This window comes from Lissotriton helveticus, chromosome 7 (assembly GCF_964261635.1).
Source record: "Lissotriton helveticus chromosome 7, aLisHel1.1, whole genome shotgun sequence".
Lineage (NCBI taxonomy): Eukaryota > Metazoa > Chordata > Amphibia > Caudata > Salamandridae > Lissotriton > Lissotriton helveticus.
The window spans coordinates 994,171,240-994,243,328 of NC_136068.1; positions in this window are offsets into that span (position 1 = coordinate 994,171,240).

Here is a 72,089-nt window from a genome sequence, read left to right on the forward strand (position 1 = left end):
ACACACAGATCCACATGTACACTCATATACCCACATGCAGACCTACTCAGACACTCATACACCCACTCACAGACCCATTCAGAGACTCACTACTGATGCACTCACTCACAGACCCACTCAGAGACTCACACACCCAGACAGATCTACTCAGACACTCACTCACCAATTAATAGACCCACTAAGAGACTCATTCACCCACTCACATACCCACTCAGGCACTCACACACCCACTGACAGACCCAATCAGACACGCATATAGCCACTAACAGACACACTAAGAGACTCATGCTCCCACTCAGAGACTCATGCACACTCAAAGACCTACTCACAGTCTCGCACCCACTGACAAACCCACTTAGAGACTCATGTATCTACTCACAGATCCACTCAGAGAATCACAAACTCACTCACAGACCCATTCAGGCACTCACCCACCTACAGACAGATGCAATCAGACACTCAAACTCACACACACATACACAGACCCACACGTACACTTATGTACCCACTCACCGACCTACCCAGACACTCACACACCTACTCACAGACCCACTTAGACTCGCAAACCCAGATAAACCCACTCAGACACTCACTGACCCACTGATAGACCCACTCAAAGACTCATTCATCCACTCACAGACCCACTCAGGTACTCACACACCCACTGACAGTCCCATTCTGACACTCATGTAGCCACTGACAGACCCACTCAGAGACTCATTTTCCCACTCACAGACCCACTTAGACACACATGCACCCACTCACAGTCCCAGTCAGACCCTATGGCACCCACTTGCAGACTCACACACACAGTCACAGACCCACTTAGAAACTCACACACCCACCCACAGTCCCACCTAGACACTAATGCACCCATTTAGAGACCTACTCAGACACTCATGCACCCACTCAGAGAGTCACACACCCACTCACAGACTCACTCAGAGACTCAAACACCCACTGATATACTGACTCAGACACTCACATACCCTTTCACAGACTCACTCAGAGACTTATGTACACTCACAGAAACACCCAGAGACTCATGTACTCACTCACAGATCCAGTCAGACACTCACACACCCACTCACAGACCTACTCAGACACTCACACACCCACTAATAGACCTAGTTAGATGCTCTCACATCCAGTTACAGTCCTACTAAGATACTCATGCACTCACACACAGCATCAAAGATTAGTGGTTACAGTTAGAAAATACAATTTAAAAAAAACAGAGAAATTTACTTAAAATAACAAAGGTTACAGGGACATTGTAGTTAGGAAGCAACATAAAAAAAACGTAGAAATTCACTGATAGACCAAAGGTTACAGGGACGTTATAGTTAGGAATTAGAATAAGAAACCTTGGAAATTCACTGTAAAAAACAAAACGTTACAGGGATATTATTGTTAAGGTATCATTTCACGCATACAAAACCAGTATAATTCAGCAGTTATATTCATCTGAACTCACTATAACTTATGCCCCTGCAATGCACTGCTTATGACCTTACATAATATATCACTCATGGTCAGTGACATCACTGATGAAATCTCTGATGACATCGCAGATGACAACACTGATGACATCATCTACAGAAACACTCACACACCCACTCTCACCCCTATACATCCTCTCATACACCAACATAAATGGTGTACAACCTTTACAACGCAACTTTTACAACACGGTATTTACAACGCAAACCATTACAACGCATTGCGCTGGGGGGCGCTCTACGATAGGGAATAGATTTAATTTACTATCCAACACCTTCCCTACTATCCACGGGGACTGGAGTTGGAAGAGTAAATTAAACTATTCACTATCCAGCACCCCAAAGCGCTATGCGTTGTAAAGGCATGTGTTGTAAATACCGCGTTGTAAAGGCATGTGTGGTAAAAGCATGCGTTGTAATGTCATACATCCACATGAACACTTATGTACCCATTCACAACCCATACAAGTACTCACACAGCCACTCAATCATCCATAAAGTTACTCATACACCCATTCACTCATATAACCACTCACACTACCACTCACTCACTCTTACCTCTATTGAGACAGCCAGTCACTTACACATACAGCTACTGGCACTCCCTCACACTCACCCATACAGCTTCTTAACACAGCCACTCACTCACCCATGCAAGCACTTACACACTCACTCACAAACCCACATATCCACTTACAAACACAGCCACAGATCCATACCAGCATTCACACATCCACTCACTCACCCATATATCCAGTCACATGCACACTTACTCTACAATACAGCCGCTCACACACCAGCTCACTTAACTAAACACCAACTCAAACAGCCACTCACCTATTCATGCAGCTACTTACACAGCCAGTCACTTACTCATACAGCCATCCAGACACCCACTCACTTACCCATATGGTCATATGCATACCCATACAACCATTCATCCACCCACTCACACAGCCACTCACTCACCCCTACAGCCAATGACATAACCACTCTCTCATCAATACAGTCACTCACACAGCCACTAAGTCACCCACACAGCTACTTACACACCCATGTATACAACCATACAGCCACTCACACACCCACTCAAATACCTGTACAACCACTCAGACACCCACTCACACACGGATACACACAGTCACACAGCTGCTCACATAATCTATGTAAAAAATGGAATCACTCATTAGTAATATAGAAAGTATACTATTTTAACATTGTAGCACCTTGGTATATATGTTTAACACTCATACACTTTTAGAAAACACTCACACTCACTGGATGATGTCATCAGTAATGCAATTCGATATGTCATCAGTGATGGCACTGACCATGTTGTGAATGATGTAATATGTGAGGTCATAAGCAGTGCATTGTGTGGGTGTTTATAGTTAACTCAGCTAATTATAACGGATGAATTTCACTGGTTTTGTAAGAGTGAAATCTGAGCCTAACTATAACGTCCGTGTAACCTTTGGTTTGTTAAGTAAAGAATTTTTGTAATTTTTTTTTTTACTTCCCTGTATGTCGTAAGGTGACCCCAGGGCCCGGCACTCTAAGCTAAGGACAGAGAATCAGTAGGCAAAAAGGGTCTTAGGGAGTGTTATTTTATGTTTCCAATACAGTCTTTGAAAAATCTTTAAGTCCTCAGCCTGCTTCTTCCACCGCACTAAATGTGTTTCCCACAAAGAAGGGAGGGTATGAGGAAAAGAAAAGAAAAGAAAAACAAAATCCGAAGTCCTCTTCCTCTTTCTGAGTCCCCGCCTCCTCCGGTAGGATCACTGATGATGACATCACTGGGCGGACTCCTCCTCACAGACAACATATGGAGTCTTAAAGGTATATTCCTCAGCCTGTATATGAAGCAGCAAAACCTCAGGCTCGGGATGCAGCGGGCCCCATTCTTCAGTTCCCCTAGTTCAAACTCGGGTTCCTGACACTATGACTTTGGCGTTGTTTGACCGATCTTCATGAAATTTTCCCAAGAAAGTGTAAAAGTAGACTCTGCGTGTCATGGATGGTTTGGGGGTGATCCCTGCAGTGAGGACTGAGAAATAGGGGTACGAAATGAGGGTGAGTTTGTAATGTTAATTGCCATAGGAACGTGTTGCTGAACATTCATTCCGAACTGCTGGATAGAATTACACCAAATTTGGCAGAAAAGTAGATGTTGTTACGCAGATTGTGCTTTTTGTTATTTGATGTAAATCCATTCAGCAGTTTTTTAGAAGTGCAAGAAGAAAATGATAGATATATCTTTGGTCGCAAAGCTCTTGCGAAAAAAGACGAGCTTGTGCAGGGAAATGCTCTGATTGGCTGCCAACACTTTAACCAGGAAGTGTTGGCAGCCATCTTGGGACTCAGCTTCACTGAGTGTATGTATATATACATATTATGTCCCACAAGTTGCCTTTCTTAGGATGCACTCGCAACAAGTATTTCAAAGCGCAGTAACACTCTTGGAGGAAAGACTGATAAATAAAATAATCTCGCATGCTTCGCCTGACACATTTCAGAGTAAATCTCCTTTCTCAGAGGCAGCATGGATAGCAGTGTTTGTTTCGTGGCTCCTCCAACTGATTATACCCTCAATAAGTAACACGCCCATCCGGGCTTTTGAAATGTTGCATCACGGGAGTTGGAGTCCTATTTTTACCCATGTGGGTCAGAAATATAAAACACTCTACATATTCGTAAGCAGCATACCTTCTTTTATTCATCAAAATGTACAGTCATCAAGAAATGTCCCCAGAATTAAAGCACACCTTGTTGTTCCAATGTAGCGCTAAAACATCTCACGCCACAGGACTTGCCTTGAATCCTTCAATGGTGCATTCCCCGACCTGGCTAGGCCGTATATATTATGTCCCCCAAGTTGCCTTTCTTAGGATGCCTCGCAACAAGTATTTCAAAGCACAGGAACACTCTTGGATGAAAGACAGAAAAATAAAATAATCTCGCATGCTTCGCCTGACACGTTTCAGAGTAAATCTCCTTCCTCAGAGGCAGCATGCATAGCAGTGTTTGTTTCATGGCTCCTCCAACTGATTATCCCCTCAATAAGTAACACGCCCATCCGGGCTTTTGAAATGTTGCATCACAGGAGTTGGAGTCCTATTTTAGCCCATGTGGGTCCGAAATATAAAAGACTCTACGTATTCGTAAGCAGCATACCTTCTTTTATTCAGCAAAATGTACAGTCATCAAGAAATGTCCCCAGAATTAAAGCACACCTTGTTGTTCCAATGTAGCACTAAAACATCTCACGCCACAGGACTTGCCTTGAATCCTTCAATGGTGCATTCCCTGACCTGGCTAGGCCGTATATATTATGTCCCACAAGTTGCCTTTCTTAGGATGCACTTGCAACAAGTATTTCAAAGCGCAGGAACACTCTTGGATGAAAGACAGATAAATAAAATAATCTCGCATGCTTCACCTGACGCGTTTCAGAGTAAATCTCCTTCCTCAGAGGCAGCAGGCATAGCTGTGTTTGTTTCGTGGCTCCTCCAACTGATTATCCCCTCAATAAGTAACATTGCATCACGGGAGTTGGAGTCCTATTTTAACCCATGTGGGTCCGAAATATAAAACACTCTACATATTCGTATGCAGCATACCTTCTTTTATTCAGCAAAATGTACAGTCATCAAGAAATGTCCCCAGAATTAAAGCACACCTTGTTGTTCCAATGTAGCGCTAAAACATCTCACGCCACTGGACTTGCCTTGAATCCTTCAATGGTGCATTCCCCGACCTGGCTAGCCCGTATATATTATGTCCCACAAGTTGCCTTTCTTAGGATGCACCCGCAACAAGTATTTCAAAGAGCAGGAACACTCTTAGATGAAAGACAGATAAATAAAATAATCTCGCATGCTTCGCCTGACGCGTTTCAGAGTAAATCTCCTTCCTCAGAGGCAGCATGCATAGCAGTGTTTGTTTCATGGCTCCTCCAACTGATTATCCCCTCAATAAGTAACACGCCCATCTAGGCTTTTGAAATGTTGCATCACAGGAGTTGGAGTCCTATTTTAACCCATGTGGGTCCGAAATATAAAATACTCTACAAATTCGTAAGCAGCATACCTTCTTTTATTCAGCAAAATGTACAGTCATCAAGAAATGTCCCCAGAATTAAAGCACACCTTGTTGTTCCAATGTAGCGCTAAAACATCTCACGCCACAGGACTTGCCTTGAATCCTTCAATGGTGCATTCCCCGACCTGGCTAGGCCATATATATTATGTCGCACAAGTTGCCTTTCTTAGGATGCACTCGCAACAAGTATTTCAAAGAGCAGGAACACTCTTGGATGAAAGACAGATAAATAAAATAATCTCGCATGCTTCGCCTGACGCGTTTCAGAGTAAATCTCCTTCCTCAGAGGCAGCGTGCATAGCAGTGTTTGTTTCGTGGCTCCTCCAACTGATTATCCCCTAAATAAGTAACACGCCCATCCGGGCTTTTGAAATGTTGCATCACGGGAGTTGGAGTCCTATTTTAACCCATGTGGGTCCGAAATATAAAACACTCTACATATTCGTAAGCAGCATACCTTCTTTTATTCATCAAAATGTACAGTCATCAAGAAATGTCCCCAGAATTAAAGCACACCTTGTTGTTCCAATGTAGCGCTAAAACATCTCACGCCACAGGACTTGCCTTGAATCCTTCAATGGTGCATTCCCCGACCTGGCTAGGCCGTATATATTATGTCCCACAAATTGCCTTTCTTAGGATGCACTCGCAACAAGTATTTCAAAGCGCAGGAACACTCTTGGATGAAAGACAGATAAATAAAATAATCTCGCATGCTTCGCCTGACGCGTTTCAGAGTAAATCTCCTTCCTCAGAGGCAGCATGCATAGCATTGTTTGTTTCATGGCTCCTCCAACTGATTATCCCCTCAATAAGTAACACGCCCATCCAGGCTTTTGAAATGTTGCATCACAGGAGTTGGAGTTCTATTTTAACCCATGTGGGTCCGAAATATAAAACACTCTACGTATTCGTAAGCAGCATACCTTCTTTTATTCAGCAAAATGTACAGTCATCAAGAAATGTCCCCAGAATTAAAGCACACCTTGTTGTTCCAATGTAACACTAAAACATCTCACGCCACAGGACTTGCCTTGAATCCTTCAATGGTGCATTCGCCGACCTGGCTAGGCCGTATATATTATGTCCCACAAGTTGCCTTTCTTAGGATGCACTTGCAACAAGTATTTCAAAGCGCAGGAACACTCTTGGATGAAAGACAGATAAATAAAATAATCTCGCATGCTTCACCTGACGCGTTTCAGAGTAAATCTCCTTCCTCAGAGGCAGCATGCTTAGCTGTGTTTGTTTCGTGGCTCCTCCAACTGATTATCCCCTCAATAAGTAACATTGCTTCACGGGAGTTGGAGTCCTATTTTAACCCATGTGGGTCCGAAATATAAAATACTCTACAAATTCGTAAGCAGCATACCTTCTTTTATTCAGCAAAATGTACAGTCATCAAGAAATGTCCCCAGAATTAAAGCACACCTTGTTGTTCCAATGTAGCGCTAAAACATCTCACGCCACAGGACTTGCCTTGAATCCTTCAATGGTGCATTCCCCGACCTGGCTAGCCCGTATATATTATGTCCCACAAGTTGCCTTTCTTAGGATGCACCCGCAACAAGTATTTCAAAGAGCAGGAACACTCTTGGATGAAAGACAGATAAATAAAATAATCTCGCATGCTTCGCCTGACGCGTTTCAGAGTAAATCTCCTTCCTCAGAGGCAGCGTGCATAGCAGTGTTTGTTTCGTGGCTCCTCCAACTGATTATCCCCTAAATAAGTAACACGCCCATCCGGGCTTTTGAAATGTTGCATCACGGGAGTTGGAGTCCTATTTTAGCCCATGTGGGTCCGAAATATAAAACACTCTACATATTCGTAAGCAGCATACCTTCTTTTATTCATCAAAATGTACAGTCATCAAGAAATGTCCCCAGAATTAAAGCACACCTTGTTGTTCCAATGTAGCGCTAAAACATCTCACGCCACAGGACTTGCCTTGAATCCTTCAATGGTGCATTCCCCGACCTGGCTAGGCCGTATATATTATGTCCCACAAATTGCCTTTCTTAGGATGCACTCGCAACAAGTATTTCAAAGCGCAGGAACACTCTTGGATGAAAGACAGATAAATAAAATAATCTCGCATGCTTCGCCTGACGCGTTTCAGAGTAAATCTCCTTCCTCAGAGGCAGCATGCATAGCAGTGTTTGTTTCATGGCTCCTCCAACTGATTATCCCCTCAATAAGTAACACGCCCATCCAGGCTTTTGAAATGTTGCATCACAGGAGTTGGAGTTCTATTTTAACCCATGTGGGTCCTAAATATAAAACACTCTACATATTCGTAAGCAGCATACCTTCTTTTATTCATCAAAATGTACAGTCATCAAGAAATGTCCCCAGAATTAAAGCACACCTTGTTGTTCCAATGTAGGGCTAAAACATCTCACGCCACAGGACTTGCCTTGAATCCTTCAATGGTGCATTCCCCGACCTGGCTAGGCCGTATATATATTATGTCGCACAAGTTGCCTCTCTTAGGATGCACCCACAACAAGTATTTCAAAGAGCATGAACACTCTTGGATGAAAGACAGATAAATAAAATAATCTCGCATGCTTCGCCTGACGCGTTTCAGAGTAAATCTCCTTCCTCAGAGGCAGCGTGCATAGCAGTGTTTGTTTCGTGGCTCCTCCAACTGATTATCCCCTCAATAAGTAACACGCCCATCCGGGCTTTTGAAATGTTGCATCACGGGAGTTGGAGTCCTATTTTAACCCATGTGGGTCCGAAATATAAAACACTCTACATATTCGTAAGCAGCATACCTTCTTTTATTCAGCAAAATGGACAGTCATCAAGAAATGTCCCCAGAATTAAAGCACACCTTGTTGTTCCAATGTAGGGCTAAAACATCTCACGCCACAGGACTTGCCTTGAATCCTTCAAAGGTGCATTCCCCGACCTGGCTAGGCCGTATATATTATGTCTCACAAGTTGCCTTTCTTAGGATGCACTCGCAACAAGTATTTCAAAGCGCAGGAACACTCTTGGATGAAAGACAGATAAATAAAATAATCTCGCATGCTTCGCCTGACGCGTTTCAGAGTAAATCTCCTTCCTCAGAGGCAGCATGCATAGCAGTGTTTGTTTCATGGCTCCTCCAACTGATTATGCCCTCAATAAGTAACACGCCCATCCGGGCTTTTGAAATGTTGCATCACAGGAGTTGGAGTCCTATTTTAACCCATGTGGGTCCGAAATATAAAACACTCTACGTATTCGTAAGCAGCATACCTTCTTTTATTCAGCAAAATGTACAGTCATCAAGAAATGTCCCCAGAATTAAAGCACACCTTGTTGTTCCAATGTAGCACTAAAACATCTCACGCCACAGGACTTGCCTTGAATCCTTCAATGGTGCATTCGCCGACCTGGCTAGGCCGTATATATTATGTCCCACAAGTTGCCTTTTTTAGGATGCACTTGCAACAAGTATTTCAGAGCACTGGAACACTCTTGGATGAAAGACAGATAAATAAAATAATCTCGCATGCTTCACCTGACGCGTTTCAGAGTAAATCTCCTTCCTCAGAGGCAGCATGCATAGCAGTGTTTGTTTTGTGGCTCCTCCAACTGAATATCCCCATAATAAGTAACACGCCCACCCGCGCTTTTGAAATGTTGCATCACGGGAGTTGGAGTCCTATTTTAACCCATGTGGGTCCAAAATATAAAACACTCTACAAATTCGTAAGCAGCATACCTTCTTTTATTCAGCAAAATGTACAGTCATCAAGAAATGTCCCCAGAACTAAAGCACACCTTGTTGTTCCAATGTAGCACTAAAACATCTCACGCCACAGGACTTGCCTTGAATCCTTCAATGGTGCATTCCCCGACCTGGCTAGGCCGTATATATTATGTCCCACAAGTTGCCTTTCTTAGGATGCACCCGCAACAAGTATTTCAAAGAGCAGGAACACTCTTGGATGAAAGACAGATAAATAAAATAATCTCGCATGCTTCGCCTGACGCGTTTCAGAGTAAATCTCCTTCCTCAGAGGCAGCGTGCATAGCAGTGTTTGTTTCGTGGCTCCTCCAACTGATTATCCCCTCAATAAGTAACACGCCCATCCAGGCTTTTGAAATGTTGCATCACAGGAGTTGGAGTTCTATTTTAACCCATGTGGGTCCTAAATATAAAACACTCTACATATTCGTAAGCAGCATACCTTCCTTTATTCATCAAAATGTACAGTCATCAAGAAATGTCCCCAGAATTAAAGCACACCTTGTTGTTCCAATGTAGGGCTAAAACATCTCACGCCACAGGACTTGCCTTGAATCCTTCAATGGTGCATTCCCCGACCTGGCTAGGCCGTATATATATTATGTCGCACAAGTTGCCTCTCTTAGGATGCACCCACAACAAGTATATCAAAGAGCATGAACACTCTTGGATGAAAGACAGATAAATAAAATAATCTCGCATGCTTCGCCTGACGCGTTTCAGAGTAAATCTCCTTCCTCAGAGGCAGCGTGCATAGCAGTGTTTGTTTCGTGGCTCCTCCAACTGATTATCCCCTCAATAAGTAACACGCCCATCCGGGCTTTTGAAATGTTGCATCACGGGAGTTGGAGTCCTATTTTAACCCATGTGGGTCCGAAATATAAAACACTCTACATATTCGTAAGCAGCATACCTTCTTTTATTCAGCAAAATGGACAGTCATCAAGAAATGTCCCCAGAATTAAAGCACACCTTGTTGTTCCAATGTAGGGCTAAAACATCTCACGCCACAGGACTTGCCTTGAATCCTTCAAAGGTGCATTCCCCGACCTGGCTAGGCCGTATATATTATGTCTCACAAGTTGCCTTTCTTAGGATGCACTCGCAACAAGTATTTCAAAGCGCAGGAACACTCTTGGATGAAAGACAGATAAATAAAATAATCTCGCATGCTTCGCCTGACGCGTTTCAGAGTAAATCTCCTTCCTCAGAGGCAGCATGCATAGCAGTGTTTGTTTCATGGCTCCTCCAACTGATTATGCCCTCAATAAGTAACACGCCCATCCGGGCTTTTGAAATGTTGCATCACAGGAGTTGGAGTCCTATTTTAACCCATGTGGGTCCGAAATATAAAACACTCTACGTATTCGTAAGCAGCATACCTTCTTTTATTCAGCAAAATGTACAGTCATCAAGAAATGTCCCCAGAATTAAAGCACACCTTGTTGTTCCAATGTAGCACTAAAACATCTCACGCCACAGGACTTGCCTTGAATCCTTCAATGGTGCATTCGCCGACCTGGCTAGGCCGTATATATTATGTCCCACAAGTTGCCTTTTTTAGGATGCACTTGCAACAAGTATTTCAGAGCACTGGAACACTCTTGGATGAAAGACAGATAAATAAAATAATCTCGCATGCTTCACCTGACGCGTTTCAGAGTAAATCTCCTTCCTCAGAGGCAGCATGCATAGCAGTGTTTGTTTTGTGGCTCCTCCAACTGAATATCCCCATAATAAGTAACACGCCCACCCGCGCTTTTGAAATGTTGCATCACGGGAGTTGGAGTCCTATTTTAACCCATGTGGGTCCAAAATATAAAACACTCTACAAATTCGTAAGCAGCATACCTTCTTTTATTCAGCAAAATGTACAGTCATCAAGAAATGTCCCCAGAACTAAAGCACACCTTGTTGTTCCAATGTAGCACTAAAACATCTCACGCCACAGGACTTGCCTTGAATCCTTCAATGGTGCATTCCCCGACCTGGCTAGGCCGTATATATTATGTCCCACAAGTTGCCTTTCTTAGGATGCACCCGCAACAAGTATTTCAAAGAGCAGGAACACTCTTGGATGAAAGACAGATAAATAAAATAATCTCGCATGCTTCGCCTGACGCGTTTCAGAGTAAATCTCCTTCCTCAGAGGCAGCGTGCATAGCAGTGTTTGTTTCGTGGCTCCTCCAACTGATTATCCCCTCAATAGGTAACACGCTCATCCGGGCTTTTGAAATGTTGCATTACAGGAGTTGGAGTCCTATTTTAACCCATGGGGGTCCGAAATATAAAACACTCTACAAATTCGTAAGCAGCATACCTTCTTTTATTCAGCAAAATGTACAGTCATCAAGAAATGTCCCCAGAATTAAAGCACACCTTGTTGTTCCAATGTAGCGCTAAAACATCTCACGCCACAGGACTTGCCTTGAATCCTTCAATGGTGCATTCCCCGACCTGGCTAGGCTGTATATATTATGTCCCACAAGTTGCCTTTCTTAGGATGCACCCGCAACAAGTATTTCAAAGAGCAGGAACACTCTTGGATGAAAGACAGATAAATAAAATAATCTCGCATGCTTCGCCTGACGCGTTTCAGAGTAAATCTCCTTCCTCAGAGGCAGCGTGCATAGCAGTGTTTGTTTCGTGGCTCCTCCAACTGATTATCCCCTCAATAGGTAACACGCTCATCCGGGCTTTTGAAATGTTGCATTACAGGAGTTGGAGTCCTATTTTAACCCATGGGGGTCCGAAATATAAAACACTCTACAAATTCGTAAGCAGCATACCTTCTTTTATTCAGCAAAATGTACAGTCATCAAGAAATGTCCCCAGAACTAAAGCACACCTTGTTGTTCCAATGTAGCACTAAAACATCTCACGCCACAGGACTTGCCTTGAATCCTTCAATGGTGCATTCGCCGACCTGGCTAGGCCGTATATATTATGTCCCACAAGTTGCCTTTCTTAGGATGCACTTGCAACAAGTATTTCAAAGAGCAGGAACACTCTTGGATGAAAGACAGATAAATAAAATAATCTCGCATGCTTCGCCTGACGCGTTTCAGAGGAAATCTCCTTCCTCAGAGGCAGCATGCATAGCAGTGTTTGTTTCGTGGCTCCTCCAACTGATAATCCCCTCAATAAGTAACACCCCCATCTGGGATTTTGAAATGTTGCATCATGGGAGTTGGAGTCCTATTTTAACCCATGTGGGTCCGAAATATAAAACACTCTACATATTCGTAAGCAGCATACCTTCTTTTATTCAGCAAAATGTACAGTCATCAAGAAATGTCCCCAGAATTAAAGCACACCTTGTTGTTCCAATGTAGCGCTAAAACATCTCATGCCACAAGAATTGCCTTGAATCCTTCAATGGTGCATTCCCCGACCTTGCTAGGCCGTATATATTATGTCCCACAAGTTGCCTTTCTTAGGATGCACTCGCAACAAGTATTTCAAACAACAGGAACACTCTTGGATGAAAGACAGATAAATAAAATAATCTCGCATGCTTCGCCTGACGCGTTTCAGAGTAAATCTCCTTCCTCAGAGGCAGCATGCATAGGAGTGTTTGTTTTGTGGCTCCTCCAACTGATTATCCCCTCAATAAGTAACACGCCCATATGGGCTTTTGAAATGTTGCATCACGGGAGTTGAAGTCCTATTTTAACCAATGTGGGTCCGAAATATAAAACACTCTACATATTCGTAAGCAGCATATCTTCTTTTATTCATCAAAATGTACAGTCATCAAGAAATGTCCCCAGAATTAAAGCACACCTTGTTGTTCCAATGTAGCGCTAAAACATCTCATGCCACAGGACTGCCTTGAATCCTTCAATGGTGCAGTCCCCGACCTGAAAAGGCCGTATATATTATGTCACACAAGTTGCCTTTCTTAGGATGCACTCGCAACAAGTATTTCAAAGCGCAGGAACACTCTTGGATGAAAGACAGATAAATAAAATAATCTCGCATGCTTCGCCTGACGCGTTTCAGAGTAAATCTCCTTCCTCAGAGGCAGCATGCATAGCAGTGTTTGTTTTGTGGCTCCTCCAACTGAATATCCCCTCAATAAGTAACACGCCCATCCTCGCTTTTGAAATGTTGCATCACGGGAGTTGGAGTCCTATTTTAACCCATGTGGGTCCAAAATATAAAACACTCTACATATTCGTAAGCAGCATACCTTCTTTTATTCAGCAAAATGTACAGTCATCAAGAAATGTCCCCAGAATTAAAGCACACCTTGTTGTTCCAATGTAGCGCTAAAACATCTCACGCCACAGGACTTGCCTTGAATCCTTCAATGGTGCATTCCCCGACCTGGCTAGGCCGTATATATTATGTCCCACAAGTTGCCTTTCTTAGGATGCACCCGCAACAAGTATTTCAAAGAGCAGGAACACTCTTGGATGAAAGACAGATAAATAAAATAATCTCGCATGCTTCGCCTGACGCGTTTCAGAGTAAATCTCCTTCCTCAGAGGCAGCGTGCATAGCAGTGTTTGTTTCGTGGCTCCTCCAACTGATTATCCCCTCAATAGGTAACACGCTCATCCGGGCTTTTGAAATGTTGCATTACAGGAGTTGGAGTCCTATTTTAACCCATGGGGGTCCGAAATATAAAACACTCTACAAATTCGTAAGCAGCATACCTTCTTTTATTCAGCAAAATGTACAGTCATCAAGAAATGTCCCCAGAATTAAAGCACACCTTGTTGTTCCAATGTAGCGCTAAAACATCTCACGCCACAGGACTTGCCTTGAATCCTTCAATGGTGCATTCCCCGACCTGGCTAGGCTGTATATATTATGTCCCACAAGTTGCCTTTCTTAGGATGCACCCGCAACAAGTATTTCAAAGAGCAGGAACACTCTTGGATGAAAGACAGATAAATAAAATAATCTCGCATGCTTCGCCTGACGCGTTTCAGAGTAAACCTCCTTCCTCAGAGGCAGCGTGCATAGCAGTGTTTGTTTCGTGGCTCCTCCAACTGATTATCCCCTCAATAGGTAACACGCTCATCCGGGCTTTTGAAATGTTGCATTACAGGAGTTGGAGTCCTATTTTAACCCATGGGGGTCCGAAATATAAAACACTCTACAAATTCGTAAGCAGCATACCTTCTTTTATTCAGCAAAATGTACAGTCATCAAGAAATGTCCCCAGAACTAAAGCACACCTTGTTGTTCCAATGTAGCACTAAAACATCTCACGCCACAGGACTTGCCTTGAATCCTTCAATGGTGCATTCGCCGACCTGGCTAGGCCGTATATATTATGTCCCACAAGTTGCCTTTCTTAGGATGCACTTGCAACAAGTATTTCAAAGAGCAGGAACACTCTTGGATGAAAGACAGATAAATAAAATAATCTCGCATGCTTCGCCTGACGCGTTTCAGAGGAAATCTCCTTCCTCAGAGGCAGCATGCATAGCAGTGTTTGTTTCGTGGCTCCTCCAACTGATAATCCCCTCAATAAGTAACACCCCCATCCGGGATTTTGAAATGTTGCATCATGGGAGTTGGAGTCCTATTTTAACCCATGTGGGTCCGAAATATAAAACACTCTACATATTCGTAAGCAGCATACCTTCTTTTATTCAGCAAAATGTACAGTCATCAAGAAATGTCCCCAGAATTAAAGCACACCTTGTTGTTCCAATGTAGCGCTAAAACATCTCATGCCACAAGAATTGCCTTGAATCCTTCAATGGTGCATTCCCCGACCTTGCTAGGCCGTATATATTATGTCCCACAAGTTGCCTTTCTTAGGATGCACTCGCAACAAGTATTTCAAACAACAGGAACACTCTTGGATGAAAGACAGATAAATAAAATAATCTCGCATGCTTCGCCTGACGCGTTTCAGAGTAAATCTCCTTCCTCAGAGGCAGCATGCATAGGAGTGTTTGTTTCGTGGCTCCTCCAACTGATTATCCCCTCAATAAGTAACACGCCCATATGGGCTTTTGAAATGTTGCATCACGGGAGTTGAAGTCCTATTTTAACCAATGTGGGTCCGAAATATAAAACACTCTACATATTCGTAAGCAGCATATCTTCTTTTATTCATCAAAATGTACAGTCATCAAGAAATGTCCCCAGAATTAAAGCACACCTTGTTGTTCCAATGTAGCGCTAAAACATCTCATGCCACAGGACTGCCTTGAATCCTTCAATGGTGCAGTCCCCGACCTGAAAAGGCCGTATATATTATGTCACACAAGTTGCCTTTCTTAGGATGCACTCGCAACAAGTATTTCAAAGCGCAGGAACACTCTTGGATGAAAGACAGATAAATAAAATAATCTCGCATGCTTCGCCTGACGCGTTTCAGAGTAAATCTCCTTCCTCAGAGGCAGCATGCATAGCAGTGTTTGTTTTGTGGCTCCTCCAACTGAATATCCCCTCAATAAGTAACACGCCCATCCTCGCTTTTGAAATGTTGCATCACGGGAGTTGGAGTCCTATTTTAACCCATGTGGGTCCAAAATATAAAACACTCTACATATTCGTAAGCAGCATACCTTCTTTTATTCAGCAAAATGTACAGTCATCAAGAAATGTCCCCAGAATTAAAGCACACCTTGTTGTTCCAATGTAGCGCTAAAACATCTCACGCCACAGGAATTGCCTTGAATCCTTCAATGGTGCATTCCCCGACCTGGCTAGGCCGTATATATCATGGCCCACAAGTTGCCTTTCTTAGGATGCACTCGCAACAAGTATTTCAAAGCGCAGGAACACCCTTGGTTGAAAGACAGATAAATAAAATAATCTCGCATGCTTCGCCTGACGCGTTTCAGAGTAAATCTCCTTCCTCAGAGGCAACATGCATAGCAGTGTTTGTTTCGTGGCTCCTCCAACTGATTATCCCCTCAATAAGTAACACGCCCATCCGGGCTTTTGAAATGTTGCATCACGGGAGTTGGAGTCCTATTTTAACCCTTGTGGATCCAAAATATAAAACAATCTACATATTCGTAAGCAGCATACCTTCTTTTATTCAGCAAAATGTACAGTCATCAAGAAATGTCCCCAGAATTAAAGCACACCGTGTTGTTCCAATGTAGCGCTAAAACAACTCACGCCACAGGACTTGCCTTGATTCCTTCAATAGTGCATTCCCCGACCTGGCTAGGCCGTACATATTATGTCCCACAAGTTGCCTTTCTTAGGATGCACTCGCAACAAGTATTTCAAAGCGCAGGAACACTCTTGGATGAAAGACAGATAAATAAAATAATCTCGCATGCTTCACCTGACACGTTTCAGAGTAAATCTCCTTCCTCAGAGGCAGCATACATAGCAGTGTTTGTTTCGTGGCTCCTCCAACTGATTATCCCCTCAATAAGTAACACGCCCATCTGGGCTTTTGAAATGTTGCATCACGGGAGTTGGAGTCCTATTTTAACCCATGTGGGTCCGAAATATAAAACACTCTACATATTCATAAGCAGCATACCTTCTTTTATTCAGCAAAATGTACAGTCATCAAGAAATGTCCCCAGAATTAACGCACACCCTGTTGTTCCAATGTAGCGCTAAAACATTTCACGCCAGTGTTTTATATGTCGGACCCACATGGGTTAAAATAGGACTCCAACTCCCATGATGCAACATTTATTTCATTCCCTTGCTGGATTGGCAGTAAAGACTTAAGCTGAGACAGCCCTACATTGTGTATAGCTTAATGGAGAAGGTAGGAACATAGGGACACAATACCCTTGGAACTGGTGCTTTACTTGTATTAATTATTATTAACAAATGTTACGGTGGATGGGAGGGTCTGGAAAGCTACATTTCATAATGTATTGGTTTGGGCATCATTCTGCATAATTGCTTGCCTTTCATTTAATGGGATTTATATACTTTCATTTCACTTTCATTTACTTAAGTACATTTTCCTCTTCTGAGACCATTCAGTTTATTTACAAGACTAAACTAAAATTATTAATCCCCAAATTGTTTTCATTTTCTTTTCAACAGTACAGGTCTTTCTCTTCTAGCTAAAATAATACATCTAAAAGCTCCATTAACGATGACAAGAAGAAGGATCATTGCCTAGTGTGTACTTCAATTGGTAACAAGAGGACTCAAAGAAACCTACCCCTGTGAACTTGAGAAGTACATTGACTAGGAAAAAATTGAGAGTTGTGGCTCATTGGCAAACTCCAATTAAGTGATCAATACAGGAAACCTTTGTTATTGTTAGAGTGGTCATCCAGGTGCATAAAACTACTTGCCTATGATTGGTAGTATAAGACTTGTTCTTCTTGCTTCTTAGTTAATGACACGCCCCTCCAGCAGCCTGTGACATGTTGCTCCTCATGACACCATCATGCTTACCTTGGCTCTCCATTATTGACAATATGTTTTGCAATTCACAGGCCATCTCATCTGTAAGACAATTGCTACATAGTGCTCCAGCTTTGTGGTTCAGCCCTGTACCTGAGACAGATAATGCCAGATGAATGCAGATTCACCATCCATTTGTATACATTATCATTTTTCTTTTCATAACTAAGTTTTGGACTTTGTGGGCCATCCCTATTTTGTATTTTTCAAGCCATAGACAAAACATTTATTAGAAAACTTCGGAGTCTAGAGGCTGAAGAACGGTTTGCTTTTAGCAACTGAACTGTCATCTTCCTTCCACAACAGATGGGATGAGCTCATCAACTTGATGAATGTTGTGTTTGTCTATCTCTCAACTGTCCCAATTTCCCCATACCCAGTGTAAGAAGGTAGCATCTGCTTTCATGGTTGCCCCCACTTTTTGCTGGTGCCATACTGTTTTTCTGATTAGTCTGACGGGGATCCTGCTAATCAGGACTGAAGAACTGGGATTTCAAGTACCCAGCGGCGCCAGGGACACGCCCAAAGTCCTCTGGGTTCCCTTGCCTTGGTATACAGAGACACAGAATACTTCTAGGTGGCGTCAGAGATCAAATGTATTAGCTGCAGCTAGTAGCAGAAATCCCAGTAATACAACACGGTGTACAACTCAAGAAACTGCTCAATTTTACTAAGGCGAGACATCCCTATTTATACACAAAAAGGTACATTTAAAATGCACGCCCCTGCACCAAAATTCAACCAATAGAAAATACATGACATCACACAGCATCATATAGTAAAGCTCATTTTACAGTGTCCCAACCCACAAGTTAATATTTAGACATATCTAAATAATAATCTGAAAGGCCCGGACAAACCCTTAATTGAAAGCGTAACCCATGAAATGAAGAAACAGTAAAGAAAAGTAGTTTCAGATAATGTGCAAGATAACAGAAACGTAAAGAAACTTAAAAGTTAACAAATGTCTTAAATAGTGATTGGGAAAGTGGATAACGATCTTGCAGGGAAATTGGCTTGGCAGGGTCAATTTCCAGGTGAAAGGCCAGCTTCTAAAATTAACTCCAGCGCACAAAGGAAACCTTAGTTGATGTACACATGACCCACAAAAGGTCAGACTGCTTTGCTCGCAGACTAACTTCTGAGGCCTACGTAAAAGGCAACACCAGATGGCAGTCACGACGCATGGCAAAAACCCATGTTTAGAAAAGAAAGTCGTGCACTTTAAAAGCACGCAAAATCACAGAACCTCAGCCCTCCTTTTGCCATTACGTAGGCAATAGCCTAAACTCGTGTCAATCTGAATCTAGGTCTATATCTATTCTCATCAGGTCATCAAGGTGTTGCTGTAACATCATCTTATTATTGTTCACTTCTCTCAGGACTGGTCTTCTCACACAGATCGTAGCACAAAGACTACAAATGGCGGGACCACACTGGATGCATAAACAACACGAGAAAATGATAGCTAACGCCATACCAAGGAACATCAGAATCTTCCATCCCCATTTGGACAACAATTCCCATAACCATCCCATCAACGACCAGTCTCCTTCGTCCACATGAATAGACTCAGAGATCTTATGTAGTCTAGAGATGGCTTGGTATACTGTCGGGGCATTATCTGGTATGAAAACGCAGCAACTAGATCTAATCAATTTGCATACCCCACCTCTATCTGCAAGTATAATATCTAAAACAAAACGGTTCTGTAATGTCATAAGGCGATCCGCTTGAAGCTCAGCTGTAATATTACTAAGGGCACCTGCAGTCTCATTTATAGTGGCCTCAACCACTCTCGTAAGCTGACAAATATTCCTACTATTAGCCATAGGACCCCAAAAGGGTAGGAAACCCTTAAAGAAGTCTCCAGCTTCTTGTGCGACAGTATCTTTCGCATCGATTACACCTCTACCATATCTTGTCTTATGGTAATCGGAAACAGCAGTGTATGTAGGGGGAAGCAACAATGCCACGTAACATGTGCCGGAAAAATCAGATGGCAACCATGTGTATGCTCTATCGTGACAAACAAAATACGTGCCTTTAGCTGGCACGAACGGAGGAGATTTCTGGGACGTAAAAACGTATGTGTGAACACACACACTCTTACCAAGCTGAGCTCTCGGATTCTGACCATTACCTTGCAAACAAAGATGACCTTGGTGGGGTACAATCCAAATAGGAGGAGACCTTCGCTGCCTTTCTTTCTCCGTCAGGCTAACACTATATGTCGTCTTATTCCAACCGACATATGCTCGTACCTCATCTTTAGGGATAGCATTATACGCGTCAATATCTCTGATCATATCGACTATTCCCCGTATCAAAGCATTCTTGCTCACGTTATCGTTAACAGAATGCACTGGAGAGGCTTCGTTCGCATAGATAAACATCGATTGGAGTGCCCAAACTGACCCATTAGGTGAAAAAGGCAAAACCAAATATGGCATTCCCCTTGTCTGTAGTATGTGGCATAAGACCACACACCCAACAATTCGTGATATTTATGACTAGCTGATGCTGATGCAACATCTCGTATAAACGAATTATTCACAAATTCTGATCTTCGTGTCTGTTCATGTTCAGGTAACGTATGAAACTCATGTGGAGATGCAGTAGAAAAAGAAAAAGTAGGTTGGGAGGTAGATGTAAGCGGCAATTGTGTGACATAGAAAATCCAACCCACACAAGCTAACGTAATATTCACAAGCATAAGGAAACACATTATTAAAAAACATTTGCTACAAACCAATGTACACATTTTCATTTTGAAACCACTTTTCTCAACACCTTTCTCAGACCCAAAAGACTCCATCCTCTAACCGTGCTGTTCGCGGCGGTTGGGTGTTCCGTGCTAAGGAATGCGCCTGTCAGTCCAGGGAATGCCCTGAGACCAACCAGAACCTCGACCTTGTGTCTTCGGCTTGCACTCCCAAGTCTTTACACCGCGACCTTATAGCTGAGTCCGGATGGTGACTCGAAAAAGGAAAAAGCAAACAACAAAAAAAAGTCTCTTGATCTGACGAGGTGTAATTCACTATATAAAAATTCCAGTTTCAACTTTATTTGTCCATATGTACAGTCTTTCACGGTCTTAGATCGTAGCGTTCTTTATTAGGTACAGTTGGATCCTCAAATAAAAGTTCCGGATTGGTGGTGTCAATCTTTAGATGAGGAGGCACAGCAGCTTGGAGAACATCATCATCCTCGCGTTCTGACCGTGTCCATGTCAAATGAGCATCACTAAATGGAACAAATCTAAGAGTTTTTTCACTTTCAGAATCAGCAATACCTCCCCTCACCCACTTGTCATATGGTAAGGGCAATGGAACTTTTTTACAGTGGGTGGCATGCACCCAGTTCTTCTTGCCAGCTACTCTAACAGCAGTTCGAGTCGCTAACAAAACTAAATGCGGTCCAGTCCACCTCAGCTCCACATTTTTTGTTCGTTGAAAATTCTTCGTGAGAATATAATCGCCGGGTTGAATTGTGTGTCCTGGATCCGCAGTTGCTGTCGGTAGACTGTCATAGACCTGTTGGTGGAGAACACGTAATTTAGCAGTCAAGTCATGTAAGTAATCCACCAACATAGGGTACTCAATACTGCTGTATTCTTTAGGACGAGGCACACCCCAAACATTCGCAGGACGACCAAACACAATTTCATACGGACTAAGTCCCACTCAAGAATGCACAGTCGTCCTTGTTGACAAAAGAGCAAACGGCAAGGCATCCGGCCATGTAAGACCAGTGCTCGCTTGTACCTTAGCTAATTTCAGCTTCAAGGTACCATTGTAACATTCAACAAGTCCAGCAGACTGGGGGTGATTCGCTGCATGGAACTTTTGATTTATTCCCAATCCAAAACACACTTTCTTCATGATTTGACCAACAAATTCACTCCCACTGTCCGACCATACAATTCTCGGCAAACCATACCTAGGGAAGTACTCTCTCAGCAAAACCTTGGCTGTAGACAAGGCAGTATTATCTTTTAGGGGGTAGGCCTCTATCTACCTGGAAAAGGCACAAACAACCACAAGGACATACTTCAAATTATTGCATCTCTCCATGTGAATGTAGTCTAACTGTATCACTTCAAAAGGATACGTTGGAGGAGCAAAATGACCAGCTGGAGTTGGAGTTCCCTTACCAGGATTATACTTCAGACAAATCATACAATGTTTCACCACGTTCTCTGCACATTTCAGAATTCCAGCATTCTGCCAAACTGGAGCCAACAACTTGCATATTCCCTTCGAACTTATGTGAGCCATTCCATGAGCCATTGTAACGACTGGGAGCACATACGCATCAGGCAACAACCATCGCTGGTGTTCTGACAACTCAACCCAACAACCTGCCGAATCCAACATACCCGTAATTTCTCTCCAAACACTCACTTCTTTCTCAGTCGCTTCAGCCTGAATCGTTTTCACACTTTCTATTGTGTCTTCACACATTCCACCAGCCATAACCCAATTAGCTGGGCCTGCAACATACATACGGCTCATCATGTCTTTCGCCATTTCCTTCGCAACTTCATCTGCAAACGCATTCCCTCGACCAACATCGTCCACAACTTTCTTATGCGCACTACACTTCACAATTGCAATCTGCTTTGGGAGAGTGAGAGATTCCAAAAGTTCATTCACCAACTGCCCATGCTGTATTTTTGTCCCATGCGAAGTAAGGAACCCACGCTCTCTCCACAAATGCCCAAAACTATGGGCAACACCAAACGCATACTGGCTATCGGTGTAAACATTCACTCGCTTTCCTTCTGACAACACGCACGCTCTCGTCAGTGCAATCAACTCTGCTGCTTGGGCAGAATTCTGTGGTAAGCGTGCTGTCTCAACAACTGTATGTAAAGTTGTAATAGCATACGCTGCAGTCGTTTCACCATTCGGAAGCTTAAAACACGAACCATCTACCCATAGAGTACCATCAACATCCGTAAGGGGAGTATCCCTTAGATCGACTCTAGCTTTCGTTTCTTCCTCTGTACGAAGAAAACAATCATGCTGTTCCTGAGGATCCGTCTCTGTAGAGATCGGTAACAATGTAGCTGTATTCAGCACATTACATCGTTTAATGTGAACATGACTAGCCAACAATGTCAACTCGTAACCTGACAGACGTGCACTAGTAAGGTGCTGTGTCTTAGTCCTGTTCAATAAGGTATCCACTGCATGTGGGACCATCACAATCAACGTATTGTCCAATACCAAACCAGCTGACTGTCAAATAGAAACAGCCGCTGCAGCTGTAGCTCTCAGACAACTCGGCAACGCCTTAGCAACTGGGTCTAACGTTGCTAAAAAATACACGCATGGACGCTGCTTGTCCCCAAATGGTTGTGTCAACACTGACAACGCACAACCTTCTCTCTCGTGCACGTACAACATGAAAGGCTTACTATAGTCTGGAGTACCCAACACAGGAGCCGAACACAATGCATTGCGTAGTTCAGAAAAACTTTTCTGACATTCGTTAGACCAAGGAAGAGGATGCGGAGTATCTTTCAGAGTCAATGCCAACAGAGGTTTCGCTAGCAAGGAAACATTGGGGATCCACTGTCTACAATATGATGTAATACCTAAAAAGGCACGCACTTCTCTCTGTGTGGATGGTACATTCATTTGCGCAATCGCTTGAATTCGTTCTGGGGTAAATCTCCTTCCCTCCTTCGACAAGAGATGACCTAAGTAGGTCACTTCTTGGCGACAATATTGCAACTTTGAAGGTGACACTTTATGATGAAGGTCAGACAAATACCGCAACAAAGAAAGAGTAGCCTCTTTACAAATTTTTTCATCATCAGCAGTAACCAACAAATCATCTACGTACTGAATAAGAGTAGCACCAACAGGTAACACAAAACCGTCAAGCTGAGTTTTCAACGCCTGACTATAGATGGAGGGACTTTCACAATAACCTTGGGGAGCTCTCTTAAACCGGAAGCTTCAGCCTCCTAATGAGAAGCCAAAAATATCCCTACTCTCCTCAGCAATAGGAATACTGAAGAAAGCATTCTTCAAATCGATGACAGAAAACCAAGCTGCCGAAGCAGGAATCAAAGTCAACAAGGCAGTGATATCAGGTACCACAGGAAACTGTGGCACTACTATCTTATTGACCTCTGGAAGGTCGATCACAAACCTGTACACAGGTGGCTCAGAAGCATCAGAACGTTTAAGAACAAGCAAAACAGGACTGTTACACACATTACCTCTCATTTCCTCAACTACTTCCTTCTCAACCAGGTCATAGACAATCGCTAAAAGAGCTCTCTCACCATCACTCGAAATCTTGTATTGGGGAATACGAGGTAGCCTAGCATTTGACTTAAGGGTGACAACATAAGGTGGAATCTGCAAAAGACCAACATCATTTGGACCTGTAGCCCAAAGTGTATCAGGAAGCGAACGCAATTCCAGTGGCAAACAATCCTTAGACAAATACATTGGAGAAATCCCTTTCTTACCAAGGGTAAGTTGTACTCCCGAAGGAGAACAATGCAATGTCGCATACAATCTTTTCAGCAAGTCCAAGACTCCAAACCCAACAAATTCTCACCACAACCAGTCGTTAAAATAAGTGGAGCTTCCAATTCACAAGGGCCAATGGTAAGGGACAAAGGACTAGAAACCGGATTACGAACTGGTGCGCCTGAAAATCCTACTGAAACATTGGTCAAGCCAGACAAAGGTGCGCCAGGAAGTTTAGAGTGCATAATAGAACTCTTCATCGCACCAGTATCCAAAAGAAAAGGTTCTACCACACCTGATGTAATCACTTCAACATAAGGTCCACTCTGGTCTACTGGAACTGACACTACTCCCTCTCTTTGTCCTTGGCTGTCCTAGTTATCATTATAACCAGAACTCTCACCTTCGACATAGTAATCCTCAACATAATACTGGGCAGACTGACCACTCGGAACATTCTGTCTGTCAAAATAATTCACAGAATTCTGTAGGGAAGAGGAACGCTCATTCTGAGGGATCACACCATGTCCCCTACCCCTAGGAGCTTGCTGAAAACTACCACGACCTCTCTGACCAGATACACCATTCGCACGCTGTAACAAAGCCGGGCAACTATTCTTGTAATGACCTTCCTCTCTGCAATAAGCACACTGATTAGGGCCAGGAAAGAATCGCTGAACATAAGGCTCAGGCTTCTGTAACAATCTCTGAAATTGTGGAGGTTGCTGAAACTGAGGCTGATTCTGACGAGGCGGATAAGCTTGCTGCAAAAGAACTTTCGTTTTTAACGACGAAGAGACAGCCCATGAACTCTCAGAGTCCTTTAACTTATTAGAAAGTTCGGGAAGCAAATTAAAGACAAATTTATCCACAAACAACCTTTGACCACCCTCCGTACTCATATCCTGACCACTATGATCAATAAACGTCTCTTCAAACCTAGTGAAGAAATCAGATACACTCTCGTCTTTCTTCTGCTTTCATGCTGCTAACTTATCCCAATTCACTCGTAAAGCGGGCATCATCGTTTTCATCAGATTATTAATTCTACCTGGTAATTCTGAAACTAGACGTTCAGGTTTAGCACCTCCCTCCTGTCTACCATCTGCGGCAACAATATTCGCCCAGCTATCACCTAATTCAGCAGCATGATTCTCATGACGAATCTTCGCCCACAAAGGTTGGGGGACTACATTACCCTTCAACATATCGATGTCAGCTAAATTCATAATACACGCTTCAACTGTCTGGGACAACTCCTTGTAATAACCAGCAGGATTCTTACGAGGGTCAGGTAAGGTCTGCTTAAGAGCCAAGACCTCTGCTCTCTTCCAAGGGACATGTACCCATATTCGCTGAAAATGCAGCAGAATAACTGGATTAGCGTTTGGGTCCCCTTCCTTCCAAATTGGGGGAACTTCTCTCATTGGATACTGTCTCGCTTTTCTTCTAACAGAAGAATCAGGTTTGTACAATGTCTGAGGCGGAAGGCTAGATCTAAAAGCCAGTATCGTCTCTACGGCATCTGTAATATCAGATTCTACTATCATCCCTTTAGCAAAATCCGACAGAACATCAAGTAGTTCCTGCGGGATCAAACCCAAATCATTATCTTCCCATTCCTGATGCAAAAACATACACATCACATTAAAAACATACCTTTGCTTAGGCGGCTCCCACTGAAAGAAAACATCCATAACCGCTGGCAAACTATACCTTGAGACATTTATAATCCATTTACGAGCCAACAAATCCAACACAGCCCGTTCCTCAGAACCAGGAAGCTGACTACGACTCTGCTTACGCTCCGAAACAGGGGTCATATTCAGTGACCCAAACAATGGTGACAACAAATTAGAAACCGTTTCTGTCATTTGTTTTCGAACAGAAGGAGAAGAAGCAGACATAAGAACAGGAGAATAAGTATTTTGAGGCAAAGAAGGTGTAGGGACAAGAACAGTAGAAATCGAAGATGCAGAAGCAGAAGGCAAAGGAGTTTGAGGCAAAGCTGGTAGCAAGGCTGGCGACCCTAGAATGGGTTGCGCAGGAGGAGGCAAAACCATCTGTGGAGCACCGGGTGTCTGAACAACAGCAGGAGGTTGAACAACAAAGGGTGGAACAACCAGGGGTAATAGAGGCGCAGTAGCACCCTGCACATAGGGAGGTGGCAATCTCAGTAAATGAGAGATCAAAGGATCTTTTTCAAGGTCTTCAATCACTTTTGGAGGAGAAGACGGCAAGGCCGGATAACATTTATCTATGGCCATACAACGCTGTCTATCTAAAACTTCACTCGCACGCTCTTCTCCATCTTCCTTAAACTGTCTAGCAGCTTGTAGTACTGACATATTTTTATCTTTCCTATCTCTCTTTGCTTGTTTAATTTCTCTCTGTTTGGCTTCCTTACGCCAAAGGCGGAAAGAGTCAAACATTGCCGGCCGGGCTTTCTTCTTAAATAGCTTAACTTCTAGATTATCTAAAATCTCTGATTCAAAACTACCATGTGGGGGCCATTGCAAAACACCATCCTTTTTAGTGTAGTGGACCCATACTTCATTATAAGTAATAGGGCCCACTCCGTGTTTAGAATAGAGCTCATAAGTCGGAGTTCCAACCGGAGGTATCGGACATGAATCCTCCAATCGGGAATCCCTGTTACAACCACAAACAAACCAATTACCAAATTTACCAAGACCAGGCATCTTGCTCAGTAGTCTGGTTTCAAACTTCAAAGGGAATCAAAAAATGATACACTCGTAAATATACAAGCCCTTCGGCTTTGGGTACTGCAGCAACCAAATCAAAACCAAGGAACCAGACAAAGTTGTGGGAGCGACCCACTTATACTTAACCAAATATCTGTCACGCCACCAGAAGACCGTCTATCGTCTCGCTTTACAAACATCAATCGGAGGGTCCAAGACAAGGCGACAGTCAGGGCAGCAGTCCTTCGTAGCCGTTAGAAAGCGGGAAGCCTCGCAGAAAAGACCTTCGGTCCACGTCGACATGCAGGGGTCGATGAAGTGGGGGCCCTCCTCCAGAGTTTCCTCATGTGGCTCCTCGCAATCTTCGGGCTTGGACCGGTACCACTGAAGTCGTCCCACGTTGGCCGCGCCAACTGAAGAACTGGGATTTCAAGTACCCAGCGGCGCCAGGGACACGCCCAAAGTCCTCTGGGTTCCCTTGCCTTGGTATACAGAGACACGGAATACTTCTAGGTGGCGTCAGAGATCAAATTTATTAGCTGCAGCTAGTAGCAGAAATCCCAGTAATACAACACGGTGTACAACTCAAGAAACTGCTCAATTTTACTAAGGCGAGACATCCCTATTTATACACAAAAAGGTAAATTTAAAATGCACGCCTCTGCACCAAAATTCAACCAATAGAAAATACATGACATCACACAGCAGCATATAGTAAAGCTCATTTTACAGTGTCCCAACCCACAAGTTAATATTTAGGCATATCTAAATAATAATCTGGAAGGCCCGGACAAACCCTTAATTGAAAGCATAACCCATGAAATGAAGAAACAGTAAAGAAAAGTAGTTTCAGATAATGTGCAAGATAACAGAAACGTAAAGAAACTTAAAAGTTAACAAATGTCTTTAATGGTGATTGGGAAAGTGGATAACGATCTTGCAGGGAAATTGGCTTGGCAGGGTCAATTCCAGGTGAAAGGCCAGCTTCTAAAATTAACTCCAGCGCACGAAGGAAACCTTAGTTAATGTACAAATGACCCACAAAAGGTCAGACTGCTTTGCTCGCAGACTAACTTCTGAGGCCTATGTAAAAGGCAACACCAGATGGGAGTCACGACGCATCGCAAAAACCCATGTTTAGAAAAGAAAGTCGTGCACTTTAAAAGCACGCAAAATCACAGAACCTCAGGACCCCAGTCACTGTCCTTCCTCCCTAAATTGGCTCTGGTGAGTACCTAGGTACATTCCTAATTGGCTGCTGGTGTACCCTAGTAATCCCCTAGCATATGGTACTAAGGCACCTAGGGTCTAGGCACAGCAGAGGTCCCCAATGGGCTGCAGCATGTATTATGCCACCCCATAAGGGACCCTCCAAACTCTGACCACAGGCCTGCCATTGCAGCCTCTGAGAGTAGATGCTTGCACCTCTCATGAAAGATTTAAGTTGCCTTATATCTAACATACTGCACTTAAAACCTCTATGTCACCCCTCTAGTAGGCCTTTCAGTCCTAAAGGCAGAGTGTTCGGTTCTAAGTGTGAGGGGGCACCTGCCTGAGCACGACACCCCTGAAACCTTCGGAGTCCATTCTCCTGGGTTGTCATTACGATATATGGAGTGGCAATGCGTCATTACGCGATGGCCATCTCTAAACTGGCTGTAACGAACCTAATGAACCTGTCATGTGGGAATCATACCACCATACCATAACCAGTGTGGGAAGTATAATTCCATGCACTGTAAATCTTCTTCAGGAGGCCCCCAGTACTCCCGGTACCAGACTTCCAGACCCGGACAGCAAGCTAGGGCTGCTGCTGACCTGAGACATAATTCTGCCCTCCTGCTGTGGAGCCAAGCTCGTGCAGGGAAAGGCAGAACAATAGGTCTCTGTTACCACCTCCCAGACAGGATTTTGTGTATTGGGCCAGGGTGGGGGTCTTGCCAGCTCCACTCAGACTGCTTGAGGGGCACATTTGGGGCCCTCCTTGCCTACTCCAGCTCAAACCAGTTCGGGGAGCTATCGCCCAGTGGCGCAAAACTGGACAAAGGACATGGGAGTATCCTCCCCACTGTCCAGCCTTTCCTCTGTGAGGGACCCCTGAATCCTCCCAACTATTTCCTTAGGTTACTTGGGTGAGGCCTGAGGGTGGGCCCCTAGATTCGTCGTGAGATTCGAGTCAGATCAAACTCAGTCTTCCCTTCAGCCATCTGGACATTCTGACCTAGTCGTCCAGACCGCATCAAACTGACCACATCTGACTTCGTCTTTGGAACCGGGAAGACTCTATCTGCTCCTGATCTCTTCTTTCGGCAAGCCCACTGCACTGTCAGTGTCTGTGCTCCATACAGATCCCTTCCAGGTCTTGTGGACATCCAGAGACACCCAAAGGAATGTCCCTTGGAGTGAATGAGTCACTCCCCTGCATACGCAGGCAGCGCAGTGCAGCAGACCGATTGCTGGACCTGGTCTCCAACCAGGTCAGTAACACAGGAGGCGGTTCTACACTTCCTCAAGGCCTGTCCTGTCTTTAGACTGGGTCTGACGCCAGGATCCCTCGTCGACACCGCTGGAACTGAGTCCCTGTGCACCACCTCGGCTGGCTAAGACTGGGCGACTCTTGTCTCCAGAGATCTTTGGGCTCTGTCGAGGGTTCTTTGATTCCAGTAGGCTCCCCTACTTGCTCGGGCCTACCCTGACTTACTTGAATGTGATGAGTATCTTTGGCCTTGCTGGTCCCAGCACTATTCAATTTTGTCTTCTTCCATGTTTTGTTGTTTCCAAGGCCTTTTGGTGCTCCCGCAGGACACCAACCCCCTGGATATTGACATCTGACGTGGGACAGCTCATACACCATTCCTGGTAGTCCTCAGCATCACCTGGTCCACGTAGCTGCAGAAACAAAGGCCCCGTCAACTCCGCTGCAACAGCCGACATTGGTGGGCACACAACTCCCGTACCCTCTGGTCACTGCTGAGTGACCCAGACTCTGTCCCCTCTGCTTGCAGGTTCTACTATTCTTGAATCCAGGCTTGGATTCCACCGGACTCTTCCAGCTTCTTCACCAGTGGCATTTTGTTTGAAGTCTTCCATTGGGTTTGATGGCAGATCTCGACGTCACTTCGTACCTATGTACCCGGTTTCCCTGGGGCAGGTAACCTGGTCTTCGGGGTATCCAAGGGTGGGTGACTCTCGAACCATCCCTCTTCCACGGGGTGTCTTCCAAGTCCTCTGGAAAGGGTCTTTTTTCCTAAGGACTGTAACCGCTACTTCCCCTTTGACTTACCTCATGCACGCGGTTGTGTATTCACTTAGCACACAGCCTCCATGTGGTTCCTGGGTCCTTACTTTGAGTGGTTCCTTGGTCCCTCAGCACTCCTAACTCTTCTGGGTCCACTCTCAGCTTCGGTCATTAGTCGCATTCCACTATATATGTATATGGTTTGGTCTCCCCATGAAGCCCACTGTATTTTGGTGCTATTTACTTGTCGCATTATCTAAGGATTGCGTGTGTTGTTATTATATCTTCAGGTGGGAGATATTGCATTGGGTTAGTGAGTGTCTGTAATAAATTACTATTTTTATAACTGCACTGTGTACTTCATTTTCACTTAATCAGCACTATAAGATTAGATGCTGGTGAAACAAGCTGCTTTACACTCCTCCTAGACTAAGCCTGAAGGCTGCTCTCCACAGCTACCACTTAGAGAGCTTTCTAAGATTGTCTAAAAAACTAAAAACACCATAAGGGTTGTCTGGATTGGTGTAGGTTGCTACACTTGAATACGTGTGCACCATACACAAAGCCAGCCTCCTACACCCATCTATTCATAAAACTCCTAATCATCTTTCCCCTGATTGTGTGATCATTAAAGTTGCATATTAATTTCCATCCTCACCAGATATAACACTTGGTGGAGCAGATGTGGTTAAAGCAACACCAACTGCTACATAATGTGGTTAGTACTAAAATTGAATTTGTCTGCACCTCCCCTCCTTTCCAGACATAGAAGGCACATCATGATGCAGTGGCTTTATTATAGCAATATATGTCCAAGGATAGGTAGTGCGCATGTTTCCACAATCTACATCTCATTTACTTATTTTCTGTTGAAGTAACTTTCTACTGGGTACTCCTGAATTGTCCTGAGACTTGAGGGTTTAGTATGCTTACTGTAGTCAGTAACTGAACACTATGTTGCTACTTGTTGTTTTATTAATGTAGTCTCAGTCTTGGATTTTCCACATAGTCTGTTTTCATTTAGTCTAGATTGTGGCTGTGATTCACTTGTTCACCTCACCCGGTTCATTTATGAAGTCCTGTTGCAGTCCCTGTGATGTCATCCCTGTTAACACCGTTGTTCCACCACCACTAACATTAAGAAGGTGGTTTGCAAAACCCTGCATTAAGTTTGGACCGATTATAGAAAAGTTAGCAGACTTAGCTTTATGCACTCAGGTAAGAAAAGAAGTTCCCAGGAAAAAAAGATTGGTGTAGAGAGGATAGGACAAGGGCAGCAGTTAAATAGTACATACATGTTAGTGACACTGGGGGGGAGGGGGGTGCTGCTCAGCCTCATCAAGCAGGGATGGGAGGACTTTGTATGGTTAAGTCACTAATTTTCTGTTTTACAACACATTTTGCTGGGAGGGTTCTGGACTGGATGAAGTAAGGTAAGAAGAGTAGTTAACAACACATGGAATGAGAGATGGACTAAGGAAATATTAAAAACGTGAAAGGGGAAGGTGATACACACAGTGGGACAATTGTTTTGCAATGGGACACGTGCAGAGAAGAACAGCCTCTGGTGTCACTGCGTTAGAAGAGCTTCCACATTAACCACGTATGAGGTTGCTCTAACTAGTAGTGCAAAGACAGATATTCATAATAATCAAAAACCCATTGATTTTATTCAAGAAAACAAAAATGTATAAAAGTCCCACCATCTCCAACAATAAAAGACCTGCACCCCCATTAAAACCCAACAGACCCCAAATATACCCTGTTCCTAACTGTCCTTCCCACCCTCACCTTCCCCAACAAGTCCCATGCCTCTTAAATCCAAGCCTCCAAAGTCTCCACCCGCTGCAATTATTCCTGCTGACAGTGTTCAGTCTCCTCCAGATCCTTACCAATTCTCGGGAGGATGGCAGAGTCAAGAGTGTGGTAGTGGTTTGAGGGAGGGTGGTTTGGATGACTAGAGACCTCAGCTGCATGTCGTGGTGAAGATGATGTTGCCGTTGTCCCTCCAACTGGTGGCCCAAGCCAGTAGCATCTGCCTCCTCCTCGAGCACCCCCATCTGACGATACTCCACCGCAATCGTCTCCATTTTCAGGAGGCCCAGCCAAATAGCTGAGTCCCACCGGGAGTGGGGCTCCGGGACAGGTACTCCAGCAGGAGTAGCTAGATGATCCAAAGGAAAAGGCATGAGTTATAGTGCTCAACCCTTTGTACACTAGCCACAACATACACTTCAAAGCAGGCTGTATCGCAAGGAGACATCCTGTAACGCCATACTTCGAGCTGACAGTTCTCACCCTAAGTGGCAAATTGATGCCATTCCGTACGGAGAACTAGTTAGAGCATACAGCAATTGCGGTGACAACACTGAATTCAACAAATGTGTCACTCACATGAAAGATAGGTTTCACAAACATTGCTATAATTGCAGAATTATCAACAAAGCTGCCAAAAGAATCAGTACACTTGATCGTAAAAACACTACAACCCAAAACCCAACGTGCTCCCAATACTCCACAAACCAGACTGATTATTGACTACAATGATCTAAGTACAGTAGTCAGGAAAAGCATCAATAAGCCTTGGAACATCTTACTAGTGGACAAAACTCTTAGTGCTAACATCAGCCCCAGGCCACTCATCACCTACAGACGTCTAAGAACTCTACGTACCAGATTGAGTCCCACTGTGCCACACTCATCTAACACTACAACTTGGCTTACACCACATACCAAGGGGTTCCACAGATGTGGCTGCTGTGGTATGTGCAAATGGGCAATGAACGGTGTCAGAACCTTCCCTAGTCACCATAAACACAAATATGAGATCAACGTGAACATCAACTGCAACACGAAATTCGTTGTATACGTTTTGGAATGCACATTCCACATCCAATATGTAGGCAGTACGATTAGGCCCCTGAAAGTTCGCATTAGCGAACACACAAGAGCCATGCACCAATAAAATCCCCGCTATGCCATAGCTTTACATATGGCTACATGTCCCACCCAGGGCACACACAGAAGTTCTTCCTTCTTTGGAATTGACATAGCCAAACCCAATGTGAGGGGAGGCAATCGTGAACTGAGACTCAGGCGTCTCGAGGCGACCTGAATCATGCGTTTACAAACTGTATAATATGGCCAGAACATCAACCATGAGCTTCAATATTTTCTGGACATTTGAGCATTTTTGTCTGTTTTCATTTAAGTTGCACTATGCTCAAGAGAACATATGATTTGCATCGTGAGAACAACCTATGACATATCCTCATCTTATTCCTATTACCAGCGCATTAGGTGTAGGAAGTCTCCCTCCTTTTTAAAACGATGAATTTTGAATTTTCACCACCCTCATACATTCAGATTAAGAACCACCATCTGTATACAGTAGATCATCAACCTTTATTCCAATTATGTGTTACTATTAATTTTACCCTGAATCTGTATGCTACTCATGCCTCGCATTTGTGATGTCACATGTACTTGTTCTCATGTCAAGATTTACCCACATCATGATCATCTGTACTAGTTGATATGCCCTCCTTTTCACATTTTCGCTCAAGTCTTACTATTGTGATATACTCATTTCATGTACATGCTCACACAACTGTAACCATTTTGTTTACTCTTTTTATTACGGTTTGTCGCTTCGACTTAACAGGTCTTGGCTGAACACAGACTCACTCGCCTGTGTTCAATCTCTCACCCTTTTCTGCCCTACCCACGGCTTTCCTCAAACCGGTTGACCTGGTCGCAGGGCCGTTTCTACCATTAGGCAGGAGTAGGCAGCCGCCTAGGGTGGCAAAAGGGCTAGGGCGGCAAAAGGGGGGATTTTTTTTTAATTTGAAGGCAGTGAGTGCAAGTGGACCTGCTTGTACATCCATGCTGCGCAGTGCACCCTAGCATAGTGGTTTGTGAAGCGGCCGGCGGTACCAGTGCACACACAGATTCTCACTCTGATCTCTGCTAGTCGCAACTTTCTCCCAATGTTCACGCATAATCTGCTGCTCACTCCTCTCACTGCTCCCCACACTTTCACACTCTCGCAGCCCTCGCCCCCCTCCATCTCCACCAGAAGCGCCTGCATCCACTATTCCGCTGCGTCCCCCACTTAACACGGCGCCGCCATGGCCTGCCATTCCTGTGACCCACCTGACCCGCCCTGCCTTTCTCTGCCCCAGCAGTCCACGAGGCGACAGGCCTACCATCCCAGCCCTTCCAGCCATGGAGCTCCTTTCCCCTCGGAGGCCGAGAAGGCAGAGAAAGCACAGCGTTGCAGTGACAGAGGGAGCGGGAAGGGGTGCTGAAATGGCCTCAGAGGCCTAGCTGTTAATTGTGCAGTGGGGGAAGTGGCACCGAGACACAGAAGGGTCCAAATATAGCTCCTTTTTTACTCGACAGGGGATGTTTTCCTTGCTCACAGTAGGGCCCTTGGCACCCTTGCTAAGGCATTAGTAGGCAGGAGGGGGTTGTGTGGGGTCTAAATGAGCGGACTAGGGCAGCAGCAAGTGAAGAATGGTTTGCAGGTGCATGTGGGAGAGGCAGAGGGGCTCGAGGTGGTGGCAGACGAGAAAGGGGGTGAGAGAGCTGAGGAGAAAGACGAGAAATCAGGACCTGCTAAAGAGGGGTGAGTGGAAGAGAGCAGATCACGCACGAACCAGGGACACATCTGGTGTATTAGGGAGGCAAGGAAGGGCAATGCAACACGAAAGAAGCAGGGTGTGAGCAGGAACCACTGAAGGGAGGGCTGGCACGCACAGAAGCAGGGAGAGGAGAAGCTAGTGGGGGATGGCAGGCAGGAAAGAAAGGGTGAGCAGGACCTGGTGAATGGAGGGCAGGGGTGCTAAAGGAAGGGACACAAGTGAGTATCAAGAAAATTAAAAGACCCCTCACTTGTAACTTACCTCTAATCACACCGAGCTCGCAAAGCCTGCAAATCCAACCCTGCTTAAAAGAGTTCCTTTCAGCTTTTCATCTTCCTTCGGAGGGTCAATCCATTCCCCCTCCCTTCTACTCATCCATCCACCCCCTTCACCTTTCCATACACTAACCTCTTGCCCCATTCAGTCATACTGTTTCCATCCATCCATCTGTCATTGCATGTGTGCATCCGTCCTTTCACACATCCGCCCTCTTTCCTGATATTCCCTAACGCTGGTATTTTTACTTGCAGGAAGAAGAGGCCCCCAAACGACCTATTCACTTTTAAGTAGGGACCAGTTCGCCATTCCATGGGGTCGGTGCTGCCTCTGCTTAAGCTGCTGGAGTGGGGGGTTCCCAATGCCACCGGGGGCACAGCTGAGAGAAGCAGTGAGCTCTGCAGAAAGAAGTATATTAGAGAAGCGGGGGAGTGGTAAGTGTTGAATTAAGGCGAAAGGTGAGGACCACTGATATCAGGAAGTGATGAAAGGTGACGGGGAGGCATGGGTTAAAAAAGGGGGAATATTGGGTACTCTAAGTTCAGTGGAGATAAAAGACACCAAGAGCAGAGATGAAAGAGGCGATGAGGGAGAAGGTGGTATGATAGGAAGTATCAGGAGTGCAGGGCCTGTGAACAGATGCGAGCTGGTGAACCAGGAAGGACAGGACTATTTTAATAGGGCCAGGGTAGGGCGGGGGCGGGGGTGGTTAGAACAACATGGAGCGGTGGAGGGAGAGGGACAATTGAGAGCTGCAGAGAGAGTAGGGGGGGAGAGGCAGAGGAGAAATGCAAGGGAACGAGGAACACTGGAACAATAGGTGATAGACTCAGGGAGAGTAAGTTAATGAACCAGTGGAGTGGTGAGAGGTGCAGAGTAGGGAGCTCTAAAGGGAGGGCTCGATATGAACTTCAGAAGAGAGAGATGTGGAGTGATAGTAGTAAACGGGAGGGGGCGGCATTTTTCAATTCTCGCCTAGGGTGGCAAAACACCTAGAAACGGCCCTGCCTGGTCGGAATTATCACCGTCAATTCGGTGTGTTCCTTTAGCGATGTCCCTCATTTCTACAATTTTGCTTTCCATCGACCGTGTAATGCCACTTGCACACCTCTTACATCGGCCACCTGCCCCCCTTTTCTTTCCTTTCAGATCCGCTTATCACGCTAATACAGGCAACCCATTCTTCCTCCACAAGGACGCAACTTCTCCCGTTCCTTGTTGTCACAAGTCATGTGCGCATGCTTATTCACCCTCTCCCTCTTTTTCTCACTCATGTGTATGCCTCCTTACAGGATTATGTTTTAGTTAGTCATGTTCTAACAACTTACTATGTTTTGGTAAGAATGACGTGGACAATTTCAGGTGTCACGGTCCCCGATGAATGGAGTTTATTGAATGTTTAGCGCCATCGATACTTTGTATTTTCGAACAACGGTCGGAACCAACTGTTATTGCTTCTTCCACAACAGTTTTCTATTATATATTACTATTCTTATTTCACATTGTTGGTAACATCGACAAATTTTGAAACATAGTCAGTACACCCTTTTTTATCAATTAATTTGTCTTGAAGATTAGTTTCTCCATTTTCCTTTTTGTATATTAGCAGGATGTCAACATGGTATTAAATTTAGTACTGTTTTTTCTTACGCTTTAGAATGGAGCTTTCTACTCCTACAAAATGATGTATGCACCCATTTGGGATACTTCGTGATGTTTTCGAAAGTTATGCTGCTATTTTCCGTTTTTTTCCCCCCTTTTCTTTCCACTCTATGCAATTGAGTGGGGCATTTTGTCTGCAAGCTCCTCACTCTACCATCACATATTGGTTTCTCCTTTTGTTTTGAGTTATCCACACGTTAATAGGGTGTATGTTTTTCACCTTTTTTTATCTATAGGGACACCGTTTATAGTAAAGAATCTTTGTAAAGTTATGTATTATACATTCTGTTTCTGATTTCATGATATAATTCACAGCCCTGAAGAGTCACAGGTATTACCCTGTTGACGAAACACGTGTCGGCTGGCGTTGTTTGTTCTGAAGAACACCATCTACATAAACAACTTGTTTATCATACCACAGGTGTCGACTTGCCTTAAAGTAATCTTGCTGTATCAATACTGTTTATCTCCAAACGTGTGCCCAGTTATTTTTGTACATATTTCCAGTGTCAAGGGCTCTTGTCTTTGGCTCACACAGAGGTTTAGGGTCTTCCTCTAACTGGCTGCCCCGTTAGAAATTGTGCTGAATTCAACTACTCCCTAGCCACTCGTTTTCTGCTTGCGCGCCATTGTCCTGCTCCCTTCCAAACCCTACGCAGACTTTCAACTAGCCACAAAATTGCTGTTTCCTTAGGGCAATTGGAAAACAATTCTTGTGATTTTTTATCAGAAGGCACATTTTTTCTATACTTACTTCCCACAATGCAGTAGCAGTGCATGGTATAAATTAATCTATGATCACCACCATAATCAAAAATAGATATTTACTTAAAAAGATGAAAAAATGTCATGTGGTAGGGGTGCCATCCGCAACACATGCTTAATGTGTGCAAATTAATGAATGAGCTGCCAAATAGAAATATATATTGCCATTAATGAATATGAGCATTTAGGCAATGCTGTGCAATTTACTTGAATATAATATGCAACATTAATGGAGACATCCAGGAGGGGCAGCATGTTTTTTTGGGGACAGCTAGTGATGAATCATCATAAACTTCAATGGCCCTGCTCTTATTAATCCTACTCCCTCCTGAATCCCACCCGAGCACTATTATAGATAGAGTTCCAATCCACACTGCAATCTCCCCTCAAAATGGCTTTCTACAAATACTTTTTCCCTTGGCTATGGGGAAAGTTAGTGACAGTGCAGGGTAAAGTTAGGTAAGTTAAGCAGCGAGCCCTGGGCTAGGTTTATATTTGGCAATGGAGTGGATAGGTGTCACATACTCGTAGGTTTAGTCGCATTGTTTTTTTTTGTTGTTTTTTTTTGTCCTCATTAGCCACTTAATCGATCCAGGGGCATTCCAACCGCAAGACCCAGTGGCCTCTATGCCTTTAAGATACCGTCAAATTTTCCTGAAAGGCTGGTCTGGTGTCAAAGCTGAGGAATAGAACCCCACACGAGCTGCCTCCAATACAAGCCCAGTATTGGCTGATGGTCCAATATTACTATGGCTTGGGGTGCCTCCCGTTGGACATGGAGACTCAGGCTTAATCATCAGACCCGGGGGGGAAAAAAAAACAAAAAAAAAAACGGGGCTCCTAGTGTTTCCGACCCCACTCAATTAGGAAATTCCAAAATCTCACTGTACGTGGACTGCATGTTCTGGCCAAATCTACTTTTGCCGTCATGAAAAGTGAGGACAACCACTCTGCATGGGTTGGTGGATTGATGTTGACCCAGTTTTTGCAGATTTGTCTTCTTGCTAGTAGTATGGCATAGTATAGGAACTCTCTTTCTAATCCTTTAATGTTGTCACTCAGTCCAAAAATTACTAGCGACCAAGAAAAAGGAATGGAGATTTTAAGGATTGACTCAAGTGATGTCTTGACTTCTTGCCAAAAGGTGGTAACATTCGGGCATTCCCAGAACATATGCAGATCTGAGGCAGCTAACAAAGAACATTTACTGCAGCACTTCCCTGGTTGAAACTTGGAAAGTCTTTTAGAGGAATAATACGCCCGATGTAATGTAAATAGTTGATTGCGCCTCAACCAAGCTGGTTTTATGATCTTATAGAGGAGTATAAAGGACTCTATCCATTTCACTTCTGCCTGGGGTTCTCCCTCTCCTCCCCATAGCTTTGTCGGAAGATTAAACTCACCCTCCCTTTCTTCCATGATGCTCCAATAATGTGAGGCAACCTCCTTACCTTTATATGGTTTTTCGATTAGATTCCTTTCTAAGGAGCTGTCTCCTCCAAATTTGATATTTTTAATTGTTTGAGAGCGCATCCAACTAAAAAGCTGTCTATAAACGAACCAAGATAACGGTGAGGCTACCCTATCTGAGAACATTTCCCATTCGATAAGAGAGCCAACTACTACTAATTCTCCTCATCGTATGATTCCTGCTTCTTGTAAAACTGTTTTAACCGTCTGAGTGTAATGCGGTGAGAGCCCTGGAAAGTCCCAGATCGGCGCATAGTTAGAAAAGTATGTAATCTCCGCCTTGGATTTGATTTGAGACCATTCTTTTATGGGACAATATAGTGTCTTTAGTCTGACTTTTAAAAAAAATCTCTGATGCCCAAATTTGAATAGGAATCCGTCCAATGGAAGGTCAGAGCCCAGTAGCATAGCTTTGAACATATGGCCGTTCGAGTTGTCTAGTGGGGACTTTAGTAACATCCTGGAGTGGGTCAGGTGGAAGGCCCAAGCGTAATATTCCAGGTCTGGCAAAGCGAGACCTCCTTTTCCCCTTCTCCTTCTCAGTTTCTTCCACGCCAGCCTGGTTGACTTATAACACCAAACAAATGAATTTATATTTTGTTGGCATTTTATTAATTGATTCGTGTCGAATAATAAAGGAATTGTGTTGAAGAGAAATGTGTATTTGGGGAGAATGGACATTTTTACTAAGCTGGTTCTCCCGTAGATGGTGAGAGGTAGAAAAGACCAAGACTTCATTAATGATTTAGCGCGCGTGAGATGCGATCCAGATTATTCTGGGCCAGAAGATTGGGGTCTTTGGTGATTCTTATACCCAAATAACGCATTGAAGTTCTTAAAGGGAGCTGAAGATTTGTGATGTTCCAGACCATTATCTCCGTCTTCCCTGCGTTTATTTCATAACCTGAGTACTTCCCAAATTCCTACGCGCTTTCGATAACAATAGGGAAAGCCTGTGTCGGGTCTGTTGTATAGATGAGGATATCATCGGCATACAGGCCGACTTTCTTTTCCCACCCAGAGAACGAAAAGGGGGGAATATTGGGGTCTTCTCTTATGGAGTGAGCAAATGGTTCTAGATAGATATTAAATAGTAAGGGTGAAAGAGGACACCCCTGTCTTGTTCCTCTAGTAATTTCGAAGGGATTTGTGCGTGTGCCGTTGATTAGCAAGCTTGCCTTTGGATTTTTATATAATAAGCCTACCGTTCTACGGAATTTAGGGCCTATTTTAAACTTTATCATGGCAGCATTTAAATAAGACCAATTTACTCTATCAAATGCTTTTGTTGCATCGAGAGTCATGATTGCGAGAGGTAGAGCAAAAGTTGAGGCAATATCTATAGCTCCGACTAGATCGTATGGTAAGTCGGCAAGTTGTCGGCCTCTTATAAATCCCTTTTGAACCTGATGTATGATCTCTCCAATCTCGCTTCCCAAACGAGCAGCCAAAATTGACGAAAAGATCTTATAGTCACTGTTGAGAAGCGAGATTGGACGATATGAGCCGCAGTCCGTAGGATCCTTGTCTGATTTTAAGATTAAGGCGATGTTCGCTTCTCCCCAAGAACTAGGCGGTGTTTCTCCTTTTAATAATATGTCATTAAATAGCTTCGTTAGTGTCAGAATTAAGCACCCGATATAGTTCACCCGGAATCCTGTTCGGTCCTGCGGCTTTCCCCTGTTTTAACTGCTTAATGACACTTTCAACTTCCCCCTCGGTTATCTCCGTATCTAGATTCTCACTCTGCTGCTCCTTTAACTCAGGAAGTTTCATCTTTCCCAGCCATTTATTTCTTTCCTCTGTGTTGTCAATATTATCAGTTGTTTCGTCTGTATAGATATTATGAAAGAAGGCACTGAAAGCTTCACCAATCTCCGGATCAGTTTTCCTGCTATTTAATTCTCCATCTACTCTCACCTCTTTTATATGTTTCCTAACCTGGTCTGCTTTTATTTTCCAGGCTAGCAGCTTCCCTGCAGACTCGCCATATTCAAAGTGGGAGAGTTTACTGGCCTGCCAACGTTTGTTTAGTCTCTCCTGTAGTAATGTTTCTAGCTTATCTTTGAGCTCTCTTTTCTTTTCTAAATTAGTAGAGGGCGCTTGATCTACTGAATCCAGCCTTGCCAGATCTTGCTCTATTGACAGTAGTTCCTCTCTGTACTTCTTTTTTTCTGTAGGATGCCCTATTGGTGATACAGCCCCTGATGTACGCTTTCCATGTCTCCCACACACTGACCAAAGGGGCAGAGTCTAAATTCAGCTCTAGGAAAGCAGTAGTTTCAGATATAAGGTATTCTCTTTCCGTTTCCTCTAATAATAGAGTACGGTCAAAAGACCATGAGGCAAAAGTATATTGGCGATCTAGTGTTAGCGAGAAAGTGATGGCAGAATGATCCGATAAGTGCGATGGTAGATATGTAATATTCATTATCAAGTCTTTTAGAGAGAAACTAAAAAGAGCGTAATCTATTCGGGATTTATGCTTGTGCTTGTAGTTGTGGTAAGAGACCCCCAATATTTTCCCAGCTCTCTGTCTCCAAAAATCTTCCAAACCCAAATTGGACATACAGCACAGTAGTGCCTCTCTAGTTTTGTTGTGAATTATTGCCCTAGAGCTAGGGGATTTATCCAGTTTGGGATCTTATACTAAGTTGAAATCCCCCATCCAGATTATTGGGTTGGTGATAGTTATCAAATGATTTTGTATTGTGTTTATATAGGAGGGGTCCTCTTGGTCAGGTCCGTAATAGGCTACTAGGATAAATCTCCTTAGGTCTAGCTGGACATTAGCTATTAACCATCTACCGTTCGGATCTGTCTTCCAATCCTCAATCTGAGCCCTAGCATCTTTTTTAAATATGATCGCTACTCCACGAATGCTAGCATTATGGTCTGTGGTGACGAACTTATCGACCCATCTTAATTTTTTAAAGGTGTCTGTGATCTCTTGTTTATTTAAGTGTGTCTCCTGGATCATTATGATCTGCGCGGACGAATCTCTGAGGTACTGCATAATTTTATTTCTTCTCCCTCGTACGCGCAGGCTGTTTACGTTCCAGGAGAGAAATTTAGTATCTCTCATATTTCTCTATCAGTCCGTTGCCCAGCTTTACCCATTCTCCCTTTAATATATATTTTTTTAGTTTTCTCTTCAATTGACCTTCCGGTATGTATACATTTATTGTTTTGGATGTTGGCCACTCTTATGCAGTACGCCCTGGAATCAATAAGTTTTCGATTTTTAAGGTTTTGGTTACAAGGACTTTTTTGTGCTTTTCCCCCCCCTCCTACCCCCCTCCCTCTCCTGGAACCCCCCCCCCCCTACTTGCTCTGGCCGGATGACTGGCCAGGTTGCCGTCCCCGACGTACCCCTACCTACGGCCCCTTTTATCTAGTCTATTGGTCGGTCGGTCGGTCGATCGTATCGCTATTAAATTATGTTTTTTTGATCAAGATTATATGTTATTTTTTTTTTTTTTATTATTACTTTTTTTTTTCTTCCCCTTTCCTTTATCTATTCCTTTATCTTCCCTTTTCCTTTCCTCTACCCCTTCCCCTCTCTCCTTATTTTTTCCAGGGTAAACCCAATGGATATCTTAAAAGTAAGAAAAGAATAAGATATAATCAATCTTGGGACATAGAAAGGAGTAAGAGGAGGAGCATTCTTTCTTTTTCTTTTAACATTTCCCATATTTTTTAACAATCTAACTTTTATTTTTATTTTTTATAGTTACACATAGATACACCTATTATGTGCTCATCTAATTACCCCTTTTTTATTTTTTCCAGAAAGTTTTTTTTTTAAGGCTGTGAAGGTTGTGATGCCTGCTCTTTTTTATATTTTTTTTAAAGTGGGGGACACAGTTGTTATTTATTTGATTGTCTATTTTCCTTTCTAAGTCTCTTTTTTTTTTTTTACCTAGGAGTATGGGAAAATTCACTGATAAAGACTAATAATTCGTCGGCCTCGAGAGGAGTCTTGATATTGTACATTTTGTTGTTAAACATAATCCTCAAGAAGGCGGGAAATCGCATCTGCACTGTTACACCCAAGGCTCTAAACTTTTCCATACGCTGGCCAAGCTCCCATTGCCTATCTAAGGTGGTTTAAGATAGGTCTGATCTTACTTCAAAGGAAAAATCTGAGGTCTTCAATGTTTTAGCCTTGAGTGCTAGGGTAAGAATCATTTCCTTTGTTGTGTAAGTTAAAAAATTTACTAGGCTCTTCCGGGGTTTGGACCTGGCTGGATTTAGGCGGAAGGGGTCTCGGTGTATTCTTTGTATGTCCGAATCCAGGTCTAATTCTGACATCTCTAGGCTCAGAGTATCCTTAAGCAGGGTTACCACGTATTTTTTTTAAGATCGCTTCCCTCTTTTCCTTCCGGGATTTTTAAGATCCTGAGATTGTTCCTTCTTGAGTAGTTCTCTAAGGACTCAACTCTTTCTTTTACTGCTTCTCCCTCTCTTCTCATCGTTGCAATTTTCGTTTCAGCGTGATCTAGCATTGGTAATGAGAGGTAGAAAGTGGAATAGTAATGAAGCCATGAAAGTAGTCACTTAGGCAGAACATTTTGGCGAAATGTGGCAAATGGTGAGATGGGCTTGCACCTTATGGACTGGGCAGGACAGGAAGAATTGAGTAGGTTATAGGCAGGGCCACTAGAATTATGCAGCAGGAGAAGGCCAAATTATGTGGCATGTTGGCTACACTTTGAAGCAAGAAGAGGCACATTATGCGGCATAATGTGGCACTTTTTGCGATAGAAATTCTTCATTATTTTCTCATTTTAACACTTTTTAACAATGTCTGGGCATAGGTTGCACCTTATTAGTACCAGCTTAAGACACAAATACAGCAATAAGCAATAGAAAGATGACCCATCAACCTTTGCAAAGGGCTGTCCACTACAGTAACTTTTGAATTGTATGAGCTAGAAACAATTTTTTTTGTTAAAATTTGCAGATTATGCAGCAGATGATGGATTATGTGGCAAATGCAGCAAATTCATAATTATGTGAAAAATGCAGCAGCCTCACAAATTCATAATTCCAGTGGCCCTTTTTATAGGTTAGTGGGCAGTGGGCTATCACACATTTTCTTCAAACAATTGAATGATAGGGAGGATGACTCCAATAAATAGGAGGCTGGGTCACTTATAAAAATGTATGCAAAAAGCATTACCAGTACGGCAATAAGGAGACTCAAATCGTTTTTAGATCATGCTCATTGCATCATATAATTTAAACAAAGATAGAGAATACAGTTATAGCAGCACTGTACAAAAATTGAATCCATAAACAACCTGAATTGCACTTGGTGCTCAGTATGTGCAAGTGACATAAATGGCAACGCAAGTGACAATTGTGGACAGCGTGAACGGCGCAAAGTGTAAGAGTGTAATAATAGACACAGTGAGTCCCTTGAGAATAACTATTTCTTGTATCGAGACACCATCTACCTCCAAGTTAAGGGTGTCTCCATGGGGGCCTGTTTTTCCCCAAACTTTGCCATCCTCTTTGCACACCATATGGAAAAAACACTCATCCTCTCCACCAACAATCCCTTCCTTGAGAAAATCGACCTTTTGCGTCGATACATTGACGATATTTTGCTCCTCTGGAATGGCACCACTGAAACGTTAAATCCCTTCACTGACTGGCTTAACCACTCACAGAATCACCTCAAATTCACCAATGACTGCAAAAACAATGATTTACCATTTCTGGATGTCACTATACACGCTGAAGAAGGGAAACTAGGCACATGCCTATACCGCAAGCCAACAGAAAGATATACTCTGCTTCAATACTCGAATTATCACCCATGAGGACTGCGAGTTGGCCTCCCCTACGGCCAATTTTTACGCATCAGGCGCAAGTGCAAGTGGCACAAAGACTACTTTCGTGAAGCTGAAATACTGACCAATAAACTAATCAACAGAGGCTATCCTAGACGTCTGGTGACCAGAGCACGTAAGAGGGCATGGTACTGTCATTGAGACCACCTTCTCACACCACAAGCAAAAAAATCCATGACAAGAATACCTTTTGTATCAAAATTCAGCCCAGGCAGTAACAAAATCTCAAAGATTATAAAGAAAAACTCGTCACTCTTGCGTCCCTACAAACCATTCCAGGAACCACCACTCTTTTCCTACCAACGTGACGATAATCTAGCAAGTCATCTTGTCATGCCATCACCTGGCCAGAAAAACCGGTAGACAGACACACCATCACAGCAGCTTGGGGACTGGAACCCATCATTGGACATTATTGCAGTGTATATGACCTTACTGACAATACCAAAGACTTTACTCACAGTGGAAAAACATACAAACTAAAGAAACACACAAACTGCAGATCCCAAAATGTAATCTACGCTATCCGCTGCCCATGTGACTTGACCATATTGGGTAAACCACACAGATGGTTAAACAACGCATCATACAACATAAAAGCAGAATCATCTGCAAGGTCCTCACAGCACCTTTGGTCACACACTTCCTGGAAAAGAATCACCTCGACACGGACATTTCCTGGCAGGTGATCGTCAAACCAACTCTACCAACGAGGGGCGGTGACATCAAGACCCTCCTCATTAGGGCTGAATGCAAATGGATGACTCTGTGCAACTCAGTAAACCAAGGCTTAAATACTATTGATGAATGGAACAGTACCATTTCTATTTAACTGCACTATAGACACTGAGTGGTCACTACTAATCGGTCGGTCCTCCAGACCACCATACATCCTTTACCCTACCTCCTATATACACCTCTCTGTCTTGACATCTACAATAACTAGCTCTGTATATTACATGCCTGTTACCTTACACTATATACATGTCCTTTAATCTGAATTTGTTGTACCACTTCTATATTACCTACCCTGTTTCTTAATATGTGATAGTCATGTAATATGTATGTCAACCTCACATCTAGCCTTACTCCTTCACCATCAGGGATCCACACCGTACTGTATATTAATTTCATATTTCTAACTTCATTTCGTTGTGATGAAATGCCACATTGTTGCTGAATATCCCTGCCTAGCTAACCGATACTAATTTTTGGTTCGTCATCCGTACTTAAGTCACATTTTTAACTATATTGTCAAAAGATCTTATCCATGTAAATGTTTTGCTTTTTCTTACTCCAGACCTACTTTTGTTTGTTCCAAAACTTTATTGTTTCTCGACAATTGCTGATGTGACAAGGGGTTCCACTCTCCCTACCTCCCTACTCCCTCCCCCTCGCATGCTCCCGCCCGTTCCCATCAGCCAAACCGGTACCATGCCCCTGAACCACGTGACGTGCCTCTTCTTGATTACTTCTCGGAACAGTAAACCTCTTCCATCCACCTTGCCGAATTCAGCACGGCCCCCCGGACCCGATCTTGGATGAGTCTTTACTGATTTACTCAGGTAACACGTGCCTTTCCCAACATCTCAAACCGTCCACCCCGGTTCCGATGCCTACACGTCCTAACTCTCCCGTTTATCTGTCTAGGCTCCAACATACCTTGAAACGCTCCGTCGAGCTCTCCGGCTTCACGTCTGTCCCGCACTCAAAGATTTTCTCTACCAGAGGCGCCTCCATCCACTTAACAGGTATACTCGCGCTATCCTGTGCTTCTTGCCCCAGTGTTAGTCACTCACAGACCCCTCCCCTCACTGTTCCCTTCCTGCCCCACAGATCACTCTCGGACGTTTTACCGCTGATCTGATCGTGGACTCTCCAGAATGACTTAAACATTCCTTTGTACAAACAGAAGGTATTTCTCTCCGACTACGTTATGTTTTACCGCGCCCACTACGTCCCCTCGGTGGCATTCTGACTTCTTTTCTGCCAGCCCAGCATTCTAGCCATTCGCACTTAATTGAGCCCTGCTGGCCTTACACACCTGCCCCATTGACTCTGACCACTGGGTATTAACTCACCCCTGGCAGCGCTCCCCTCGTTCTTCTCTTTGCGCCCTACCTCTCGATGTGCCCTGCCCACTCCCGACCCTTTTTGCCATCACCAGCAATCACCCTGCGTGCCTTTACCATACCCCTTCCCACCTTACTTCTCGCCTTCCCTCCTGCAGCAATGCCAAGACAGTGCAACCCGGTCTTGAAGACGATTCCAAATCATGAGGATCGAAACGTCGTCGAATACACAGTGCAATAAATGGCGCAGCTCCCACAGTGGCTCATCTGAATTTTTACCTCTAAATCAAATACTATTGCATTGTAATTTACCTTTGAGCCGAATTGTTCGTCTGACTCACTGTATATATTATTACACTCTTACACTTTGCGCCGTTAATGCTGTCCACAATTGTCACTTGCGTCGCCATTTATGTCACTTGCACATACTGAGCACCAAGTGCAATTTGGGTTGTTTATTGATTCAATTTTTGTACAGTGCTGCTATAGCTGTATTCTCTATCTTTGTTCAAATTATACGATGCAATGAGCATGATCTAAAAACAATTTGAGTCTCTTTATTTCTGTACTGGTAATGCTTTTTGCATACATGTTTAATTGTCTCTATAATAACACCAGTTGGGATATTGTCTGTTCATTCTATCCTTCCAGCCAGATCCCAACGTGGTTTATGGGTCACACTCCTGTAGTATTTTACTACACTACTGGGCAACTTATAAAGGCATTGCTAAATGGGTTTGGAAGAAAAGGAGGATACTTCAAAAAAATGCAGTAGTTATCGCAGAGCACGGAAAGAGACTTACCACTTTTCCCGGCAGCCACTCCTTTCCCTCCACTTCCCTTCTCTGCCCTCCTCCACAGATGCCTGGACTACTTCTGGTCCTACACAAAAGCATACCAAACATATTTGGATACCTGCTAGAAGTAACCACCAACATATTGTTTTGCACAAGTTACAGAAGCAACACATCACTAATGTTGGATTAATGAGGAAAAACAAAGAAGAGATTGAATAGTACCTAGTGGTGGTATTCCAATCTAATGCCTTACTAAGCAATCCATTACTTCCCTTCCCTAAAAAAGAAAATATTAAATTTCTCCTCTGCCCTTTCATCATACAGTTTTTAATGTATTTGATACTCTGAAAGCTATAGGTAAAGTCAATATTCCTTTGTGTACTGTACTACAGGGAGAGACAGAGAGCATAGACATGGACAAGAGGGGTAAGGTAAAGCTTTCTGGCACCATAACAGTGAGATGTTGAAAAAAGATACAAATAGGAGGACGTCAGCTGCAGAAACAGTGAATAGAGAAAACACAAGCACATATGTGTGAATTACCAACATTAAACTTAAAGGAAACCAAGGGAAGTTGGGAAAAAAATACAGAATGCCACAGTGCACAATAGGTGGAAATAGTTAAAGTAAGAAATAAATAATAAACAGTACTTACCAGAACCAGCAAGGATGTCTGCTGTGGCTGAGACATCTGATTAAAATGGTATTTTATGAAGGATATTCAAGTTTACTTTGCTGGCTGATGTCATCAGTGATCTCATTTGAGATAACATCAGTGATGTCATCAGTAATGTCACTGACCATGTCATCCGTGACATACTATGTGAGGTCATAAGCAGTGCATTGTGGGGGCATAAGTTGTAGTTAACTTGGGTAACTGCTGAATTTCTATGGTTTTGTGTGTGGAAAATCTGAGACTAACTATAACATCCTTGTAACCTTAGTTTTTTCAGTGAATTTCTAAAGTTTTTTTAATTCTATTTCCTAATCCTAACTATGACGTCCCTGTAACCTTTGTTTGGGTCAGTTATTTTCTAAGGTTTTTTTAATGCTAGTTCCTAATCATAACATCTCATTCACCTTTGTTTTTTTTTGTCAATTTCTATGTTTTTTATAACGTCTCTGTAACCTGGGTCTGTGAGTGGGTGTATGAGTGTTTGTGTGGGTCATTTGAGTGGGTGTGTGAGTACCTCTGTGGGTTAGTGAGTGGGTGTGTGAATCATTCTCTTAGTTTCTGAGTGGGCGTGTGAGTGGCTGTATAAGTAGGTAAGTGGGTGTGTGAGTGGTTTTCTGGGTTTCTGAGTGGGGGTGTGAGTGGCTGTATGGGTGTGTGAAAAGTTTTTGGGGTATCTCAATGATTGTGTGAGTGGGTGTGTGAGTGGTTGTGAGAGTGTGTAAGTATGTAAGTGTGTATGCATGAGAATGTGGTGGGTTTGTGAGTGGGTATGTGAGTGAGTGGGTGTGTGTGTGAGTGAGTAGCTATGTGGGTCTGTGAGTGGGTGTGTCACTAGCTGTATGAGTGTGTATATGGGTGTGTCAGTTTCTGAGTGTGTATGTGAGGGCCTGTGTGGGTCTGTGAGTGGATGTATGAGTGGTTCTCTGGGTCTGTAGGTGGATATGTGAGTACCTAAATGGGCATGTGAGTTGTTTCTGTTTCTCTGACTGGGTGTTTGAGTGGCTGTATGGGTGTCTGAGTGGGTCTCTGAGTCGGGTTCTGGGTCTCTGAGTGGGTTATGGGTCTCTGAGTGGGTGTGTAAGTAGCTGTATGGGTGTATGAATGTAGTAGGCTGGCTCTCTATATAGTATACTGAAATGAAGTACATTGTGCAGAGAGCCCAGTGGATCCCATATTGGTATACAAAGGCAACAGTTCATAATATGAATGCTCTTTTTGTGGTAGTGTAGGCATGTAGTTAGGCTTATCAGAGGGTAGTGCTGAACATTTGTTGTTCTAACAGAGGTAATAAATGAGACACACACTCAAGAATAAAACTGAAACCAATTTGTAAAAATAACATTGGTTTTTATATACTTTTTCAGACCAAGAACTTTGTTCTATGGTAAGTACTTTTTGAGTTCTGATTTTACAGGTTTGCCAAAATAAATCACTGTTGTGCGCAATTAAGTACAACAGAAGTCAATGGGAGAAAATAGGAAAAGCATATAAAAATCACATAGTGGGTTCCTGAGGTTTCCCTTCTGGATTTAGGTAAGTAGCGGGCTAGGTCCAATGTTCCTGCAGTGGAAGAATGGGAGCTTCCCAGATTCGGTCGGGTGCAGGATGCTGAGGTCATTGCTAGCTGGCGTGCTACCAAGAAGGGGACCTTCTGAAACCACACTGCACAGAGGGACTTAAAGGTAGGTCCGGGGGTTCTACTCGAGGGTATAGGTTTCAAGGGCCTCATTCCATGGGATTACATCTGATTCATTGTTACCCAGGCCGGGTAGACTGAGTGCAGAGCAAATAGGGCAGCCTAGCATTGTCAGTCAAGATGATCCTCGCAATCAGGGCAGACCGGTTGCAAAGAATGATTCCGGGACAGCTAGGCCACTACTGGAGTGGGTCTTGGGGGTTTTGAAGTCCCTCAAAGGGTGTCTCTGTCCTGAATATTTGTAATCCAGATAGGACTCTTTCTTCTTGGACTTCGATGTAGGGGGTCCGTTATCCAACTATTGGCCTAGCTTGTCATCGGTAGGTCCTGGTGTCCTCTCACTTGGTGGGGGGACATATCTGATCTTCCAGAACGGATATACCTCTTCTGGCTTGGGTGCTGCATCAGAGTCGCTGGGGAGCAGCCAATTGGTACACTGGTCTTCGCAGATTGGTGCCTGCAGGCTGAAGGGGTGTAGCTCCTCTACTCCAAGGGAGGTTCTGTGCAATTGGTCAAAGTCCGGAGGTGCTCCGGGGTTCTTGGAGGCCTCACAATTGTAGGACGAGACAACACACCATCATTGTTGAGTCCTGGATGCAGGGGCAGGGTTTGGTGCCAATTTTCTGCAGCAGGTCTTCAGTTCTCAGGTCAGCAGTTCTTCTTTGTCTTCCTTTAGGTTATCTACACCCTCTAAGTGACCACTTCCTGTGGAAAGGGGCACTACCCAAGCCTTGATAGGTTGATTTCCATGGGCGTCCGCAGGGGGGGGCAAGGAGGGGCACTTGCCCCCCCTGGATCACCCAGTCATCCGTATGTATGCCGTGGTGCAGGTGCCATTCTTTTTTATAATGCTGTCCCAGCTTTTGCCATGACACTAGAATGGATGGATTTTTTAATTTGTGAGCAGGCCTCTTCATTATATATTTTAGGCTAGCAGCACTCTTATCATGACATCATGAGGAGTGCTGCAGCTGCGCCACCTATCTCACGCTGTAAAGAACCACGCATAGGTAGGGTGACCAACCGTCCGTAAATTTCACGGACAGTCCGTAATTTCGGCCGTCTGTCCGTTGTCCGTGAAGGATTCTTTAACGGGCGCCATTTGTCCGTCATTTTAACAGGGCACCGGTTGCCCCACCCTAACGCCAGCACAGCTTGCACCCACCTCCCTTCTTCACTCCGATGCTGCATAAAGCTCCTCAGTTACTCAGCAGCATTGGAGAGGCACAGCGGGATGGCAACCCTCACACCTCCAGCCCTTGATGACCTGTTAAGAGGTGCTTCGAAGGTGACTGAGAGGGAGGGGCTGCAGGTTCAGGAGCAGCGACATCTATTCACATGCAAACAGCCCTGAATGCATCATGTCTCTGCTATTTAGAGGCTCACACATTCCATTTCTACCCAGGCCCCCAAACATCCTAGACTCCGCCAGATTACACACCTGATTACACCGAGGCAGCATGTGCTTCTCTTCACCCAGCTTAATTACTATCACTAAATTGTAAGCAAACCTCGGTTCTTCAAACATGCAGTCTATAAGGTAATACAATAAAGAAATGGCACAATTGCACCCACACTGATTAACAAAGTATGGAGGACAATCAGTTAAATCAGTTTTCTTAGAGTATCTCCTGCAGCTACTGTACATCACAGTGGGGGATGGCATTTTGGACAGAGAGCCTGTCTTCTCGTTGTCTTGTGCAGGAGGGGGCGAGGAGCCCAAGATGATACTAGAATACTGCATGCCCACCCCTGTGCCCACCCTGGTGGATCCTGCTCCCTCTCCTGTGATGGTTCCTGCCCTCCCCTCAGTGATGGCTCCAGTCCACCCCCGCCTGTGATGGCTCTTGTCCCCCCCTATGGTGAATCCTGTCTCCGCCCTGGGTGGCTTCTGTCCCAGTCCTGGAACGGCCCCTGCAGCGAGGGTGAAGTTCTTGATGGGCCTCTTCTCAAAAGGGCTCAGCTCAAAATTAATATGAAAAGGTGGGCGAGTAAGTTAGTGAAGGGATGGGTGAATGGCTGGATGAATTAGTGAAAGGGTGAATGGATGAATGAAAGATTGAATAAATGGATAATGAGAGAGGATGGATGGATTGATGAGTGAGGGGAAGGATGGAGAGAAAATGTAAATAGCTGGATGTATGGGAGGAAGGGTAGCTGGATGATGGATGAGGGGAAAGATGGATGAGGGGAAGGATGATGGATGAGGAGAAGGATAGATGGAGGGGAAGGAGGGATGGATGAGGGGAAGGATAAATGGATGGGATTGATGGGTGAGGAGAAGGATGAATGATGAATGGAAGTAAGGATGGATGAGGGGAAGGATGGATGGATGAGGGGATGGATGGATTAGGGGAAGGATGGATGGATGGATGAGGGGAAGGATGGATGGATGAGGGGATGGATAGATGGATGAGGGGAGGGATGGAGGGGAAGGATGGATGGATGGGTGGGTGAAAGGATGGATGGATGGATGGATGATGAGGGGAAGGATGGATGATGAGGGGAAGGATGGATGGATGATGAGGGGAAGGATGTATGGATGGATGAGGGGAAGGATGGATGGATGAGGGGATGGATGGATGAATGGATGAGGGGATGGATGGAGGGGAAGGATGGATGGGTGGGTGAAAGGATGGATGGATGATGAGTGGGTGGGTGAAAGGATGGATGGATGGATAAGTGGGTGGGTGGATGATGGGTGGGTGAAAGGATGGATCAGTGGATTGGATGGTGGGTGGGTGAAAGGATGGATAAGTGGGTGGGTGGATGGTGGGTGGGTGGATGGTTGGGTGGATGATGGGTGGGTAGGTGGATGAGTGAAATGATGGATGGATTGATGGATTGATAAGTGCAAGGGTGAATGACTGAACATATGAGTGAAAGGGTGGATGTAAGGATGGATGAGTGAGTGAAAGGGAGGGTAGATGGACAAAAGTATGAATAGATGTGTGAAGGAGTCAAATGATAGATGGATGAATGATAGGGTCAATGGATGGATTCATGAGTGGATGAGTAGATGGAAGATGGGTGGGTGGATGGATGGATGGAAGGAAGGATGGCTAAGTGAAAGGGTCAATGGAGAGAGAAAGGGAGGATGGATGGATTACTAAAAGAGTGGATGGGTGGAAGGATTAGTAAGTGAGAGGATGGCTGCATTGGTGAAAGGGTAAATGGCTGAATGGATGAGTGAATGGATGGATGGGATGAAGAGTGGATGGATAAGTGTACAGATGGATAGGGTGAAAGGGTGGATGGATGGATGGATAATGGAGGATGAGTGAAAGGATGGATGAGGGGATGGATGAAGAGATGGATGAGTGAAATGATAGATGGAAGGATACATGATGGATAGGTTTGCAAATGGTTGAATATGTTTGGAAATGGCTAGGCTTACTTATATAATATTGCGCGACCTCTGATGTGTCTGTAAAACGTACCTATTGTCCTGAGGTTTTGTCCTGAATTTTGACCTCCTGTCCTGAATTTGTGTCCTGAATTTTGACCCTTTGTCCTGAATTTTTACACTCACCGTCCTGAATTTGCACCAATGCCAGTTGGTCACCCTACGCATAGGGTCAAGTACAGCCCCCCAGAGTGGTGTTTGTCTGCAGGCCCTGCTTGATAGCGGGAAAACAGCTAATGATCGGCAAGATAAGAGAGAAGGTCCGGGTCTGCCTGCACCCACAGCTTGAAGTAAGTCATAACCTCTCCTGTTTTCTGTCTCTGTCTAGCTCCTCACTTGCTGAAAACTTTGACTCGTCTCCAAGAACTGCCTCTTACCCTTTCTTTCCACTCCTTTGCTTCATTTGTTCCCCAGTGAAATCGATCTAAACAGCAAGTAATCGTTTTTGCTGGGAATGTCTTTTTCTGACATTTTCTAATCCAAAGTGCAGCTGCAGAATGCACGTTAGCATGATCTATGTGCACCCACTACACAAGACACTTTTGTATGAAAATACCTGCCCGCTGGACACCTATATAGGGATTCCGCTTTGAAAAGGTACTCTCACAGCAGAGATATGCTATGTACGTGGCAGTCACACCAGCTTCATAGAATGTTCAGTACAGCACTCTCTCCTGTACACCATTCGATATGTAAATAGTTTGCTTGAAAGGCACTTAGGTGAATCTTTTTGATCTGACTATGTGAGTGTTTTAACCGGAGTCCTCTGAACAAGTGGCGCTTTCATTGTAAAAGGACGGAGTCTGGCTCTGAATGCGAGCAGCACCACAGCACCAGGTGCACTTGGGGACATGAGGAGGCTTCGGAGGCAACGCGCCTAGACGTCCCCATGTTCAAAGGAGACTGGCGGCCTAGCACCCTAGCTTTCACCCACACCCCTTGGTGGTAGGGACTCCAGTAATGCGTATTTTAAGGCATGGGGCAGACGGAACTTTGAGGCTGGGGCGTGGTGCACTGAGGGGGTGGGCACCTATCCTCGGCTCTCGTCCGTTGGAGCTGTGTGTGAGGGCCGGACCCGCCAGAGGGAAGGAACACCCAGAAAGAGCCCTACTCAGTGCTCCAGTCAGCTACTGCCCTGGTACTGAGAAGGACAGACACCTGTGTGAGGAACGCTTCCACCTCACGGGGCAGGAGGCCCGGAAGGTGTGTGCTCTGAGCTCCTACCATAGTCCTGAACCAGAGGGTCTGGAGGGGGTGTGGGTTGGGTAAGGGGAGGAACATGCCCTTTGCACCCCGTAGATGGTGCAGTGTGTGTGACAGGCATTCCAATCTCAGAGGACAGGAGGCCAGGATGAGGCCTGCTCAGAGGAGCTTCAGCAACAAATAGACCTGGACACGAGGGGGTGACAGGGATAGGGGGCACCTGCCCCAGGCACCCTTAGGAGATGCTGCGTGTGAGGCCTGGACCAACCTGAGAACAGGAAAAGCAAGATAAGTACCAACCAAAAGTACTAACTATAGTGATGTGCACAAACAGGGCCTCGCAGCCAAAGGTGTGTGGGAGAAAAGTTCACCCCGTATTATCGAGCAGTCACCGGCCACTTAAGGGCACAGGGCCAGCCCCTGCCCCATCTGACACCAACAGTGCCCCGTGCAGAACAAACACATATACCACACTGTCTGGGGAAGTTTGAACGCATTTAGGTATGTCAGGACATTATACGTATTAGGCAGCCACCACTATCACGTCCTGGTCGGATCGATCCATCTGCCAATAACCACCACCTGCCTGCCTCTAAGCTCCCATTCACCTGTCTGCCTCTACCCTCCCATCCACCTGCCTCCTCTAAGCTCCCATCCACCTGCCTCCTCTAAGCTCCCATCCACCTGCCTCCTCTAAGCACCCATCCACCTGCCTCTACAACCTACTATCCACCTGCCTGACTCCCATGCACCTGCATGCATCTAACCTCCATCCACCTGCCTGGGTCTAAGCTCCCATCCTGCTGCCTCCTCTAAGCTCCCACCCGCCTGCCTATAACCTGGTATCCACCTGTTTGTCTCCCATTCACCTGCCTCTTCTAACCTCCCACCCACCTGCCTGCCTGTAAGCTCTCATCCACCTGCCTGCCTCCCATCCACCCTTTCACTATTTCTACTCCACTCTCAACTCTGATGACCAATTCACTGTTATTTTGTTTTTACTTATTGCATTTATTTAAATGTGCCCTGCATACACAAGACAGTGCATGGACTGTTTGTTAGGTGCGATGCTCTATAGCCTCAGCCTCTTTGTATAAGATTATTGTTATGTTATGGTATAGGGAATTTATTGAGCGCACGTACACCAAAGGTCTCTTGGCGCTGAATTGGAAGCTACCCCAGAAGCAGTCTCTGTGGCTCTTTGCACACACCCAGATAGACATGAGTGCACATGGTGTACATATTACACAGAAAATCTATAGATGAAGAACACTTGTGCAGCTCAGCAGTGCCATCGAGGTAGCCTGTTTCCCACGTGGACAGGAATGTCCTAGGAAGTGCAGAGAGCTTGGAAAATAGCAAGAGGGGTATTCAGAGCTACATGGCTCCTCCTGCCCCCCAGTGTTTCTTGTTCCCCACCTGGCACACATCATGGCGTCGGAGGATGGTGATGAACTTAACATTTTGCCCCCCCCCCTAGAAAAAATTCTGCGGACGCCCATGTTGATTTCCCACCATCTCAAGATGGAGGAATAGGAAAAGTAGTGTCCACTTCACCTGTCACACCATAGGGGTGGTGCTGGCTGAATATGGGCATACCTCCTAATCTAATTTCCCGCCTGTCCTCCTACCAAAAGGGGAGCAGGAAAGGGGAGTTGGCATTTTCCACTCTCTGGAGATGCCTGGGTTGCATATCAAAGGCAGCGTCGCCTTTGAAGCTTTCCACCCTGGCACGCACTCCCTGCCTGCTGGTGGTGTGAAGCACCTCCGCCCAGAGCAGGATTTGTTCTGGCCTCTGAGAGCAATGGCTCTCACTCCATGAGGTCGGAAACATGTCTGGTGGTGGTGCTGGCTAAGACTAGTCGGAGATCACACCAGTGCTTAGTAGGTTTTCAGGGGACTCTCTAAAAGGGTATCCTGTGTGCATTTATTAATAAATCAAACACTGGCATCAGTGAGTATTTATTAAGACAAAATGTTTAGCACCAAATCTCTAAGGAATCAGTGAACCCATCATGGATCTAGAAATCTCGTAATGGCAAGTATCCAGCCCATGCACTTCCCTGTGCACTTGCAACATCCAGAATAAACTGGACATTGTAGGGGTATAACTGTTGTTGCTGATATGTCCTGACATAGGATATAGTACATCCTGCCTTAGGGCTGAAGCACTGCAGTACGGGCTACTTACTTATACCGTTTGCATTGTATGTGAGGCATGGCCCACAGGGCTGTGTGTCATGTTGACTCTTCATATTTCTCTGCAGCTAAACACACTGCTTGCAATGGCAGAGTGTATTACCTTGGTGAGGGGTCCCTGGGGTGGCAGAACCTGTGCTACAGCCCCAAAAGACTCTCTACAGTACACATGCCCTAGGTATCAGGGGTACCATTTACTAGGGACCTCCAGGAGTAGCTGAAGTTGTGCCAATCATGACACTGTGTTTGAGTAAGAGATATGGCACTGGGAACCTGGTCAGCAGGGACCCAGTGCACTTACCGTTTGAAATCACATCAGGCATCAGGCAAAACATGGGGGCTGGCCATGCAAAAAGAGGCACATTCCTACATGACCCCCTCTAAATGAAAGAGGATGAGACTAACCGTTCCCTAGAAAGTCTTCATCATCTAAGTGGAGAACCTGGAAAGGCCATCTGCATTGGCATTGTTAGTCCCAGGTGTCTGTTCCACTGTAAGAATTTGGGGTTTTCTCTTTTCATCTGCATGAGCCATCTGAAAGGTCTTTGGTCAGTTTTGACAAGGAAGTGAGAACCAAACAGGTATAGTCTCAACTTCTTCAGGGACCAAACCACAGCAAAGGCATCCCTCTCTATGGCACTCCAATTCGGCTCTCTGGGGAGAAACATCCTGCTTATAAAAGAAACAAGTTGGTCATGGCCATCATCATCGGTCTGGGGTAGGACCACTCCTATCCCATGTTCAGAGTCATCTGTCTGCACTATGAACCACTTGAAATAATAATCTGGAGCTTTTAGAATTGTTGCTGTGCACATTGCCCCTTTCAAGGCGTCAAAAGCCTTTCCACAGTACACTGTCCAGTTTACATTTTTTGGACCTTTCCTTACAGGTCAATTCTGTGAGGAGGGCTACAATGGACCTATATTCCTGCACCAACCTCCTGTAGTACCTAGTCAAGATTGGAGTGCCCTGACTTGGATCTGGGTGGTTGGAGCCACCCAATCCGGAATGGTCTGGATTTAGGGCTGTAGTGGATGAACTTGGCCTCCACCCACAAGGTGGCTCAAGGATACAACCCTGCCCTTCCCTATCTGGCACCTGCTTGCCTTGACATTGAGGCCTGCACTCTGCAGAGCCTTCAGGACCTTTGGGAGGTGGATCAGGTGATCCTGCGAGGTGGAGCTAAAGGCAGCAATATCGTCAAGATAAGCAGCACTATTGAATTCCAATCCAGCAACGACTTTATTCACCAACCTCTGAAAGGTAGCAGGGGCATTCTTTAAACCAAAGGGCATCAGAATAAACTGGAACTTCCCATCTGGAGTGGAAATTGCTGATTTGTCATTTGCTCCAGGGGTCAGAACTATCTGCCAGTACTGATATGAGATCAAGGGTACTCATATATGTGGCTGCCCCCAACCTGTCAGCTCATCAGTTCTTGGAATTGAATGTGCATCTGTTTTTTGTGAATGCAATGTGGCCCCTTTAGCCAACACAAAGCCTATTTTCTTTATTTATACTCTGGGAATGATCCTTGGGGACTAACACAACTGGGCTGGCCAAGAGGCTGTCTGAGGGTTTAATGACACCCAACTCCAGCATCTTGGTTATCTCAGCTTTGATGCTTATGTGGACCTGCTAAGACATCCTGTATATTTTGTTTTTGACAGGTAGTCTGTCACCCGTGTCCACATCATATGTACACCAGTTAGTCTGACCAGGGGTCAAGGAAAAGAACTCAGCCAATTGATTTAAGACTTGCCTGAAATCAGTCAGTTGTTGGGCAGTGAGGGTGTCCGCAAAAACTACTCCTTTAACTGACCCATCTTTTGCATTGTGAAAATATAGATCAGGAAATGGTTCACTCTCTGCCTCCTGTTCCTCATCTGTAACCATGAGCATGGCTACATCAGCCCAGTCATTGTAGGGTTTAAGGTACTCACATGTATCACATTCTTGGAGTCTCTACATATACCAAGGTCAACTGAGGGCCCTAGGTGTCACACCTTCTGCTCCGGCTGGAACTCCACCATAGTAGCCTTTTGGTCATGCCAGAGCTTCTAGAGCTCTTGGCTAGCCTCAAAGTTTTAGTTTGCTTTTTTCATGTAATCACTAATCAGCCATTCTTGATTGAAGGCCAAGCACTTAATCCACTATGACTTGCTTTGGTTCCTGGAGGGTTCACTCCCACCCTTCCTTGACAAGACAGAGGGGTCCTCTTACAGGATGTTCAAACAAACGTTCAAAGGGGGAAAACCCTACTACTTTTTGTGGCACCTTTCTGTAAGCAAAATGCAGGCAAGGAAGTGCGACATCTTATCTTCTTCTGAGTTTTTATGGGACTCCACCAATCCTGTCTTTTAGGGTCTTATTAAATCTTTCAATAAGCCCATTTGTCTGTGGGTGGTATGGTGTAGTTAACCTATGAGTCACCCCACCCTCAGCTCACATGTGGTTCAAGTATGCAGGCATGACGTTTGTACCTTTGTCTGAAACTACCTTCTTAGGGAAGCCAATCCTAGTAAAAATACCAAGGAGGGCCTTTTACATGGCAGATGAAGTGGTGCTCCTTAGGGGAATTGTCTCAGGGTACCTGGTGGCATGATCCACTACTACCAGAATAAATGTGTTCCCTGATGCTGTTGGAGTGTCAAGGGAACCACCAATGTCAATTATTATCCGTTCAAATGGTACCTCAACCACTGGAAGTGGAATTAAGGGGGTATTCAGGTGGCTACCCATCTTGCCATTAGCCTGACAGGTAGCTCAGGAGTTGCAAAACTCTTTCACCTTCTGGGACATTCCTGGACAATAGAAGTAGTTGACTAACCTACTCGATTTTTTGTCTGACCAAGATGCCCAGCTAGGGTAATGTCATGGACCAATGTTAGGAGAAACTCTCTAAACCTGCGACGCAGGTGAGTGTGACCCACTTGTGGGACACCCCCGCGCCGCACGGCCACCAGCTGCTGCGTGTGCCCCTCTGCCCCGCTGTGCCTGACTGCCTCGCCGCTGGCCTCGCGGCCGCCTTGCGTCTCCCTTTGCGCTCTGCTCCAGCTGTTTTGCCGTAAATTGTGCTTGTTTTGGGCCGCAATTTGTGCTTGTTTTTCCATAAGTTTTGCTTGTTTTGCCGTAATTTGTGCTTGTTTTTGGCCGTAATTTGTGCTTGTTTTTCCATAAGTTTTGCTTGTTTTGCCGTAATTTGTGCTTGTTTTCTGTGACATTGTATTTTCTGTGCTAACGTTCTTTACCCTCCTGTTTTCGATCTGTTCCCCCCCCATCTGTGCCGGTAGTATTATTATTGTTGTCTACCCTTTTCCCGCCGCCCTCGCCGCTCTCCCTCCCCGCTTCCCGCCACCGCCAGTTACCCCGCCCCTTTCTCTTTTGTTCCCTCCCCGCTCCCGCCTCCCAGCTGCTCCGCCCACCCGCGCACTTCGCCTTATATGGCGACCGTGCGACGCAGGTGAGTGTGACCCACTTGTGGGACACCCCCGCGCCGCACGGCCACCAGCTGCTGCGTGTGCCCCTCTGCCCCGCTGTGCCTGACTGCCTCGCCGCCGGCCTCGCGGCCGCCTTGCGTCTCCCTTTGCGCTCTGCTCCAGCTGTTTTGCCGTAAATTGTGCTTGTTTTGGGCCGCAATTTGTGCTTGTTTTTCCATAAGTTTTGCTTGTTTTGCCGTAATTTGTGCTTGTTTTCTGTGACATTGTATTTTCTGTGCTAACGTTCTTTACCCTCCTGTTTTCGATCTGTTCCCCCCCCATCTGTGCCGGTAGTATTATTATTGTTGTCTACCCTTTTCCCGCCGCCCTCGCCGCTCTCCCTCCCCGCTTCCCGCCACCGCCAGTTACCCCGCCCCTTTCTCTTTTGTTCCCTCCCCGCTCCCGCCTCCCAGCTGCTCCGCCCACCCGCGCACTTCGCCTTATATGGCGACCATGCGAACGCGCAGCGTTGACGCCCAGCGGGCGCGCCGATTGTGCGCCGAAGGCGCGCCAAAGGTAAGCCCGTCTGCGCCCGTCCGCGCCTGGACCGCGCCCAGCGCCAGGACCCCTGGTCCCCATCGACGGAAGCCGACCCGACGAACCTACAACGCCGCGGACCTCCTCGCACTCAACGCCGGCCGCACCCCAGGATGTCACCAAGCCGCCCCGAAGCACACCCACGGACCCTTCAGCTGCCACGCCTGCGAGTTCACCTGCTTCCGGACTCACCCTGCACCAGCACTCGCCAAGCCGAACATCAGCAGCAACCACCTCAAGTGCTTCCTGCTCAACACCCGCTCCGTCCACAGACACGCCGTAGAACTCTGGAACCTCCTCGACACCACCGCCCCTGACGTTGCCTTCCTCACCGAGACCTGGATGAACGCCTCCTCAGCCCCAGACATCGCCATCGCCATCCCATTAGGGCTACAAGATCATCCGGAGGGACCGCACCGCCAACCTGACGGGAGGAGGCATTGCCATCATCCACAGAGACACCATCCGCATCACGACCAACACCGACGACACCCTAACCACCGCTGAACACCTGCACTTCCAGATCCACACCGACCCGAAGACCACCCTCAGAGGCACCCTGATCTACCGACCCCCGGGACCACGCACACGATTCAGCGAGGACATCACCGACTTCGTCAGCCCGCATGCCCTCCCCTCCGCCGACTACATCCTCCTGGGGGACCTCAACTTCCACCTGGAGAACAACAGCGACCGCAACACCATCAGCCTGCTCGACAACCTCGCCAACCTCGGACTCAAGCAACTGGTGACCTCCCCCACCCACCTCGCCGGACACACACTCGACGCCGTCTTCTCATCCAGCAAAGACGTCACCTTCAGCCACGCAACAGGACTCCACTGGACGGACCACAGCTGCGTCCACTTCACCTTCAAAAGAACGACGATCCACCACCACCAGCAACAGGCTGCCCGAAGAAGCTGGAACAAGATCACAGCCGACCAGCTCACCGCTTCCCTGAGCCAGCACCCTCCCGCCAGCTCAGCGAACCCCAGCCAGGCCGCCGACAACCTCACGATGTGGATCAACAACTGCGCAGACGAACTCGCCCCTCTGAGAACCCCACCCAGCGGACCCTGCAGCAGAAAAACTCCATGGTTCACCGACGAACTCAAGAACTCCAAGAAGAACTGTCGAGCCCTCGAGAAAGTCTGGAGAAGGGAACCAACCACGGACAACATGACCACCCTCAAGCACGCCACCCGGAAACACCACCAACTGATCCGCGCCACCAAGAAAAATACATACAAGGACCGGCTGGACAACAACGCACACAACTGCAAGGAACTCTTCAACATCGTGAAAGAGCTCTCCAACCCCAACGCCGCAAACAACGACATCACCCCGTCGCAAGACCTCTGCAACTCCCTCGCGTCCTACTTCCACAACAAGATCGCGGACATACACAACAGCTTCAGCAACCAACCAACGGAAGCCACAACCGCAACAACGCCACCCACCACCACCCTCCGCACCTGGACTCCGATCAGCACCGAAGACACCATCCGCACAATGAACTCCATCCACTCCGGATCTCCGACCGACCCCTGCCCTCACCACGTCTTCAACAAGGCCGACGCTGTCATCGCACCCCACCTGCGGGACATCATCAACACCTCCTTCGACACCGCCACCTTCCCTGAGAGCTGGAAGCACGCCGAACTCAGCGCCCTTCTCAAGAAACCCACAGCAGACCCCACCGACCTCAAGAACTACCGTCCCATCTCGCTCCTCCCGTTCCCGGCCAAAGTCATCGAGAAGACCGTCAACAAACAACTGGCCGCCTTCCTCGAGACGAATGGATCCCTCGACCCCTCACAGTCGGGCTTCCGAGCGAACCACAGCACCGAGACCGCCCTCATCGCTGCCACCGATGACATACGATCTCTGATGGACAACGGAGAAACAGCGGCCCTCATCCTCCTGGACCTCTCCGCGGCTTTCGACACTGTCTGCCACCGCACCCTAGTACAGCGCCTCGGCAACATCGGAATCCAGGACAAGGCACTGGAATGGATCCCCTCCTTCCTAGACGGAAGAACACAGAGAGTCCGTCTACCACCGTACAAGTCAGAGGCCACCGAAGTTATCTGCGGCGTACCCCAAGGATCCTCGCTGAGCCCAACCCTCTTCAACGTCTACATGAGCCCCCTCGCGACCATCGCACGCCAACACAACCTGAACATCATCTCCTACGCCGATGACACCCAGCTGATCCTCTCCCTGACCAACGACCCCGACGCCGCCAGAGCCAACCTGCACGAAGGGATGAGAGAGGTAGCCGAATGGATGACGACCAGCCGCCTGAAACTGAACTCAGACAAGACGGAGGTCCTCATCCTGGGCTCCTCGCCCTCCGCCTGGGACGACTCCTGGTGGCCCCCCGCCCTGGGCACCGCACCCAAACCGACGGACCACGCACGCAACCTGGGCTTCATCCTGGACTCCTCCCTCTCCATGACCAGACAAGTCAACGCCGTCTCCTCGTCATGCTTCAACATCCTGCGCATGCTACGGAAGATCTTCCGGTGGATCCCCACCGAGACGAGGAAGACGGTCACCCATGCCCTCGTCACCAGCCGACTGGACTACGGCAACGCCCTCTACGCCGGAACCACCGCCAAGCTCCAGAAAAGACTCCAGCGGATCCAGAACGCCGCGGCCAGACTCATCCTCGACATCCCCCGACGCAGCCACATCTCCGGACACCTGAGAGACCTGCACTGGCTCCCGGTCAACAAGAGGATCACCTTCCGCCTCCTCACCCACGCGCACAAAGCCCTACACGACCAAGGCCCGAGCTACCTCAACAACCGGATCAACTTCTACACTCCCACGCGCCTCCTCAGATCAACCAGCCACGCCCTCGCCGCCGTCCCCCGCATCCGAAGAGCGACAACAGGAGGAAGGTCCTTCTCCTACCTGGCTGCCAAGACCTGGAACTCACTCCCGTCCGACCTGCGCCTGACCCAAGACCACCTCTCCTTCAGGAAGAAGCTCAAGACCTGGCTGTTCGAGCAGTAACGGCACCCCCCCTCCCCTCCCAGCGCCTTGAGACCCTACGGGTGAGTAGTGCGCTCTATAAATGACTTGATTGATTGATTGATTGATTCTAAACTGTTGAGGCACTATCACTCTCCTACTTGCCCCAGGCTTGAGATCTCTGGCCTTGGTGTATCATAGTCCCTCCTCCCAATAGGTTCTGTGGGAACCACTGACACATCTCATCTCTTTTCCTGATCAGCAGCTTGATGCCTCAGGCTTTTAAGAGAGGGGTGGGTTCTCTGTCCCTGGCACAGCTCTTTTCTAGAGGGTTTCCCTGGGACTAAGAGCTCGCCTGTGTAATAACCAACCTCCTGTGGCTCAGTTCCCTTAGGGCTGACAATTCTTCTCCCTGAAGAGAGATGACTTTGGCTGGTGTCTATTTTGAAGCTGGTTTCCCAGACTTCCTGCCCTGAGTCTTGGAAGGTTGGTCCATAATTTCAGGCTTCAAAACTTATTTTTCACTCTGGGTTTTGCTTTGTGTTCTGGTTTTCACATAAACCCATTCAGGTATTCCCAACATGGCTGCATGGGTTTTCTTTTTTCTTTTCGACCTCGACCCATACTGAATACTCCAACTCATTTCCAAGCAGACACTGTACAGGGATAGCTGAAGACACCACTACCCTTTTGAGACCACTGCCCCTGGTGAGGCCAATCTAAGCTCACCAAGGCCATTGGGTGTTCCTTAGCCTGATTATCAGTGTTGAGGTCTGTATAGGTCTGTCTAGGGAGATATTGATTTGGGGACACCAGGGGCTCAACCGCCATGGTGATACGTGCCCCAGTGTCCCTCAGGGCATCCACCCTAATTCCATTATTATTTGGCTCTTGTCTGTATTGATCCAGGGTACTGGGTGAGTCAGTCAGCATAACCACATCCACCCCTCCCTCTGAGATTAGAGTTGCATTAGAAAGCACCTTGACATGGTCAGGGCTCACCTGTGATCCCATCTGGAGACTCACAACTGCATTTGCTGCAAGTAGGCTAGAGGCATTCTTTCTTGTTTTACAGCTAGAGTCTCCAAGTGCCGTACAGTTATGACACCACGCATTTTTGGGATCCCAATTTTTACTCTCGTATCACCTTGGGCAGTGATGAGTTTGGTGAGCCAAATTCCTGAAAAGGATTTTGGGGGCCTGAAGAAGACATCTTTCCCTTGAAGGGTCTTTTTGGCCTCTTTCTTTTGGTCACCCACACCAATGGTAGTTCAAGTCATCTTTGTTTAGACTCAGTGGTCTGCCTTCTTACTCAACTCTAGAGAAGGTGGACCTAAGTCTACCAAATGCAGATGTTACTTTTCATTAGTTAAAAGATGCTCCTTCATAATTAAATTGTAAAGCTCATCATAGTCGTTCAAATTGTTACTTGTTAACCAACCACCTAGTGATTCTACCGAAAAGTCAACAAATTCCACCCAGGACTTACTCTGGGTTTTTCGAGTCTCCCTGAATCATATTCTATACTCCTCAGTGGTGAGTCCAAAGCCCTCAATCAGGGTATCCTTCATGAGTTCATCTGACTGAGCATCTGTTTCAGGCAATGTCAGGCGTCTATCCCTGCATTTTCTTAAGAATATTTCCTACAAGATAGACACCCATTTTTTCTAGCTACTTTTCTTGCTACCCAGGGGGCATATTAACAAGGGCTTTATCTCTGCTTTTTTGGCTTTAAAAGCCAAAGAAGCTGGGATAAAAATATCGCCCTATCAACAACAGGGTGCTAAAATGCAAAATTGTATGTTAGCACCCTTTTTCACTACGCTTCCCTTTGCATCTCTAATGAGATGCAAAGTGGGCGTTCCAGTGCAAAATAATAGGAGAAATGTCGCTAAGCAAGATTTCTTCTATTATCAAGCTTCCCGCTAACCCTGTTAAAGACAAAAAAAGCAGCGCTAACCACGATTAACACTGCTTTTTTATGTCTGCTAATTTTCAGACTTAGCCATGTAATCCAATGGGAGGTGGATTACATGGCTAAATCCACCATGGGCTATCAACAAGGATATCCCTTTTCCTTTTAGTTTTATCGCTGCATTACCAGCGATAACCTCCCAAAATGCCGCTATCGCTGTTAGCGTTGTTAATAACGCGATAACCAGGCGATATTATCCAGCTGATAGCAGGCGTTAAAAAAATTAACGTTAAGCGCCCTTAGCGTTAATTTTCCCTGTTCCTTGTTAACATGCCCCCAGGTTCTCTCAAATGCAATGAACCATTTGGAGATGCCATCACCTTCTGAATAATTAGGGGGCAATGCCTTTGGGGAGTTCTGAGTCATAAGAACCTTCACTCTCCCTACTTATGTGTATCCTGCCACCAGAGATAGGTCTTAGGCCCATCTCTTGTATTTGCCTTACTATATCCAGGAGCTTCTAAGTTCAGTCTTCTTTTCAATCTTTCGAGGAGGAGGGCCTCGTCTGATGGGCCCTCAGCTTTATCTGAGTGGACGGACTCATGTTCATTCTCAACAGCATCTTCATTGGTATTATTATCGTCCTCAGACTGGGCTACCAGTTCTGGGTGATCTTTCTCAAACTGAGCTATCAGTTTTCTTAGATATTCTTTCTTTTGACTTTTGCTTGGGTTGATATCATAACCCTTTCAGAGAGCCCTACATTGAGCATGGCCAAGGTCCATGTAAGTGGCCAGGTCGAGCTCCTCATCCTGGTTATTGGTATCAGTGATTATTTTACAAAAGTTGGAACCTTTTTATAGAGTTACAAAAATAACTACACACTGCATACTTTGTCCGAAATAAAGTACACACTTTTATATCTCTAATCAGTTAGTTTCAGAAACTTAACCAAGACCCTAGTAGTTAATTTTGAAAATTTTGAGAAAAAAGACTAATTAAAAATTGACTAGCTAAAGACAGTTTTGAGATTTACACATGAGGTCACTTATTGAAAAAGTGGTTCCAGTAAATGCAAAGGAGCTTATTTATGAGCCCTTGCGTCACTTTTATGCCGCCGGTGCGTCACTTTTTGTGACGCACCAGCAGTGTAAAAAATGCGCCACGTTGCACCATATTTACAAAGTGACGCATCTAGGTAGATGCCTCACTTTGTAAACCCCTGCCCCACATTCTACCTGTGCCAGGTATAATGTATAAAGGGGGGCGTTCCGACACAAGTAAGCGTTGTTAAAGTGACGCGGTGAAATCTATAAGATTTCACTGCGCAACTTCTAGGACGCAAATGCGTCAATATCTTACGCCTGCCTCATGGCAGGCGTAGTACTGGCGCAGGCACATTTAACATGGGACTTGCCCACGTGTAATGACCCATTGCTGGAGTTGCATCACTTTTGTAACACACTCCACGATTGCGTCATTTTTGTGCCAACAGATACGTCAGAAATACTAACGTACCTGTAACTCCTTGCAACATGATGCGTCATACTGTAAATATGATGCATCATTGGTGTCGCAAGGAGGGGGCAATGAAAAGTGACGCATCACTGTTATCTCACAGAGATGCGTCACTTTTCATAAATGAGGGCCAAAGTCTTCTATCCCTCTCCTGAACCACCAAATGTAGGAAGCTGGCTCCCAATATATAGCGTACTAAAATGAATTACACTGTGCAGAGTCCAAAGAATCCCCAAATGGTACAAAGAGGTAAGAGCAGTTAAGCTTATCAGAGGGTAGTGCTAAGCATTTATTGTACTCCACAAAGGCAACAAATGATACGCACACTCAAGAATAAATCCAAGACCAATTTATAAAAAATAATATACGTTTTCATAGAATTTTTAAGAACAAGAACACAGTTCTAAGGAAAGTACTCTTGGAGTTCCGATTTTTCAAATTTCGGAAAATATATCACTTTTATGCGCAATTACGCACCCTAGGAAGCAATGGGGAAAAAGCAGAAAAATATTGAGAAAGTCAGGTAATGCTTTCACAAAGTTCACCTTCTCGTTTTTAGGTCGATGTCAGGACCAGATAAAAGTTCTAGCATAAGGTGTTTGGGAGCATCCCGTATCAGCTGGGAGCAGAGCACTGAGGGCCTGGGTAACTAGTGTGCATAGATGAAAAGGGCCATTTGAAAATACACTGCACAGGTGGACTTACAGGTAAGTCCAAGTGGGCTCCTTTGAGGGAGGAGGTTGCATTTGCCTTGGGGCCACAGAAGCACAGAGAGTCAGTTGATTGCGGGGCCCGATGGGGCAAGGTGCAGAGTGAACAGGTCAGGTCAGCTCAGCAATGTCTGTCTTTAGGTTCTCGTGTCCAGAAGCAGTCAACTTTGAGAGGTGATCATGGAGCAGCTTGGCCACTCAGGAAGTGTTTCTCGGATGTCTCGATGTTCCTCGATGGGTGCCTGCTTCTGGTGCTTTGAAAGTCCGATGTGAACTCTTCTTCTTGCCCATAGCCTTTAGGAGTCTGGTACCACTGGAATTGGTATGATGTGGCTTTTGTAGGTCCTGGTGTCTCCCTAACTTGGTGAGGAGACTGATCTGACTCTTCGGAGCTGTTGTACCTTTTCTTGTTTTAGTGCTGTGTTGAGGTCATCTGGGAGCAGTAAGTCAACAAGCTATACTTCACGGGATCAATGCCTGCGTCGTACATGAGAGTGATACCTTCACTCTAATTTGAGCTTTTTGGAAATTTCTTGAATGCTGGAGGTGCTCCAGGGTTCTTGGAGTCCTTTCAGGTTTCAGGATGACACAGCAGCAGCTATTTAGGAATCCTGGGAGCAGCAGGCAGGGTTTGGCACCTTTTTCTTCTGCAGCATGGCTCCAGTTCTCGAGCAGGAGGTCTTCTTTGTCCTGGTCTTCTCTAGTCCAACTAATCTGATGTTCAGGTCTCGGGAGGGGGGGGACACCTGAATACTGAATTTAGGGTCATTAAAAGGAGAGACAGGTAGTAACCAATGTGCTACCTGCTTTTATGGTGTCTACACCCTCTAGTGATCACTTCTTGTGGGGAGAAGCACTACCCTAGCCCTGATAGGTTGTTTTCCATCATCCCAAGATGGTGGACTTTTAGGAGAAGCATTTGAATCGCCTGCCCAGCCCTAGGGGTGGGGGAGGCTAAGTGAGGAACTTACTCCTTATCTAACTAATTTTCCTGCCTTTCTTCCCACCAAAAGTGGAGAAGAAAAGGGGGTTTGGCTTCCCCAACTATCTGGAGGTTTCAGGGTTGGATTTCAAAGGCAGCATTGCCTTTGAAGCTTGCCGCCCAGAAAAACCATCCGGTCTTGGAGGAGGTATTAAGTACATCCAGCCAGAGCAGCCTTTGTCTCTGTCCTCTGAGACCGCTGGCTCTCACCCCATGAGGTCAGAAACATGTCTGGTAGGAGCAGGCTGGCGAAAACAAGTCAGGAACTACACTAGTCCTTGGTAGGTTTTCAGGGGATCCTCTAAAAGGTTCACCTACGTGAATGTAGTTATAAATCCATCACTGGCATCAGAGAAGATTTACCAAGACAAGATGTTTGGTACCAAACACCCTAGAAATCAGTGAAGCCACCATAGACCTAGGAAACTCGTGTTGACAAGTATCCAGCCCATGTGCTTTTTATGGCTTCCCTGTGCACTTGCAACATCTCAGAACAGTCTGGACATTGTAGGGGCATATCTGCTAATGCTAACATCCCTTCACATAGGATATAGTGCACCTTGCCTTAGGGCTAAAGACCTGCTGTTGGGAGGACTTACTTATACTTTATGCATTGTATGGGACACATAGCACACAGGGCTATGTGCCATGTTGACTCTTCGGATTTCTCTGCACCAAGACATCCGGCCTGCAATGGCAGAGCATATAACTTTGTTGAGGGGTTACAGGGGTGGCACAACCTGTGCTGCATCCCCAGAGGTACCCATGCCCTTGGCACCAGGGGTACCATTTACTAGGTACTTACAGGGGTAATTGAAGTTGTGCCAATGGTGGTGTAGTGTTTGGGGAAAAGGTCTGGCACTGGGAACCTGGTTAACAGGGCCTCCGTGAACTTCCAGTTTGAAATCACATCAGGCATTAGGCAAAAGGTGTGGGCTAACAATGCAAAAAAAAGACACTCCCAACATTGCCCACCTGTGAGGCCCTCCTCTCCTCACTCCTTCACATCAGCACAAAACTTTCATTTAGATCCCAGAGAGCCTTGCTCTTACTATTTTACATTAGGATCCATCTCCCTGCCCTTCTAAACTTTTCTTACTAGAGGTTTTCCAATTTAATTTTTGCCTTTTATTAAAAGTGATACCCCAGCTGAGCCCTGCCAACTTGTAATGTTAAATCCCATAATTTTGAAAACAAATGTGTTGACTGGTTTAGTGGTAGCATTTTGCTCAATTACAGTAGCTTATTGTAATATTACCCTAACCTTTCCTCAAACTGATAATCACATATCCTCCCATGCACCAAGTTAGCATTTACCATTTTCAAAAATAGTTTTAAATTAACCTGTCTCATAAATTCTTATCTTTTCTGTGAATCCTGAAACCTACTCATTTGTGCCCTTGACTTTCAAACCACACAATGCTCTTTAGCACAACGACTAAACATAGCAACATATATTTTTCTGGTTCACGTTATAACCATAAATGTTCTCAAACTGATTCTGCTACTACAATAATGAGATGAGAAACTGCACTGCTTCTGAAAAGTGTCACATTTGATGACCCTTTGTTTCAGCTTCGTGATATGTTTCAGCTTAACACTATGTGAAATCCCACGCTTTGGCTTAGCCTGAAAATTCACTTCACACCTTCTTCAATATTCTCTTTGTGCTCCACATTTCACATTTTTTTATATATGATAATGATTAGTTGTTTTTCTTCCACAATGTATCACTCTCAAAAATGAAGGCAGGAAGAATCCTTGTGGGATCACCTAAACTGTGTGATAGCATCTGCAATTCAAATTTCTGGAGATGCAATAAGTGATAACTGGTGTTCAGGCTTATTTAAACCTTTTAAGGGGTTTATTAAACATTTACTTTATCTATTGGCAATCTTAATAGTCTACCAAGGTCAAATTTTTCAAGGTACGTACATGGCCATCCAGCCACAGATTACATTTCCTCCCTCATTAGGTCTCGCCTACTCAGCGCATGTACTGAAACACGTGTTGTTTACAATTCAGTGGACTTACACCATTCCAACAGTAGACCATTAGATTTTTTCGTTATCACTCTCATTTGAAATATTTTGATTCCTTGTGCCCATAGACTTCCATTCCTTTCTTCTGTTAGCTCCACTGTGGGGCATGGACCAAGAACATGCTTCTTGTCTTTTTGCAACACAAGTGTTTTAATATTATTTCTGGACATGCAATGTGCTTACCTACTTTTAACACAGATATACAGCTTCTTATTCATCTTGCTTTCACCATATCTGCCATCTCTATTGACACTTCAGCCACTTACGCCCACAACTGGACTACTCTACTCCTTGCTACTCTAAGCTCCTCCACTCTATGCCACTCCACTCTATGCCACTCTACACCACTCAGCTCTACACTGCTCTACAACCCGCCACTCCATTCTGTGCCACTCGACTCAATGTCACTCAATGCCATTCTACTCTACCACCCTTCACTCTACTCTAGGCCACTCCACCTAATGCCACTCTACCCCATTCCACTCTACTCTTCTCCGTGCAACACTACTCCACTTCACACCACCCTACTCTACCTTACTTTTCTCTACGCCACTCCACTCTATTCTATGCTAGTCCACTCCACAAATAGCCACTTTACAGCCCTCTACACTACTTCACTCTATGCCCTTCTACTCTACATCACTTTTCTCTATACACTCTACTGTATGTCATTCTATGCCGCTCCATTCTATGCTACTCCATATTGTGCCACTCTATTCTGCAACACTCAACTATACACCACTTTAGTCTATACCACTCCATGCTACTCCACCCCACTTTATGCCACTGCTCTCTTCTCCATTCTACTCCACACCACTCAACTTCACTCCACTCCATGCCACTCTACTCTTGCCACTCACTCTATGCCAATCTACGCTACTCCACTCTACGCAGCACACTCCAATCCACTCTGCACCACTCTACTCCTCTCTATGCCAGTCTACTCTAAGCCATTACACACCACTCTAGTCCACTACATGCAATGCCACTTTAGGGTACTCTATGCCACTCCACTCCATGCCATTCTACTCTATG